At 45.3% G+C, this 71,032-nt stretch overlaps 2 protein-coding genes across 3 annotated transcripts; one reads left to right on the forward strand and one right to left on the reverse strand.

Moving 5' to 3' along the window:
* Nucleotides 1–11,749: 11,749 nt before the first annotated feature.
* Nucleotides 11,750–25,527, reverse strand: ZNF365 (zinc finger protein 365). Of its 2 annotated transcripts, none has more exons than XM_026674202.2 (5): nt 25,395–25,527; nt 22,707–23,438; nt 17,660–17,840; nt 16,591–16,628; nt 11,750–16,117 (listed from the first exon to the last, which is right to left on the reverse strand). In XM_026674202.2, exons 2-5 carry the CDS (start codon nt 23,423–23,425, stop codon nt 15,859–15,861), a joined length of 1,197 nt encoding a protein of 398 aa, XP_026529987.2. In that variant the 5' UTR covers nt 23,426–23,438; nt 25,395–25,527; the 3' UTR covers nt 11,750–15,858. The 2 variants fall into 2 exon arrangements, with proteins under 2 accessions (XP_026529987.2, XP_087819985.1); XM_087963859.1 differs by lacking the exon at nt 25,395–25,527 and adding an exon at nt 24,438–24,608.
* Nucleotides 25,528–28,973: 3,446 nt separating this feature from the next.
* Nucleotides 28,974–48,851, forward strand: RTKN2 (rhotekin 2). Its single transcript, XM_087965867.1, has 12 exons — nt 28,974–29,027; nt 29,427–29,584; nt 31,999–32,057; nt 32,884–32,937; nt 35,406–35,523; nt 36,509–36,712; nt 38,882–38,976; nt 39,752–39,858; nt 41,500–41,634; nt 44,536–44,701; nt 47,280–47,387; nt 48,532–48,851. Exons 1-12 carry the CDS (start codon nt 28,998–29,000, stop codon nt 48,741–48,743), a joined length of 1,446 nt encoding a protein of 481 aa, XP_087821993.1. The 5' UTR covers nt 28,974–28,997; the 3' UTR covers nt 48,744–48,851.
* The last annotated feature ends 22,181 nt before the right edge of the window (nt 48,852–71,032 follow it).

Genomic DNA, 71,032 nt, shown 5'->3' on the forward strand with positions numbered 1-71,032 from the left:
AGATGTTACCTAGTCAGATAATGAAACGTCTGCAAGCAAACCACCAAACTCGGACTCTCCCCCGTTGAAGCTTTCAAAGTAATTTTAAATACATCCAATAACATTTTGAATTCAAATAGTGTATGATTTCCTTCCTTTCAAATCAAGGGGGTAACGTCGGCGTTTATAAAAAAATTTTGGGGTAAAAGGTAAAAAAGTTCCCTAACCCCTGAGTTAGAGAGTTCAGGCAAAAGTGAGGAAAACTTCCCCCAACCCCTCGAGGGTCAATTTAGTAACCAATCGGGATTACAGATGTGGTCACGTGATATGGACTACATTTCCCAGGATACCTTTAACTACATTTACCATGATGCATTCCCTTAAGGGACTCATAATTCCTAAGTAACTATCCAATTCCCATAGACTGGCTGGGACAGCACACGGGCAGAGAACCGGCTGCTAAATTGTTTGAAGCCCACCTCTGCATCCAGCCATTTAGATTTGATTGAATTCCTGCAGAGAGAGTGGCGGTAAAGAAATGTCAATTTAACCATATGTTTTTGAAAAGAGTTCCAGCAACAAGTTTTGCAAAACCACCCTCCGTGCTTTATCTCCTGGGATCCGTTGACCCTTGGATCAGTGGGCTCCATGTGGAGTGAATGCTGAGGGAGCAACTTTGCTTTTGGTGCCAGACCATGAGAATCTCATCCTGGCACCCCGAAGGACTTCCTGGGCTTTTGGGGTACTTTGCTCTCTCTTCTTGTGTGAAAGTGAAGACGATTATGCCTGGATTTGCAATACTGATTGCATTGCTTCCTTGGGCTTTACATTTTTCTAACTGAGCTTAGCTAATAATCTGTGTTTTTTTTTAATCTGTTCTGATTTAGCTGTAGAAATGAGTGAAATAAATCATTTCTAGCAGCAGCGCTTAATACGTGGCAGAATGCTCTTTTCCCAAATTTACGACCAATGATGGATTAACACTATTAGGTAGCATTAACAGCCGCAGGAAGAGAGAGCGGAGTGTCAGAGCCATAGGGGGCACGGCTGCAGGGGGACGATGGCCAATGGTGAATGGGAAGGGTGGCTGGAGGCAAAGGAGTCCCAAGAAACTCCTTCAGAACACCAGAGCTCAGCCAGAGGGTTAACTGGGTGTTGTGGTTAGCCAGCAGCAGGTGCGGATGGCTGTGGAGAGCAAGGACTCAGATGAGGGGCCAGGACCATTAGGGAGAGGACTGCTGCCTTCAGAGATTGTGGGGGCTGGCAGCAGCGACGAGGAGGTTCCCGAGGAGCCTGTGCCAAGTGTGCATGTGTGCAGGGCTGCTCACAGGAAAGAACAGTTACAACAGCATGGGCAATTTGGGAGCAAGGCTGCAAGGTAATGGCCCCTCCTTCAAGAAGATAAAAGCCAGCTGTGAAATGAACGTTCTTTGCAGGAAGCAAAGTCATTTTGAAACTCCAGCCTCATGGACATTCCAGTATCCTGAGTTTGTATTTGAAGATTCTTATTTTGCAAATTATTTCTTGTCTGTCATCTTTTGACAAGTCTTGCACAGTTTGGTAAGGCTTGTGCTTATCACAGCTAATTATTTAGTAAAAGCATTACAAGTTTTTTGTTCCTTTTGGATTGTGTTTGATTTGACCGAAAAGGGCGTGGGTCTGAACACTGGGGGAGGTGCCCAATCATGCAATGGCTGCAGGCTTCTTTTATTATTACCTTTATTGTCAGAGTACAACATGTGTATAATGAGATTGCCTGAGCCTCCCTTCATGCACTCACACATACCCAACACAACTCACAGTGAGGACAGAAGTCCCTAACCCAGATCCAATCTTATTACACTATGTGACCTTGTTGCACAATGCACCTGTCAGCCTTCAAGATTTTCTCCCTTTGCTTTGCATCTTTTGGCTGTGATAAGTAATGGGGGGAGGAGGGGGGAATGGTTATGGGAAGTGAGCTGGAGGTGTTACAAAACAGAACTGTATAAACTGGGGGTGGGGGGTACATTCTTGCTTAGGTTTCTATCCTATGCTATGCGCAGCTGCAACCCTTTATCAAACTATGTCAAGGTCAACAGACAGAAGCCTCATCACCACCTGGAGACGCCCACATGACGATATACACAACTTTTAATTGGATGAGCCAACTGAACTATTGGAAGTCGGAACGTTGCCATTACTTTGTATATGTGATTTACGTGCCCATTTTCTCAGATTCAGAATTCTTTTGTTGCTACCACTTGATTTCCAGTAAAAGATATCTTTTCTCTGATTAAAGGAGCCTAAGTATTTCTTTCTTGGATTTTGAATGGAGCAGCAGCTGACAGCACCGGCTCCACAAGTCTATTCTACTATGTCCACATGTAGTTATTTTCCATTCAGGAGTCTGACAGCCCACAGGTAGAAACCGTTCTTCAGCCTGTTGGTGTAGCTGGCTATGTTTCTCTATCTCCTACCCGATGGTAGGAGAGTGAAGAAGTGGTGACCGGAGTGTGAGTATTCCTGAGAATTTTCCTCACTCTTCTAAGGCAGCGAGCCCTAGCAAGGTCATCTAGTGGTATCAGAGAAGAGCCCATGATGTTTTGTGCTGTGCTCACCACCATCTGTAGTGTCTTTTTGTCCGCGGCTGTCAAGCCAGCATACCACACCATAATGCAATATGTGAGGATGCTTTGTATTGTGGACTGGTAAAAGAAGGACATCAGTCGTTGTTCTTTTGCAAGACCCTGAGGAAATGGAGTCTCTGTTGGGCCTTTCTGGCCACCTAGGTTGTGTTGATTTTCCAGGTAAGATCTTCGCTGAGGTAGACTCCCAGGAATTTAAAGGAGGAAACTATCTCCACACAGCCCCCCCTCAATGTAAAGTGGGGCAGCTTCCTCTCTCTTCCTCTGGAAGCCTTTCTGGTTCTTTCCCCTCAAACAGCCGCTTGGACACTTGACTTCAAAATGGCTCCAGTTTCAAATGGATAAAAATATGTCCCCAACCTGTTGGAAATGTAAACAATCACCTGGCACATATTACCACATGTGGTGGACCTTTATAAAGACAAGGAAATTTTGGACTCAAATACATATGTGGCTAGGAAAAAATAACCAAACAACATATAGATTTTAAAAACAGAATTGTTTTTATTAGGCATCACGTCAGGGGGTTATGACAAAGGGACAATATATTTAATATTACATGTATTTTTTATTAGATGAGGTGGCAATGGAAGTTACATTACGTATTGGTTTAAAATGTTGAATATCCTATATGAAGTGGTGGAACAAATAGTTATTGTTAAATGAAAGAACCATAATAATAATAATAATAATAATAATAATAATAATAATTATATATATATATATATATATATATATATATATATATATATATATATATATATATATATATATATTTGTTGCTTGGTTGGGTATTTTCCACGTCATTGTAGTTCTTTTAAAGTTGTAGCAGCGTTTCAGCAGAATCTCATCTGCCATCATCAGGCTTCTGTATTGTGTCCGTCAGACGGACACAATACAGAAGCCTGATGATGGCAGATGAGATTCTGCTGAAACGTTGCTACAACTTTAAAAGAACTACAATGACGGGGAAATAACTCTAACCAAGCCGAACACCATACATGTAAGTACCCGAAAACTTAAGAAATATATATATATATATATATATATATATATATATATATATATATATATATATATATATATATATATATATATATACACACACACACACACACACACATACATACATAAATAAAATGGAAAATATGAGAATTTATGTGACTTGTGAAGGAGGACTATGGACACGTAGCACAAAAGAATTGCAACCAATCTTTTAATTACACTGTATGTAATTAAAAGATGGTTTTATGTTTTTATGAATTGTTTTGTCTGTGTTTGTTTAGAAAAAAAAATTAATATTACATGTTTTGACTGCAGCAAGAATTGTATACACGCAGCATTGGAAGAATGAAAACACCCCATAGAGGATGAGACAATAAGGAAGATACTAGACTGTGGAAATGGACAGACTAACACTAAAAATAAAAGATAAAGGAGATACAGAATAGTATTTAACATGGAATAGGTTTTATCAACAGTTAGAAACACGAGGTAGAAGTTGGAAGATGAAAGAACTGGGTGAGGGGGATTTGGAAAGAGACTGTTTGTATTATTGATAGAGGAAAGTAAGTATTAGAACGATGGAGGAGTTGACATATTATATGATGTCAGAAATTTTTGTGCAAAAATAATTTGTATGTGTATATCTATCTATCTGTGATGATCTGGGGCATGACACAAAAATAACCAAGTCACAAAAATAGAAGAAAGTCCCTTTAATGCCTCCAACTTGGCCCCAATGTCCAATTATCCTAGGAATGATATCAAATTCTTAAAGGAAACAGTTTACGGAGGGAGTAAATGCAGTCCCCACTCAAAGTAAAGTTAATTAAAAATTAAAAAAAACCCAACACACCACACTGAAGGAATTACTATGGCAGGCAAGGATGATTAATTGCAGACATCTACCAGATAATGCAGGAACCACAGTTGGCAGGAAGCCAAAACACAGATCAGCTTCGACAAGAATGAACGCTTTGCTTCCAGCAACTTTGCCATGTGCAGTTTGTCCTTTTAAACAGTCCTCCCAGCTGCAGCCCATGAAGAGGATCAGGACCCCTTCCTTCCCTGTAGATCATGCCACTCACGTTTCTCCCTTATCCGCTCCTCCCTGCGTGCCCTAGGATGAAGAGGAGATGGGCCTGGGTCTTCCTGTGAATGCCCTGTGCCCTTCCCCAGTTTCCTCCACAACCACTGGAGTCACACTCCCACTCCCTGTCAGCTGCTCCATCTCTCCCCCAGAGTCAGCCTCCAACAGGTGCATGACTCTCTCTCTCTCTCTCTCTCTCTCTCTCTCTCTCTCTCTCTCCATCCATCTCCAGGATCTTTTGGGAAGGGGGCACATCCAGCCCCACCCCAGACAGCCCAGCTTCTCCCTCATCCGCTGGGTGCCCAGGTGGGAGGTGGCTGGAAATAACAGAAGAGGGGGATGTTGGAAGAAATGTCCATCTGGGTTCAGTTCCAAGTGGGGGGAAAAGACCCTGGAAACATGGAAGCTGTTTGGAAAGATGGTTTAATGGTGGACAGGATCACATGGTTTGAGGACCTGGGCAATCGAGCACCTGGGAGGGAGGGAGGGAGGGAGAGGGAGAGAGAAATGTATACCCTCTCTTGAGCTTTGCACTTGCTTCCTTGGGCTTTGCATTTCTTCCTTGGCAAGAAATGTATCCTGATTGGTTGTCAGACTCCCATGGGACCATGCAGGGGTAACTTTGTAGGTTGTCTTGAGTCCTAGGCTTGGTTGAGTCTTGCTGGGTGATGATGTAAGGAAGAGAGTTGTGTTCTGAAAGGGTGTTGGGCAATTCTTATTATGGCTTAAGGGCTTTGTCCTGGTTTGGATCTTGAGTGAGGGCTAATCCTACCATGTCCTGAGGGTGAAGGTCTTTTGTCTTGTAGATAGGTGGGCACCAAAATATCTGCTGGGGTGGGGGGCAGGCAGCGGAGGCTCTGTGTCTTTAGAAACATGTTTCTCCTTCAGGGAAAATATAATATTCTGCCTTTTAAAAATATTTCCTGGAATATTTCATTCTTCTAGGGCATCTTCTAGGATTCCTCATAGCTGGCTGAGGAACTGGAAGTTGAAATCCACAAGTCTTAAAGTTGCCAAGTTTGAGGACTCCTGTTCTAGGAGAAGGATGAGTGCTAACTTTCTACAAGGACCCTGGCGGGCTCCTATGAATACCTTCTCTTAGTGGAGCCAGGTCAGGCTATCTTTGCAGCTTAACTACCTGTCAATGCTACCTGTGCCGTTTTTTAGCATTATATGTGAATTCAGCCACGGTGGCTTGCGGAGAACCACAGGAATATAACCAGTCCAGGGAGGCGTTCTTAGATTAAGAAGACAGGCACACGTCAAATGAAAGTTATTTCAGTGAGCCCCATAGCATGAATTCACCTCCACCGAAACTGATGGTGGGGGAACGTCTTCTCCTATATGAATAAGCCTCACACCCCGGCAGAGCAAATGATTTGGGAGAAGAGGTGAGTGGTCAGTCTCACAAACAAGAAACCCTCGTAGGAGAGGTAAGGTAAAGGTAAAGGTTCCCCTCGCGCATACATGCTGGTCGTTTCTGGCTCTGTGGGGCGGTGCTCATCTCCGTTACAAAGCCGAAGAGCCAGCACCGTCTGAAGACGTCTCCGTGGTCATGTGGCTGGCGTGACTAAATGCCTTCTAAGGCGTACGGAGCGCTGTGACCTTCCCACCAAAGGGGCCCCTATTTTTCTACTTGCATTTTTATATGCTTTCAAACTGCTTGGTTGGCAGAAGCTGGGACAAGGAACGGGAGCTCACTCTGCTACACGGCGCTAGGGATTCGAACCGCTGAACCACCAACCTTTCTGATCGACAAGCTCAACGTCTTAGCCACTGAGACACTGTGTCCAGTGGTGGGATTCAAATTTTTTTTTACTACCGGTTCTGTGGGCATGGCTTGGTGGGCATGGCTTGGTGGGCATGGCTTGGTGGGCATGGCAGGGGAAGATCCCCTTCTCTCTCCACCCCACTAACCTGCTTTCCAGCTCTGTTCTCCTGTGCAGGGCAACCAAAGAAGATTCAGTTGATCAGCTAGGACTTGGGAAGCAGAGAATAGATGGGGGCGGGGCCAGTCAGAGGTTTGTATTTGCCGGTTCTCCGAACTACTCAAAATTTCCGCTACCGGTTCTCCAGAACTGGTCAGAACCCTGATCAGAACCCTGCTGAATCCTACCTCTGACCGCATCCCCTTTTAGGAGAGAAAGACGGGGTAAAATAAAGGTGGAAAAGGTGCATGGCCTGCAGGCAGTCAAATGGGCAGGTATAGGTTGGCATTTAGATGAACTGTCTTTGGAATGAGAGGGGAGGAGGGGGCTTCTATTGAGACATTCAGGGTGCTTTCAGGCAGCATTGCCTTTTTACATTATTCCGGTAACTGAAGAGCAAGTCACACAACCCATTGTGCCTCCTTTATTTATATAACCCAGGTATGCTGGGCCAGAGGTCTCTAAGTATGTGAGCTCACCCAGCTGGCATTTATAAGCATCTCCTAGTGTGGCTATTTAAATCCCTGACTCTCAAATGAACTCTCTTGGCGAGAGCTTTCTTGGGGACATGGTGTGGGCACATGGACCAGACTGCTGTTGGCAGGGGGAACAAAACCTGAAGGAGCCACCTGAGAGAGGCTGAGTTCCTGCCCTTGGCTGAAGCTTTCCCCAGTCACACGAGAAATTCTCTTCACATGCTACCAGATCCTTGAAGCCGGGCCTCATTGGGACTGGGATGTTGGTACGATTCCCTTCAATGGGGCTGGGGACAAAAAAAACAAAGGAATCTAGGAAGGGCCTTCAATGGCCTTTTTAGTTACGGGAGGAAGTGGCTGATTGACTTTTCTTGTGATTCAACCATTCAATGGCATCCTTTCCCGTATCCATCTCGTTCCCGCAGTAATTGACATTAATTCTCTTGTAGCTGAAGCCAACTGGCAGGAGCTTGCTAAAAGGTTCCTCCTCCCATAGCACAGATAGTGCGAGGCTCTTTCCGTGGCCTATTAGCCGCGTAGAAGCTGTTAAGGACTAGCCTCTACAAGCAATCCAAGCTGCACTCTGGCAGCTATTTCACATGCCATGGGGGGGGAAAGGACCAGAAATGGTATATTCAGCAGGTTCTGAACAGTTCTGGAGAACCGGTAGCGGAAATGTTGAGTAGTTCGGAGAACCAGCAAAGACCACTTCTGACTGGAGATTTTGCAGTATCCTTCCCCTGCCACGCCCTCCAAGCCACGCCCACAGAACCGGTAGTAAAAAAAAAATTGAATCCCACCACTGGGAAGCACTCCACAGGTTTTAGGTAAGGCGCAGAACCCAAAATCTTGGGAAGGATGACGACAAAGGTTTGGGAGAAGATTCAGAGCTGCAAAACTTAAGTCTGCAGACAGGTTGCATCATGTCAATCTTATATAAACTTGGATGGCATCTGTATTTTTTTTTTTGCCTCTGGATTGCTATTTATGCTCAGAGGGAACCAACCGATCATTATCAGGCGAGGTTTAGACCTGGAGATACCCCACTTATCTCAACTTAGATACAAAGCTTGCAAATACTTGAAAACATTCCTGCCGAAACAACTGAGCAAAATCTCGATATTTTTTTTTCTCCAGATAGAAAATTGCTGGTTTGTACCCAGCATGCCCGCCCCGCCCTCCCAGTCAATCCCTGTATGCAGATCAGAGGAAGCACGTACACAGGGGTGGGCTCCGAAACATTTAGCAACCGGGTCTCTGTCTGGTTGCTCAGTGGGCATGGCCACGGTGAGCATGGCCTAGTTGGCCTCCTACACCATGGCGGGGCAGTTTTCCCCCTCCCCGGGCTCTGGAGGCTTTCCTCCAGCCTCCGCAAGGGCCGTTTCTCCCCTCCCAGGGCCCCGGAGGCTCTCTGGAGGCCAGAAACTGGCTTCCAGAGCCTCCAGGAGCCCTGTTTTTTGCTCTCCCTGAGCCTCCGTTCAGGCCCTACACTTACCTGGTATCCAAAACAGGCCAGGTGGAGACTCCTGGGAGGGGCAGGGTGAGGTGGGTGGGGCCAGCCAGTCGTTGCAACTACCGGTTTGGCGAACCAGATGTAAAATTTACAACCGGTTCACTCGAACCAGTGTGAACCGGCACCAGCCCACCCCTGCACATACACCATTAAGTCCAGCTAGCCAGAAAATGTAGTTGGGATATTTACTAAACTTCAAAAAGAGCTAACTGGCAAAAGGGTGCAAAAAGTAGGCAAGAGGAAGGAGCGAAAAATAGAAGGCCAGAGGGTTGACCTGGTCTATTTATCTGTCTCTAACAAGAGGCACAGAACTTTTCATAGCCACCGGAAGCTACACCACAGGTCATTAGCCTGGACTGTCCCCTAAAGGGAATGAGTTGGAGATTCTCAGACGTTGTGTGCAAGGCAGCCACAGAACAGAGATGGAAAGGAGGATCCATCCTCTATTGTGCCACAAGAAAGAAACGGGTTGACAGACAGATAATTAGTTGGAAAAGCAACTACCCGATGCCCTCTGAGTATTGGTGACAGGCTATCCAAATCCACCCCCTCCTCCCAGCCTCTGAACAATTTAGTTTACTGATTGGGGACCTAACTGAATGAAAATTTAAATGGAACTTGAGGTAGGGAAATGGAGCCGTTCTCAATCAAATACTTTTAGAGTCAGGAGGAAAATGGAAAGATCAACTCAAAACTGGGACCATTCATTATGCTTTATCTTCCCCTAGTGGGCAAAACGGGGCATTGCAGGAACCTGCTCCTGGTCTACTTTGCGAGTCTTTGCTATAACTTAAGACCCTTTTCTGGGTCTGCAAATGGGCAGATGAGGAGGGGAACCAGGGGTGGGCTGCTGGGGGTTCGCAAGGGTTCGGGAGAGCCCCTAGCTAAGAGTCTGTGCAATTCGGGGAACCCCTAAATCCCACTTCTGGCTTCTATTCTAATTCTATTCTAATTCTATTCTAATTCTATTCTATTCTATTCTATTCTATTCTATTCTATTCTATTCTATTCTATTCTATTCTATTCTATTCTATTCTATTCTATTCTGTTCTGTTCTGTTCTGTTCTGTTCTGTTCTATTCTATTCTATATTCCATTCCATATTTTCTATTCTATTCTATTCTATTCTATTCTATTCTATTCTATTCTATTCTATTCTATTCTATTCTATTCCTATTCTTTATTCTATTCTATTCTATGGTTGGAGGAGAGCAGATAATTGCTGGATTATGTGATGATAATATTAAGGAGAGGCTCCTTAATATTAACAGATTAACAGAGTTGGAAGGGACCCCCAGATAACACGATAAGCCTTCTGGGAAAGGGAAGATGTAGGAAGGGCCACTTTTTAATTCCCCACAGGCTCCTGTGACCCTCAAGAGTTCTTGCAGGACTTGAATGGGCTCTTCTAATATTTCTTAACGTTGACTTCATTTTTAGACCAGATACACATTAACAGAGTCAGAAGGTCATCTAGTCCAACCCCCCACCACCACCATACACCATTTCTGACCAATGGCAATCCAGTCTCTTCTTGAAAGCCTCCAGTGATGAAGCTCCCACAACTTCTGAAGGCAACTTCTGTTCCTTGGATTGATTGTTCTCCCTGTCAGAAAATTTCTCATTTCCAGGGTGAATCTTTCCTTCATCAGCTTCCATCCATTGCTCCTTGTCTGGCCTTCGGGTGCTTTGGGAAATAGCTTGACCCCCTCCTCCTCTCTGTAGCAGCCCCTCAAATATTGGAAGATTGCTCTCCTGTCTCCCCTGGTCCTTCTGTTCACTAGAGTAGCCAGGCCCAGTGCCTGTAACCGTTCATCGTATGTTTTAGTCTCCAGTCCCCTAATCATCCTAGTTGCTTTTCTCTGCACTCTTTCTAGAGTCTCAACATATTTTTAGTGTGGTGACCAAAACTCTAGGTGTGGTCTTACTAAGGCTTTATAGAGTGCTTTCAGTACCTCACTTGAACTTGATTGTATCCCTCTGTTAATGCAACTTAGGATTGCATTGGCTTCTTTGGCTGCTGCTGCACACAGCTGGCTCATATTTAGTTGGTTGTCCACTAAGACTCCAAGATCCCTCTCACAGTTACTGCTATTAAGCCTGGTTTCACCCAGTCTATATGTGTGCTTTTGTTTTTTCTTTCCTAAATGTAAGACTTTCCTTTTCTCTACGTTGAATCTCATTTTGATAGGGCCCAGGACTTGAGCAGTGTCTGTTGGGAGGGTCTTTGAGAAGCCCACAGTTCAGCACAACATATAACAGAGTAGGAGCAGTTTTTGCAGGTCTGGAAACTTAGACAAGGTCCTCCCATACCTCCCCCAGCCTTATGTGCTGGTCCCAGTTCAGGTCAGGAAATGCAGAATCCACCCGCACCCCCAGCTGAGAGGCCTGAGAAGATCAGCCAAGCTCTATCCTTGGGCTGGGGGTGCAGGTCACCTCACCCTGTTCAATGGAGATCGGAGAACTGTGTAAGCCAATGGCGACTCTCTAGGACATGGGTCAGCAGCCTGTGGCTCTGGAGCCGCATGTGGCTCTTTCATCCCTCTGCCACAGCTCCCTGTTGCCAGTCGGCTGCACAATTGATAGGGCTTTTGGTTAGGACAGAGGAAAAAGGACGCTGGACTAGGAGAGACTCTATGGTGGGGAAACTAGACTTCCGGTCAGCAGAGGAAAAAGGACGCCGTGCTAGGAGAAGACTCTATGGTGGGGGAACCACCATAGATTCTGGTTGCCTCCAGAATTGAACGAGGGGCTTCCAGTTAGGAACTTTGTGGCTTGAGTGTTTAAGGTTGCCAACCCCTGCTCTAGGATGGTGAACAGTGGTGGGATTCAAAAATTTTTACTACCAGTTCTGTGGGCGTAGCTTGGTGGGCATCGCAGGGGAAGGATACAGGGAAATCCCTGTTCCCTTCCCACCCCACTCACCTGCTCTTCTGTGCAGGGCAACCAAAGAAGACCCAGCCGATCAGCTGGGACTCAATGGGAGGCAGAGAATAGATGGGGTTGGCGGGGCTAGTCAGAGGTGGGATTTGCCGGTTCTCCAAACTACTCAAAATTTCCGCTACCGGTTCTCCAGAACCGGCTGAATACCCACCTCTGGTGTTGAACACTGGAAGACCATGCAGAATGATGTAATTGAGAAATATAATCTTTATTAGGCATTTTCATAGTCATCTAAAATGTATTTCTTCCTCTATTTATTTATTTATTTGGCATTACAGTGCATTCCAACTGCTTTGGAACTGATTGATTCAGCTTTGGAGGGTAGCAAGGAAAACGACCTGCCCTCGGTCTTTTGTCATGAAAAACAGCAACCACAGGTGAGGTGGAAATGGAGCGAGTCCTCTTTGTGGTGGGGCGGGGACATGAAGGAACAGCAGCCAAGACCCTCCAGGAAAGAGGCAGCCCCTCCGGCTGAGCTCAGAAAGAACCCAGGATGGAAGTCGGCATTGCAAAGCCCCAGGGGCAGCTGCTAGAAAGAGGCCCCCCCCCCTTCTGAGTCCCCCCTGGAGCCTGGACACAACCAGAGGCCCTGCAGCTGTGCTGAGGCCGTGTTCCCCACCTCTGAGCCGAAATCCCCAAGGAAGGGTGCAGGGATAATCTTGGGAGGGGAGTTCCCCTTTCCTACCTCTGGCCAGCTGCTGAGGCCACAGCCAGAAGGCTATCAGCTGGTTCAGGGGTGTCGATTTCATTGAGGGCTGCATCAGGGTTATGTTTGGGGGGGCCGGGGGGGCGTGGCCAGCTCGATGTCACTCATGTCAGGAGGCACCTGTGGTGGCCCGAGCCCTCTGCCAGCGAAAACGGGCTCCCTTTCAGAGTATATTTATGAACTGGAATAGAGCATGGTAACAAGGTCAGCCAATGAATAGGCATAGCAATTAAGTCAGCCAATAAGGACTGTTCTGCTTTGAACCTGTAACAGGTCTGCTTCTGTTTGAGTTTGTTCCACGTTGGAGAAATCTACAACTGGTATTGTAAAATTTACTTTATAAGTTTATAAAGAAGTGAAATGAGGCCTCAGCCACCTGTGTTTAATTTTCTGGCACTGAATTTATGTTGCAATGCTCTGAACACTCCCGAGCTCCATTTTCGGTTGCAATGGCTTCCTGCAACTTTCTGCCAGTGACAACGGAGCTCGGGAGGGCCTCAGGTGGCCCTCCTGAGCTCTGTTTTCACTGACAGAGGCACTGTGGGCCAGTCCTTTGCTGTTTCCAGGGAGGCTCCGTGGGCTAGATCTAACACCCTTCTGGGTCGGATCTGGTCCCTGGCCCTTGAGTTTGACACCCCTGAGCTAGTTGGAGCCATGGGAAGTTACAGGGAGCCTCGTGTAGTGTGGCTGGCTTTACAGCCTACTGGCCAGGCAAAGAATCGCTCCAGATCTCTTTAAGTGTGGGGTGGGAATTTCCCAAGGAAATCGGGATAAAAGCAGGCAGAGAGGTCTCCTACATCAGATGGGGGGGCCCTGGGGGGGGTGAGACTTGCTTTCAGGGCCATCTGGGGGCTGCCCCCTGCTAGCCAGCGAATGGATGAATTCAGGCAACTGGATACAGAAATTCCAACACCATGTCCCCATCTAGTGGTTCTCTAGATCTGTGCAGGTCAGAGGTGTGAGCCCAGCGACGACTGGGATATTTGGGGGGGTCTATTCAAAACAGCCTCCAAGGAGAGAATTACTATCAATTGAAACAGGAAGCTGGACAGGTGGCAAAAAAATCCCGACATTACAAAACGAAACGATGTTTTAACAGACCGATCAACCCCTGCAGTTACCAATGCTCTTGCTTGTTTCTTACTTCTGGTTTAAATATATTGCAAACCCTGTTTTTATTGCCACAATCATACCAATGTGTTTCCCACCCCCTGCCCCAAATAAATTGAAATCTTGTAAGGAAAACAATCCACAAGGCTTAATACGCTTAACCGCAGAACCACCTCACATCAAGACATGTTACATCTTTTATCAGAAGCATTTCAAAAAGGAGCGATATGTAGCCGGGGAATATATATATATATATATATTTGTACGGAAGTTAAACTATCTGTCAATTTGGCATGAAGATCAGCATCTCCCAAGGACAGCCACCCAGAGCAACGGAGAAGACACAACGGCCGAAGGGAAGGGATTTCCAAGAGGCTTCCCCAGTGAAATCCCATCCCAGTTTTTTTTCCCCCTTCTTTCTTTGGCAAACTCAGAAGCTCCTGGGGAGACCAGGGGAAGTGGCTTCTGTCCCTTGGTCTTGCCTCCCAGCCTGAAGCGGAGGGAACTCTGCTGTTGGCTTCCTTGCTCCAGGGGGGGTGAAAGACCAGGGATGGGGAGCTGCTGGCTCAGCTTCTGTGGCCAATTCCCTGTGTCCACCGCTGCCTTCGGCTAAGATCTGTCTGTGATGCATCAGGCACAGCAAGACCCCTTCTGCCTCCACTCCAGGCTAGCAGAGCCAGATGCTTCTGCTTCCCCTTCACGTTGGCAGGAGGCCCTCTGAGCAATGGCATTGTGATGGCAAACCTATGGCCTGCGTGGAACACGGAGCCATTTGTGCGGGCACGCGAGCCCTAGCCAAACTTACCTGCACTGCGCATGCGTGCGCCTCCCAGCTGATTTTCAGCCTGTTTGAGGCCATTTTCATCCTCCCAGGGGCTCAAGGGAAGCTTCTGCGACCTTGGGAGGCCGAAAAACGGGCCTTCTGGAAATGCCGAAATGGGCCCTTTTTTCAACCTCCAAAGGCTGCAGAGGCTTTCCTCAAGCCCCTGGGAGGGCAAAAAAGGCCTTCCCCGGGGCTCCAGAGGCCCTCTGGAGGCTGAAAACAGGCACTTCCTGGTATTTCCAGAAGGCCCGGTTTTCGGCCTCCTGAGGCTGCAGAAGCTTTCCCTGATCCTCCAAGAGGGCGGAAACGGCCTCAAATGGACCGATAATCAGCTGGGAGGCACGCGTAGTGCAGGTAAGGGGGTGGGGGGTGTTGTGCATGTATGGACAGGGGCGCATTGCATTATGGGTGCCGGCACGTGCGCGTTTTCGGCACACCATAACCAAAAGGTTCACCGTCACTTGCATTATGACATCCTTCTCTCACTCCACCCTCAACCAACCAGCAATCGCATGTTGTTAAATGACACCGAGAATTCTTGGGAGAGTTTAGCCATCGTTCCACAAAGCCTCCCCATGCAAGAACAGCTAACTCTCTTGGGTGGGAATGTGGACGCCCCACGAGAGGACAAGCGGGATCTTGCAAAACTTTGATCATCGGGAGTGGAAGATTTCGGAAACCCTCCATGCACAGTGCATTACCCACTTCCCTCGCACACAGCTGCGAGGAGCGACGGAAGCATCTCGACAACAAGCAGGTGTGACGACCTGGGTCTCACACACGCAAACCATGGAGAAGCGATGGAGCTGGGAAGGGGGGGGGCAACATATCTGCACCCACCCCTGCCCAGCCTCCCCTCCCAACGACAACAATAGAAAGTGGATTTTTCAGAGTGCCAGGTGGAATGGATTCCTCCGGATTGATGCAGGAAAAGGGATCTGTGTTGAAATGGCTTGCCCAAGTATTTCCTTGTGATATTCTGGTAACCACAAGCTTGGAAGCCAACTGAAACACTCCCCATTTTGTTTCAGCTTCTGCTGAAGCCTGACGGTTGAAAAATAAACCTAACGGCACCTCTCGTTCAGAGTCGCATGGAAAATGAGGCCATTTACATATGCAATCTTGGTTATCTCTTAAATGTATCAAGTCCTTGTCCAAATGAGTAGAGAAACAGATGATGATGAAGATGATGGTTTGCTACATGCAGCTTCTGGGAAGCCGGTCCCCCTAATTATTCCCTCCCCGCCTCGATGGGCAGAGGGTGGTACCCTGGAATTGCCACGGATCCTCCAGGCCGGGTGCCCCCAAACTTGGCCACTTTAAGACGTGTGGACTTCAACTCTCAGAATTCTCCAGCCAGCCATGGCTGCTTTCTCTCTCTCTTAATCTCCTAAAGTGGGGAGAGATTGCAGAGGAAGGGATTAGAAGAGAGTAAACTACGCTGGCTGGAGAATTCTGGGAGTTGAAGTCCACACGTCTTAAAGTGGCCAAGTTTGGGGACTCCCGCTCCAGGCCGACCTCCGCAGAGCCCCAGAGGGACCTTCTGGTTCTGATCAAAAGCGAATGACGTTAGGACTCCGGATCGATCGATCTCTCTAGCCACACGCATCCACACGGTAACACACAGGTGCGTTGCGTAACCAGAGGGAGGTACGGGCGCCCTCAGTAAAGCGGTTTGCTCTTTTTGCCGATCTTGGATTTTGCGTTCACCTTCCGGGTGATGTTGTTGGCTCCCTCCGCCTTCTTCTGGGGCCTCCCCGTGTCCCAAGTGCAGCCTTCCGCGGGTTCATGCAGCCACTTGATGGGGTGGGGGCCACCTCCAAGTCTCTCATCCTTGGCTTTCTTCAGGAAGAGCCGCCCTTTCTGAAGCGAATGAGGTTTGGGGTCAGGGGGACTACCAGGACTGTTTGGGTACCCCCAGCTGTAAACGGGAAGGAGAAACAGAGGGAGAGAGAGGGAGAGAGAAACCGAGGGAGGGAGGGAAAGAGAAAGAGGGAGGGAGGGAGAAAGAGAGGGGGAGACGGAGAAAAGGGGGAGAGGGAGAGAGAGAACAGGGAGGGAGGGAGAGGAAAAGTGGGAGAGAGAAAAGGGGATAGGGAGAGAGAAACAGAGGAGGGAGGGAGGAAGAGGGGAGGGAGAAAGAAAAAGAGGGGGGAAGAGAGAGAGAGAAAGGGGGGGAGATAGAAAAGGGGAGAGGGAAAGGGAGAGGGAGAGAGAGAATGAATGAATGAATGAATGAATGAATGAATGAATGAATGAATGAATGAATATGAGTGTCAGGTCTGGTAAAGGGAACCCACAAACGGAAAACGTAGTTTTAGCAGCCCAAGCTCAGACACCCACCCACCCACCCATCCCCACCCCCGTAGGAAGGGGAGGGAAGGTCATACATACAGGCACCTGGCTTTCTTGAAAGATGACAGATCTGTAAACTAAAACAAGGAAGAATTTGTTAAGGCTGACCCGAACCGATACTAAATCAATCGTTATTGATCGATTATTGCGATCCTGTGTTCTTGCACGTCGGTGCAAATTCTTCTGAGATCAATCGATGACACCGCATAGTAAACATTAATCAGCTGAAAAGACCCCGATCGAAATTTGCCTAAATGGAGCAAACGTCACTTCCTGGAGGAAGGTCTCCACAATCTCCTTCTGGAATGTTCTCCAGCCTGGCCTGGTTGCAGGCTGGTGAGTTTCAGGGGGTCTTACTGTGGCTGAAGGAGGTTTTTCCAATAAAATCTTGAAGGAAACTAGGATAAGGATGGTCACTTCCTGCAGGCACACACACACGCACACGAACTGCACAGATTTCGCCTGTATCCAAAGTGCCACCAGCGGAAAACCTTTTCCTCCAGAAATAAGGTGGACATTCATTTCCATCTCTTTAAAAGTGGGTCCAGCCACACCATGAAGGATAAACTTCTCTCTGGCCGCCAGTTATGCCACTGATCTGACCCAGCTTCCCAAACACGACAAACCCTCTAAGGTGAACTCAAAAGATTCCTTTATTAGGAATGCCGGCAGCTCTAGCAAAAAGTTTCTCTCATCCGGAAGATGAATAGTTGTCTGCCACACCTATTCATCTCCACCTTCTGCCTTTTATCCCCAGAGCTAAGGTGAGGCCCCATTAGCAGTGGTAGCTCTTCCATCCCAAGGACCGGCCCATAGATTTCCACTGCTCTCCTCTCCTCTGCCTTCTGTGCATTTATGCGTCAGGCACTGGACCCAGCGGTTCCTCCTCTTCCTCATCAGCTACCTCCAGACCTGGGGACTCTAAGGGCTGACGGACGGCCCAGGCTCCATCTTTCTCTTCAAACTTGGCACGTTTAAGACTTGTGGACTTCAACTCCCAGAATTCCTGAGCTAACATGACTGGAGGATGAATTCTGGGAGTTGAAGTACGCCAGGCTTAAAGCTGTCAAGTTTGAAGATGTCCCCCTGCTTTGGAGCGTCTGCTCACCAGATGTTGGTCGAGGTCTCCAGAGCTGCCCAGCAGATGCTGATGCTGGTACTTCTCCAGCTGCTTCTCCGCCTGGTCAACCCGCTGCAGCAGGTTCTCGATGAAACGCTCCAGTCGGGCTTTCCCACGGACCTCCTTCTCAGCCGCTTCCTCCAGGAAGTGATTAAAGGTCACGACCTCCCTGCAAGGGCAACAAGGCAGCTATGCTGGGACTGGTGGGGGGGGTGCAGATTGGTGGCACCCACTGAGCGGCAAAAGCAGCAGTGCCCTCCTGGTCCACCCACAGCCCACCGCGGATGCCAAGCGACCCAGGATTGGCAGCGGGACAGGCTGGGGCACTCATGATGTTGTTGGCAACAAACAAGCTTGGCTCCTCATTGAGGTCTTTCTCCCCAGAGGAGAGCAGCCATGAAAGCTCCTTGTGCTTGGAATCTGCACTCGGCTCTTAAACTTCTCTCCCGTGGCGGGATTCAAAATTTTATATTACTGTTTCTGTGGGCGTTGCTTGGTGGGTGTGGCTTGGTGGGCATTGCAGGGGAAGATTACTGCAAAATCCCCATTCCCTCCCGACCCCACTAACCTGCTTTCCAGCTCTGTTCTCCTGTGCAGGGCAACAAAAGAAGACCCAGCCAATCAGCTGGGACTTGGGAGGCAGAGAATAGATGGGGGTGGGGCCAGTCAGAGGTGGTATTTGCCGGTTCTCTGAACTACTCAAAATTTCTGGTAATGGTTCTCCAGAACCGGTCAGAACCGTCTGAATACCCACATCTGTCCCAGAGATGCTTTTTCAAGAGGCAACTAGACTTCCTTTTTTTTCCTTTGAAGATGTTTCACTTCTCATCCAAGCAGCTTCTTCAGCTTTGACTGGGTGGGATCCTTCCATTCCCCTCCATGCAACCAGAGCTGAAGAAGCTGCTTGGATGAGAAGTTAAACATCTTCAAAGGAAAAAAAAAACAGGAAGTCCAGTTGCCTCTTGAAAAAGCACCTTTGGGGCCCTCCTCCCCTGATGACTCTAGGCATGGGGTCTGATGCAAACTTAGAGCTACAGATGTGTGGCAGGGGAAGGTTATTGCAAAATCCCTGTTCCCTCCTCACCCCACTAACCTGCTTTCCAGTTCTGTTCTCCTGTGCAGGGCAACCAAAGGAAACCCAGCCAATCAGCTGGGACTCGGGAGGCAGAGAATAGATGGGGGTGGGTGCCGGAGTATATTCATGAACTGGAATAGAGCTTAATAACAAAGTCAGCCAATAAGAGCTGAACTGAGGGCTGAAACTTAAAGAGAGAATCTGGGCGTGGTTTATCTCTGTTCTGTCCTCAGCTCTAAAGTGAAGGAGAAACTAACTAACTTGCTTGCTTGCTTGCTAAAACTAGAGCTCTGCTCTGAACCTGTAACATGTCTGCTTCTGTTTGAGTCTGCTCCATGTTGGAGAAATCTACAACTGGTGTTGTAAAGTTTACTTCATATGTTTATAAAGAAGTTAAACGAAGCCTCAGTCATCTGTGTTTACTTTTCTGGCACTGAATTTACGTTGCAATACTCTGAACAGTGAGGCCAGTCGGAGGTGGGATTTGCCGGTTCTCCGAACTACTCAAAATTTTCACTACCGGTTCTCCGGAACCAGTCAGAACCAGCTGAATGCCCAGAACCTCTGGGTCTCTCCCTGGGAGGCTGCAGCAGACTTTCGAGAGGAGCCATCAAGCGAAGGGGTGCTCCAGGGCCTTTTGGGGTTTCCTCCCATGCTGTTTTTTGGGGGGGCTAGGCCAGCCGAGCAGAGGAAGGGAATGCAGAGGTGGGGGGCCCAGCGAAGCCCTCCGGCATAGGCAGAAGCCGCTCTTCCAAGGCCCACCCAAATAGCTAGGTCAGTGGTGGCTAACCTTTTTGGGCTCCTGTGCCAAAAATTGCATGCACTCCACTCGCGTGCCAGAATGCAATGCAGTGCGCCCCTCCCCACATCCCTGTGCATGTGTGTGCAATTCCCCTCCCCCCGCCGCCCCTTACCTGCATTGTGCCTCATAGCTGATTTTTCGGCTGATTTGAAGCCTTTTTCGGCCTCCCAGAAGCTTTTCAGGACAAATTATAGGCCCGTTTCGTCACTTCTGGTATGACAGGAAGTGACAAAACAGGCCTATAATTTGGCCTGAAAAGCCTTGCAGAGGCTTTTTCCAAGCCTCTGAGAGGCCAAAAAAGGCTTCAAACCAACCGGGGAAGAAAAAAAAGAGCTGTGAGGCGCGCGCATGCGCAGTGAGGTAAATTTGCCTGCGGCTCGCGTTCCAGCACAAATGGCTGTGCATGCCACTTGTGGCACGTGTGCCATATGTTCGCCATCACGGAGCTAGGCTCTTGTGGCCAGCTTGGGACCACCAGCAGATCCCTGGGGGTGGGTGGGAAGAGTAGGGCGGCCCCAGGGCAGGGCATTTTTTAAAACTTCATGTACATCTGGGCTGAAGAATTGTGTGGGAAACAGAAGCCAGCTGTTCTGCAGAAAAAAAAACCCGAAGCCTCTAATGATATTCCCCAGCTTGGAATATTCTCCCACTGGAGGGGAGATCTCTGCCCCTCCCAGCTTCTGCAAGATCCTAAAACTTGGCCAGGCTTTGTCTTTGCTTTCTCCTCCTCTTCTGATTGGGGAGTGGGGGGGATGGCATGCAAAGCAGGCAGAGTGTTTGATTGGCTGCAGGCGCCACATCTCAGGGTGTCAAGATACTGTGTATTTGCCATTCTTCAATGCAAGAAGAAAGGGGGTGAGTTAGTACAAGTAATCCTTTTGGATGTAACCTCAATATTTTAAGTCTTGTGCTGAATCTGTATAACTTGCACATGATATACAACTGGAGGACTGGAGCCCAGACGCCTGGAAACATGCCACCTCTTGGAGAGATAGCAGAGAAAGGAGAAGGGGACATACAAATTCCAGCTCCAGAAGAAACTTCCTGGGAAACTTTTCTAAGCTAGGTTCCCAGAAAAAAAAAGGGGGGGGAATTAACTTGTTGCTTCTTTGTATTGACTAAATCCACATCAGAGTAAGGGGAGGGGTTCTAACTCCCTTTATCTATACTGTATGCCTGGGGGCATATTAGACCCTGCTTTGACTAGTACCTGGGTAACTTCCTTTTCACAATAAAGAATTCCTCTTGAAGTAACCAGTCTTTCAGAAGTTCATTCTTATCCTTTGAAGGGAGAGAGTCTGGGCCTTACACAGAGACTGAGCCTTAGTGGACAACCTATTAAATACGAGCCAACGGTGTGCGGCGGCAGCCAAAACAGCCAACGCAATCCTGAGTTGCATTAACAGAGGGATACAATCAAGATCAAGGGAGGAACTAACACCAGTTTAGTAAGGCCACACCTAGAGTACCGCATCCAACTGCCTTCACTGGAAGAAGAGATTGGACTGACCTTTGTCAGAAATGGTGTAGGGTCTTCTATTTGGGGGTTGGACTAGATGACCTACAAGGTCCCTCCCCACTCTATTAATCTGAAGGTCCCAGCTGATGGGTCAGGTTTGGCCCGTAGCTTGTCCTCAGAATCCTCAGCCAAGGATCGGGGGAAAAACTTCTCTTGAGAGGGCAATTGCACACATCCCTGTTTTCATTTGCTTAGTTACCTGCTTTGCGTCAAGTTGCAACCTTTGGGACCTCTCCTTGGCAACAGATCCCTTGGGGTGGGGGGATCCACCTCTTCTCACAAAGGCTCCCATGCAGCTAGGTGGCCTTGCAGGCAGGGCCCTGAGTGAAATGCAGCCATGTTTGATCTGGTTTAAAATTCACAAAAAGTAGAAATTGGGATGGGAAGGAAGCCAGGATGAAGGGCTTTTGAAGGACTTTCTCTGGCTCAGCCATGAGGAGGAGGGGTCTCCCACTTCTCCCATTGCAGTCCTTGCCTGGACTGCTGGGTCTTTGGAGAGGAGCTCATACATACAGATTAACAGGGTTGGAAGGGACCTTGTAGGTCATCTAGTCCAACCTTCCCTACCCAAGTAGGAGACCCTACACCATTTCTGAAAGAGGGTAGTCCAGTCTCTTCTTGGAAGCCTCCAGGGATGAAGCTCCCGCAACTTCCAAAGGCAACTTCTGTTCCATGGGTTGATTGTTCTCACTGTCAGAAAGTTTCTCCTTATTTCCAGGTTGAATCTCTCCCTGTTCAGTTTCCATCCATTATTCCTTGTCTGGCCTTCGGGTGCTTTGCAGAATAGCTTGACCCCTTCCTCCTCTCTGTGGCAGCCCCTCAAATATTGGAAGACTGCTCTCCTGTCTCCCCTGGTCCTTCTCTTCCCTAGACTAGCCAGGCCCAGTTCCTGCAACCGTTCTTCATATGTTTTAGTCTTCAGTCCCCCTAATCATCCTGGTTGCTCTTCTCTGCACTTTTTCTAGAGTCTCAACATTTTTATAATGTGGTGACCAAAACTGGATGCAGTACTCTAGATGTGGCCTTACTCAGGCTTTATAGAGTGGGATGGGTGCACGGAGAAATGACTGCATAGTACCCTGTTTCTCCAACAATACGGCCTCCCCAATAGGAAGTCCCAGCATGTTTTACAGGCATGAAATGAAATTAAGCCCCTCCCCCCAAATTAAGGCCTATATTAAAACATGCGAAATGGTGGGGAATGGTGGGGGGCTTGCAGTTAGGAAGTACTTTTGTTGCACACCCGGATATGGTGCTGCCTGCGTTGACCCCAATATGACGTGCCCCACCAACGCCGAGGTCAACATCCAAGCTGTCGCCGCCTGCCCACCCAAAGATGCAGGGGGGGGGGATTAAGTCACCCCCGAAAAGACGGCCTAGCCATTTTTTCGGGGCTCAAAAAAAAAAAAGACCCGGCCTTATTATATGAGAAACACGGTATTAATATTGGTAATTTACTTTCGGGTAAAAACTGGGCTGCCTTTTTCGACCAGCTAGCACATGGGTGGGGAGACCTTCCCCCACCTGCTCCCCTCCCCCAGTAGCCCTCTCCAGCAGCAGGGTCAAGGCATGAGGTTGGGAAGGAAAGCTACTGCCCTCTCGGACATGAGCTCCCCTTCCTGCTCCTCTTCTGACTTACTCCTCCTTGCGGTGCAGCTCCTCCTCTGACTCGGTGAGCCGCTGCTGCAGCACCGCGATCATCTCCACCGCCACGTCCACCTGCCGGTTGAGCGCCCGCTCGCGGCGCTGCACCTGTTGCTTCCTCTGTGAGAGCTGCACAAAGGCTGCCCGGACCTCCAGGAGCTCGGCTGTCTTCCGGGAGAGCTCCCGGGAGAGGTTCTCAATCCGCCTCTCGATGGTCTTGTCCACGGCTTCCACCATGTGGTTGAATTTCTCCCGGACGTGGGCCTCGAAGGACGCGCCGGAGTCCACGGCCTTCCAGGTGGGGTCCCAGGCCGTCTCGGCCGAGGCCGGGCCCGTTCCCAGGCCGGCCGGCCATTCCGCCTCTCCCACCAGGGTCCTCCTGGGCGGAGGCTCTTCCGGCTCGCAGAAGTCCAGGTAGGAGAGCCGTGGCTTCAGGACGCCGTGGCTGCCCACATCCCGGAAGGTTCCCTGAGTCTCGGGGTGGTGGGAGGAGGTGGCCCGGACACCCTTGAGGGGAGAGAAGAAGCCACCTTGGGGCCGGAGGCTTCGGTCTTCGAAGGCGTGGCTGTACTCCAGGTGGGCCCTCAGGGAGGACAAGCTCCTAAACCGGGCGTGGTCCCCGCACCGTGGGCAGCGGAAGGGCATGTGGGCCCCGGCATGGTCCAGTGATTCCTGCCACGTGGATTTGCTGTCCTCAAAGGCCTTCTGTTGCATTCCTTTCCCAGTCCTAGCGGTCAGGGAGGAAGCAGGGAGAGGTTAGCGAGGCTCTTCTCGGCCAGGAAACATTCTGGACTACAGATCCCATCCCCGGGGCAAGGGCAGAGTCCTGCTGGCTGCAGAGAGAGCCCATGCAAGAGTGGCCAGCACTTTCAGAGAGCCCCAGATTGGAGGAAGGAGCTGCCTCTCAGCCACCCCAACATCCCTGAATTTTGCCCCCACTTAGCAAACTCTTGAGCAGGCGGGTCCCCAAACTTGGCAACTGATAAGACTTGTGGACTTGTCATGCCCCTGTTGGGGTCTGAATCCGAGGAGGAAGCCAGACAGCTGACAGGGAGTGTGAGTGTGGCTCTGTTGGCTATGGCGGAGGCTGGGGAAAGGCAAAGTCCAGCTGGGCAGAGCAGGGAAGAGGTAGAACAAGAGAGAGGAAGTTCAGAGCCCACCCCCTCTTCATCCTAGGGCATGCAGGGAGGAATGTAGAAGGGGGCAACATGGGTTGCATGGCTTACAGGGGAGGAAAGGGCCCTGATTCCCTTCATTAGCCACACCTGGGAAGAGAGTTGATAAGAAAGGCAGGCTGTTTGCGGCAGGCTGCTGGGAACAAAAGTGACTTTAATCCTGTGTTAATGAGGCTTATCCGTGTTCCTGGTGTCTTCCCAACTGTGTGAGTTTTGCTGTGCCTTTATATCTGGAATTCTTGCTCCTGCCCTGTCGAACTAATTACTTCAGTTTGGTTTGTTTGGACTTTAAGTTACAGTTTGTGTGTCCCTTGTTTTGGACTTGATTCTCTGCAGTCAAAGGCTGTTCCTAGGAGAGTTTTTCTCCAGCCGAAGGTAACCTGGACATTGGGGGGCAAAGTTGGGAGATAATAAAGGGACTCTTATTGCTTATCTGACGGTGTTGCCTTTGTGTCATCACAGGAATGCTGGGAGTTGAAGTCCACACGTCTTAAAAGTTGCCAAGTTTGGAGACCCTTGCTTTTGAGGGAAGCCAATTCACAGGAACTCACCTGGATCCAGGTAGGTCAGCCTCTCCATCCGGTGCCTTCCTTCCTTCCCTCCAACAGGGGAGCTTTTCTGAGACCTGGGTGCAAGGACCCAGTTGGGAAGGGGGGAGGGACAGAGGGAGGGGCTGCTCTGCATTCAGCCTCAGGGGCCGCTCCTGTTGGGCGTTGTGATGGGGCCTTGTGAGGGTCCCAGCACTGGGCTGGGGTGTGTATGTGATGTGGTCAGGGGAGGGGGAAGGGGGAAACACACCTTCTTTGAGAGGGAAGGGGGTTTCCAAAGGGCGCCAATGCTTCACGGGGGAGGGGGCTCAGCCAAAGCCCCTCTGGGACAGGGGCAGCAGCCCCCTCGGCCAGGGGATCCCCTCCCGAGGCGCCCGGAGACCCTGCTCGCCTGTTTGAGGAGGGGGCGGTTTATATTTAGCCTTAAGGCGAAGAAGCCTCTTTAGGCCTCGGGTCCTCGAAAGGGATCGGAACCGGGGAGGGGCGGCGGGGCGGGGTTGCTGAAAATATCTGGCCAAAGCAGCCACGGGGCGGGGGGATGGCGGCATCCCCCACACTCCCCAGAGCCCAAGAGGGCTGTCGATGCGGAACAAGGCAGGCCTTTTGCGGGTGGGGTGGGGTGGGTGTCTCTCTCTCCCCGCCCCGGCAATCCGCAGTCTTGCGAGGCCGCTTCCCCGCAGGGCCACGTAGAGCCCGCGAATCGAGGGGTGCGCCGCTGCCCTCGAGGTATCCCAGCCTCCTCCCCGGGAGGGCTTCCCGGGCGCTGGCTTTCCGCCCAGCTCCTCGAATGACGTCAGGCTCGAGCCGGCGGGACCCCGCGGTGGAAAGGCGGCGTGCCCACCCCGGCCCGCCTCTTCCAAAGGTCGCCCGTTCAGTGCCGGGCACCGCCTTCGCCTTCTCCCCCGCACCCCCACCTCCAGCCAGGCCGATCGCTGCGTCCCCCCCCTGCAACTCACTCACCTCCGGAGCGGCGACGGCGGCGGCTGCTGCAGTCCCGCCGCGGCTGCTGCCCCTGCCCGCCTCCCTCCGGGCGCCCCCGCGGTCCTCCAGCCGCGCCTCCTGCGCGCCGTTCATCCGAGGCTGCGGGAAAAAAAAAACACCCCAGTTTTCGGCAGAGTCGTAAATCACGGCGGAGCGACGCGCTCCCAAGTCGTCGCCTGCCCCCCCCCCTCCGCCCTGCTGCGGAGCGAGGACCGAGCCGTTTCCAAGGCTCCGGAGCCGCAATTAGCCTTTTGCTCCCTACGATTAGATGAGATTAGATGAACAGAGTTGGAAGGGACCTTGTAGGTCATCTAGTCCAACCCCCTGCTCAAGCAGGAGACCCTACACCATTTCTGACAGGTGGCAGTCCAGTCTCGTCTTGAAAGCCTCCAGGGATGAAGCTCCCACAACTTCCGAAGGCAACTTCTGTTCCATGGGTTGATTGTTCTCACTATCAGAAAATTCCTCCTTTATTTCTAGGTTGAATCTCTCCTGGTTCAGTTTCCACCCATTTTTCCTTGTCTGGCGCAAATGCTCAGTGTACGTAGAAGAAAAGATACATTCGTCAAGAATCATCAGGTACAACACAATGATAGTCATAGGGTGCAATAAGCAATCAAATCATACTAGGAAACACTCCATATAAATCATAAGGGTACAAGTGACAAAGTTACAGCCATACAGTCACAAGTGGGAGAGGGGATGGGTGATAAGGAGTGATGAGAAGATTAATAGTAATAGTAGTGCAGACTTTGTCAATAGTTGAACAGTGTTGAGGGAATTATTTGTTTAGCAGAGTGATGGCATTCAGGAAAAAACCGTCCTTGTGTCTAGTTGTTCCGGTGTGCAGTGCTCTATAGCGTTGTTTTGAGGGAAGGAGTTGAAACAGTTTATGTCCGGGATGTGAGGGGTCTGTAAATGGACCTATTCAGCTCAAAGGGTACAAAAATAGTCTTAAGTACTCTTGATTCAAACGACTCCTTAAGTCTACTCAAGGCATGATATTGGACTGAAAAGACTATTATAAAAGACTTCATTATACTACTTGCAAGCCATCTAAACTGCCATATTAATAATGTGTCTGGGCACAGTAATTCTATGGCCTTACTGAAGAGTAAGAGAAGGTCCCAGATAGGGCAGTGGGCCACAGTAGAGGTATCTTTAGGGCAGCTCAAAAAACCACAATATGGAAATACAGGACAGAAAAGACTGTGATCGGGCTGGGGGCAAAACCAATTAAAGCTGAAGAACGATTGCAGGAACTGGGCCTGGCTAGTCTAGGGAAGAGAAGAACCAGGGGAGACAGGATAGCGGTCTTCCAATATTTGAGGGGCTGCCACAGAGAGGAGGAAGGGGTCAAGCTATTTTCCAAGGCACCCGAAGGCCAGACAAGGAATAATGGATGGAAACTGAACAAGGAGAGATTCAACCTGGAAATAAAGAGAAACTTTCTGACAGTGAGAACAATCAACCCATGGAACAGAAGTTGCCTTTGGAAGTTGTGGGAGCTTCATCACTAGAAGCTTCCAAGAAGAGACTGGACTGCCATCTGTCAGAAATGGTGTACTTGGGCTTGGAGGGGGTTGGACTAGATGACCCACAAGGTCCCTTGTCTCTGGAGATTTTCCCAAGAGGCAACTGGACAGAAGACATTTCGCTTCTCAGCCCAGAAGCTTCTTCAGCGATAAGGTCCCTTCCAACTCTGTTAATCTGAATGAATGGGCTTATTTGGCAGGCTTCGAGGCTCCCCTTCCTCACCTGGTTCTGAGCAGGAGCCTCTTCTTAAGACACCCCAAGAAGCAGGGTGTTCATGTGTGGGGCGGAGTTTACGTCCTTCTCCCCCCCCCGCCTGGGGGGGGAGGAGGAGGAGGAGGAGGGAGTTCCTATGACCCGCCCAAATCAGCCACCAGGCCTGAGAAATCCCAGCACTTGCTTCAGCCTCTGGGCACCAGTTGATTTCTTTTTTTTCAATTTATGTTTTATTTTTATTCATAAACATTTTGAATACAGTGTATCATCAGGGAAGTTCATTTACAAAGTAGCCAAAAGAAAACAAATAGAGAAATAAACATATATACTAATAACAATAATGATAATGTAACAGAGTGATTTTAACTGAATTTCTCTTTGTGTCAACTTATTTGTAATCCTGATAGTTATCTCAACATGTTTATAATTATAAACCCTCTTTATATTTGATTCATTCATAACAGTAATCTTCCTTCGCCTAATTTTTACCTTTTCTCTCTAACCAGTCATAAAATCTATTCCATGTTTAAGTAATATTCTCGGTCCTTTATTTTTAATGTCAATCTATCCATGTCTGCACAGCCTAGTATTTTCCGAATTATGTCCTCATCAAATGTTCTCATTTTTCCAATATTGCACAAGAGCATTTTGTATAAGATGTTTTACAGGTGGCATCTTCCTCTGGCAAGATTAGCTAAAATGTTTAGTAATACATCCCCGAAATGTTGGAAATGCAAGCAATAACCAGGCACATATTACCACATGTGGTGGACACGCAAAAAAAAGCAAGGGAATTTTGGCAACAGATCCAGATGTGGTTAGAAAAAATGGTGGGACAACAGTTAGAATTCAAGCCAGAACTATTTGTACTAGGAATTACAACAGGGGCTTTAGTAAAGGGTCAATATATTTAATACTACACATTCTGACAGCAGCAAGAATGGGATATGCCCAGCAATGGAAAAGTGAAAATACACCTTCAGAAAGGGATATAATAAAGAAAATACTGGTTTGAGCAGAACTGGATAGATTAGAACTAAAAAAATAAAGGGGAGACAGAATACTATGATACATGGAATAGATTTTACCAAATGGTTGAAGAGGTGGAACATAAAATAATTAGGCTAAGTAGACCCAGAATGTGACATTATATATGTACCAAAATGAGTATATTGGTCAAAAATAACTGTACAAAACTAGCAATGTATAAATATATTATCTGTCTTTTATTTCAGTGTGTATGGTGGAGGAAATGCCAGGAAGGTTACATTGTGTTCAATGTTGTATCTTTTCTTTTATGTATACTGAGAGTACTTACACCAAGACGAATTCCTTGTGTGTCCAATAAAACTTGGCCAATAAAAATCCTATTCTATTCTATTCTGTTCTGTCCTGTCCTGTCCTGTCCTATTCTATTCTATTCTAGTTTATATATGTAAATAAAAATTACATATTGAAAAATTACACTTCCAGGCCCATCAAATGCCAACTTGGGCAGAAGGTTTGATTACATGACCTACAAGTTCCCTTCCAACTCTGTTAATTTGTATTAAAAATAAAAATAAAAAACCTTAATAACAAAAAAAAATTCCGGTTTGGCTCCAACCCGCTTTTTTCTCTCCCCGCCCCCCCACCCAAGAAGCGCCAGAGATTCGGACGTGTCCCCAAAAAGAGGGAGGGGGGCGTCGGGAGAAGCCGAGCCAGGCGAGGGAAAGGAGGCCACCGGGCGATCGCAGCAGAGCCCGGGGGTAGAAGCGCGGTCCCTCAGCCTCTCTGGGCTTGCGGGAGAGCGGGGCGGGGCGAGCGGCCGAGGCGGGAAAAACGAAGGCGGCCATGGCGGAGCCGGGGCGAGGCGGGGCGGCGGTGAGAGAAAGAGGGGAGGCAAGGGAGGAGGCCGGGCCGGCGCTGCGGAGGCCCGGCTGCCGGGAACCCGCGGGGCTCGGACGGAGCTGGAGGGCGGCCCCGGCCTGCTCCTCCGCGGGGGACATTTAGGGCCGGGTCTCCAACCTGGGCCGCTTTAAGCCTGGCGGACTTCAACCCAGGCAGCTTTGCTGGCTGGGAATTCTGGGAGTTGAAGTCCGCCAGGCTTAAAGCGGCCCAGGTTGGAGACCCTGCTTTTGGGGGAGGGTTTCCTGGAGATGCGTTCCCGAAGCCCCTTCCCGACGTAGCCCGACCTCTGGCGGGGAGGGGGGAAGGGAGACACGTGTCTGCCGGTCGTCGGAATCCCCCTGCTCACGACTTTTTCGCTTTCGGGACCGGCAGGAGCAGATGGAGATGGAGACGCGGATGCGGGACGGGCTCCGCAAATTGCTGGCCGCCAGCACCAGCCGGGACCAAGCCCTGCGCGCCGCCAAGGCGTTGGCTCTCTGCAACGGCCGCCTGCGGGCCCTCCGCGCGGAGCTCCGCCGGCCGGCGGGACGGTAAGAGAGGCGCGGCGGCATCCCACCCGACGCTGCCTGAAACCCCAAATCTGGGAAGGGCCCGATGAACCCGGGCCGGAGCTCTTCGGCAGATCCCCCGAGCCAAGCGCCGTGGCAGCTGCAACTGCTTCTGCTGCCCGGTGGAGCAGAAAATGGGAAGCTTTCTTCTTTCTTTCTTTCTTTCTTTCTTTCTTTCTTTCTTTCTTTCTTTCTTTCTTTCTTTCTTTCTTTTCTTTCTTTCTTTCTTTCTTCCTTTTTTTCTTTCTTTCTTTCCTCTTTCTTTCTTTCTTTCTTTCCTTTATTCTTTCTTTCTTTTTTCTATTCTTTCTTTCTCTCTCTCTCTCTCTCATTCTCTCTTTCTTTCTCTCTCCCTCCTTCACTCCCACTCTGTCTCATTCTCTTTCTGTTTCTCTCTCTCTCTCTTATTCTTTCTCATTCTCTCCCTCCCTCTCCCATTCTCTCTCTCATTGTCTCCCTCTCTTTCTCATCCTCTCTTTCTTTCTCTCTTTCTCATTGTCTCTGTCTCTCTTTTTCTCTCATTCTCTTCCCCCTCCCTCTCTCATTCTCTCTTGCTCATTGTTTCTCTCTCTTTCTCTCTCTCTCTCCCTCCTTCCCTCCTCTCTCTCTCATTCTCTCTGTTTTTCTCTTTCTCATTCTCTCCCATTCTCTCTCTATTCTCTCCCTCTCTTTCTCATTCCCTCTCTTTCTCTCTCTCCTAGTCTCTGTCTCTCTTTTTCTCTCTTTCTCTCATTCTCTCTCCTCCCTCCCTCCCTCTCTCTCTCTCTCTCTCTCTCTCACACACACACACAAGTGCATGTGCGCACACACAGTCAGAGTCTTGATGCTCCAGGAGTCGAGCAGTCAAAGTTTCTGATCTCCCAGTCAACTCCAGTCCTCCCAGTCCGGATTGCGCCAAATGGTCTGCAATGCCCTGCCTTTCCTCCCTCCTTGGCCTTTTCTTTGCTTCCCCGTCTTTGGCTCCCTCCTCTTAAAACCACAGGACCCCTTGGGCTTTTCCTCCTGCTTCGCTTCCACTCTGGGTCGTTGGAAACTTTCTAGCCGGGATAAAGCAATAGAACAAAGTAGCGAAACTCCAGGTTGCAACCATTAAAAGAAGTTTTTAAAACAACGAAATTGCAAGAGGAGCAGAATTGGAGGGGCTAGAGATTATTCATTGACTTAACTGCATGGCTGTCTGCATGACAGAGTAACTTTGTAGATTTCTCAACTGACCCCATGAAGACACAATGGGGATCAGCCACAATCAAGTAAGAGAGGGTGAGATAAAAGTACAATTAGCCAGAAGTGATTTGGTTACTCAATGTTTGCAATCTGTCTCTTCCATGTTTCCTGTTGCAAATGATAGGTTGGTGCCATCTGCTGGCCATACTATCACAGTCCCTAAGTCGGCCGATAGTGTCATTCCCACACTTCTCAGGGTCTTCAAACTTGGCAAGTTTAAGACTTGTGGACTTCAACTCCCAGAATTCCCAAGTTAACAAGACTGGAGGAGGAATTCTGGGACTTGAAGTCCACAAGTCTTAAAGCTGTCAAGTTGGAAGACCCTTCATTCATAAGCCTTGGAGTGAATGGTAACAAGCAGCTCTTGCAGGAGACTTTAACAATGCTGAGAGGTCTCTCAGGGCTTGTACGTCCAAATACTGCTTGTCTTTCAATACCTATTCTATTATGGGCCTGGCTAGTCTAGGGAAGAGAACGATCAGGGGAGACATGATAGCAGTCTTCCAATATTTGAGGGGCTGTCATGGGGGTTGGGGGGTCAAGCTATTTTCTAAAGCTCCTGTAGGCCAGACAAGGAATAATGGATGGAAACTGAACAAGGAGAGATTCAACCTGGAAATAAGGAGAAACTTTCTGACAGTGAGAACAATCAACCGATGGAACAGAAGTTTCCCTCAGAAGTTGTGGGAGCGCCATCACTTGAGACTTTCAAGAAGAGATTGGACTGCCATTTGTCAGAAACGCTTGGGCGGGGGGTTGGACTAGATGACCTACAAGATCTCTTCCAATTCTTTTAATCTGTTACTGGTGGCTGAATGACTTCAATCACAGAAGAGTCAGAAATCAGTAAAATATATACACTTACCCAGCTGAACTGTGATTTGTTTTCAGTTGCAACTGATGTTTTTAAAGGCTTTGGGAAGTGGCACCTACAATCCGCTTTTTCCTTGTATAAGAATTCCATGTGCATTTCATGTCTGAAGGTGCACAAGAGACAAGTGTGTTGTAATGAATGCAGAAATGTATGAGGCTTCAAATCCCTGAAAGGTTTAGCTTTAAATTATTAGTGGTATCCATTTATCTGAGTGCTGATGAGGTTTCCTTGGAAGAGAAGGGAAAACAATGAACTTTTTTTTTTCTTTCTAATTAATATTTTTTCTTTCTTTTGTTAGATGTTCAGATTTTGACGCTAAAGATCGTGCAGCCTGTAGAGGGAAGGTTGGCATTTCAGGTACATTTGTTTTCTGTTGTCTGCAACTGGGGAACACAATAAATTTGTGCTAATCTGGCTCTCATCTGGCGCTGATGCCTTTCCCACTTAAATGCCGGCTCCAGTTTCATCTCCTTGGCTCTGATGAGACTTGGCTTGGAGGGTCCATTCCTCCATTACCTTAACACAAAAAGGGTTTTGCACCTATGCAAATTCTGTGATTCTCCTGTAAATAAGTATAGTTTTACATTTTCAGTGCCAATTTGAGTAGAAAAGGAAGCAAAAAATCTGCTTCCAGTCTCAAGGTAGAGAGGGAATCACTTTGGTGGAATATAAGTAAGTGAAACAAAAACGGAAGACTTGCTTTCCAAGTGCTACTTTTACACCAAAGCTGACAGCAATAGCATTTAGACTTATATACTGCTTCAGTGCTTTTCAGCCCTCTCTAAGCGGTTTTACAGAGTCGACACATTGCCCCCAATAATAATCCGGGTTCTCGTTTTACTGGCCTTGGAAGGATGGGAGGCTGAATCAACCTTGAGCCAGTTAGAATCGAACTGCCAGCAATCGCCAGTCAGCAGAAGTAACCTGCAGTACTGCATTCTGACCACTGCGCCACCACAGCTCATGGTAGTAACTGCTTACAGCAGGAGGTCTTCAAACTTGGCAACTTGTGGAAGATTTGTGGACTTCCAACTCCCAGAATTCCCCAGCCGGCATTATTAACGCTGAACGAACACTTGAATGTCGAGAGAGAACATTTCTAGAAAATAGAATCTATTCTGGATTTTTGGATTGGGTTAGATGAGTTGCAATGAACTTATTTTTGCCCCCTTCTTTCTTTTAGATCTGCGAATTCCGTTGATGTGGAAAAACTCCGATCATTTCAACAGCAAAGACAGTATGTATGTTTTGTTTTTAGTAGTTATGCAACCTCTTTAGCCAAGTGGAAGCTTTTCATCAGTGCTGATTCAGTACAAAGCATCATCCAGCATTTATTCTCAGAGGCAAGGTCTGTAAGTGTCAGTTTATAGCTGAGCATGTGAATTGCAGCTGTCTGAAATGGGCTGATGAAAACTTTTTCCTTTTGAACACGTGCTCTTCAGAAAAGTGTGCAGGGATGGTAATAATAATAATAATAATAATAATAATAATAATAATAATAATAATAATAATAACAACAACAACAACAACAACAACCAGTAATATAATAATTATATTGAAAACCAATATAAATAAGTGGAAAGTTTAAACTGGGAAAAAAGCACATATATAATAGAATTTACTATAACCATAAATATATTATGATTAGTAGGTGGAAGAATAGGACTAGGTATATTTAAATGTATTTATTACCATTAACAGGTTGCAAAAAATATGTTGGAAAATATAGGGTTTTTTTTCCAAGTTTTTTATTTTTATTTTTTTAAATACATCTTTATGCAAACAGTGTCGATCCAGTATTTTTAACATTTCAAGGCAAACATGACCATATTTACACATTCCTACTATCAGCTTTCTTCAATATTCTCATACATTACTGGAAAATATGATTTGCAAGGACTATAAATTCAGGGGATTTAGAGATATAATCTTGGGACTGATTAAATCTTACTGACAACTGGTTTTATTGATGTTTATAGAAAATTGAGATATTGAAAATGTGGTAGAACACAGAGTGATATTTATAATATTAAATTATTAGTGACCTAACGGGTTAATAAGTATATTGTATAAAGAAATGTTATTAATGTTTACATATACTTTTGGAGAAAGTGATAAAAAAATGAGAGAATAGTATTGAAAGAGAGAATAGTATTGTTTAAAGGTAAAGAGGTCAATATAGAAGAACCCCAACAAACGGGAAAATAAAGAAATAAGTATCAATTGGGAAAATAGTATAGCATAGATTGATACATAAAAGAATATAATATAATTATAACCACATTAAGATTAGAAGTTGGAAGATAACAATTCTGTATATGTAATTGTATTATTGCTGTGAGCACTGTGTGAAAAATATGTTAACCCAGTCATTACACTGTCCACAAAAAATGTTGGTTGTCAGAGGAAAACTGCAAATAAAACATATACAAAAAAGAAAAGAAAAGTTACATTGTCCACAAAAAATGTTGGTTGTTAGAGGAAAACTGCAAATAAAACATATACAAAAAAGAAAAGAAAAGTGTGCAATAACAGCAGGGATTCCTTCCATGTGTGTGGCCATGAACGTGCTGAACTGCCAGAGACAGAAAATATACCTGGCAGGTAAAATGAATGAAAGTTTGTCTGCGGTTAGCGCAGCAGCTGAAAGAGATGCCAGCTAGGCCTCCAAGGTTAACCATGTTTTTGCCACCTTCCCACAGATGGATTTAACTTTTAGCTTCTGTAAGTTCAGAGGTGCTCACCCAGCAAAACACTCGTAATTCCTCATTCTGCGTTCATAATTCTGAAGAGGCTGTTTGTACAGTTTCTCTCTATGTGCTTTAATGAATCGTTTTGGGATGGAATTGATTTCAAGAGTTTTTAACTTCCAGACGTAATGTATGATCCGAAACCCCAATGAATTTCTGAGCTAGCTATTGAAAGTTCATTTGTCAAGTGAGAGATTTGCTAAGCTGTATAGACGTTAAAGGACATCAAACCAAGTTACTTGCTTCACTGTTTCTTGTTTGCAAACTTTTATTACTATGTTTCATTCAGTGTATGAATGAATGAATTCTTTATTGGCCAAGTGTGGTTGGACACACAAGGAATTTGTCTTGGTGCAAATACTCTCAGTGTACGTAAAAGAAAAGATACATCCACCAAGAATCATAAGGTACAACGCTTAATGATTGTCATAGGGTACAATAAGCAATCAAACCATACTAGGAAACAGTCAATATAAATCGTAAGGATACAAGCGACAAAGTTACAGTCATACAGTCACAAGTGGGAGGGGATGGGTGATAAGGAGTGTTGAAAAGATTAACAATAATAGTAGTGCAGACTTTGTAATAGTTGAACAGTATTGAGGGAATTATTTGTTTAGCAGAGTGGGAAAAAATGTTCTTGTGTCTAGTTGTTCTAGTTGTGTACAGTGTGTGGCTTCCCTAAGATTGAAGCAGTCAGTAAATCCCATAAATTTACTGGGGGGTGGGAGTTGGAGAGTGATTTTGTTATATTGCACTATATTAATTTATTTGATTCTTTTTGTTAGTTTTTATTGTTTTAAATGTGGCTTTATATTCTGTACGCCGCCTTGAGTCACCATGGGCGAATAGGCGGCAATATAAATTCAGTAAGTAAATAAGTACATACTGTACAGTGTGTGACACAATACATTATTTTGAAGTTGTTCTGCCTTTTTTCTTTTTTCCCCTGCAGGAAGCAAACGTTACTCAGTTTTTTGCTTGTTCAAAATAGGAGCTCAGGTGTATGATTCAGACTTGCTTATTGTGGATAAGGCAGCAACAGACATATGTTTAGAAAATGCAATAATATTGTGAGTATTCCTGAACCGATAAGGGCACCCAAAATCTTGAACAAATCCCACAGTTTAAAAATTTTTTTAGAACATGTAAGCTTGGTGGGAGGCCATCTCCGCTTGCACCTGAAAATTAGAGCAGCTGTGAATGTCACTTGGGAATACAGTTGACTGGCCTGTTCCTGAGGAATCCACCAATGGGCCCTTAGCTCGGGTCAAAAACTGAGACTGGGCTCAGCCACTTTCCAGCAAATTTAGGGACTGTCACTTTGCTTGAATCTGCTGATTTCTGCACATGCTGTTCTGTACTTTTAATATCTCTATATAAAACCAAAATACCACTCACACATCATCACAAAATCTCCAGAACCGTAAAGCCTACAAACTTGAAATTTGGTACATATGTTCCTCTTGGCTTGTAGGGGCTCACTAAGAAAGGATTTTCCGAAATGACCATCAGAGCATTTAGAGTATTTCCTATATTATTATTAACATGCTCTGATGCTAAGGAGTTCAACTCCCCCTCCCCACCTGTAAAGAAATCTGTTCCAAATGCAAAACAAGCAGAGGAGTTTCGGTCTCAGTTTTACTTTCACAGCACCAAGCAGCTTTAGTACAGTTGAGCTAAGCCACGCCTAGGCTCCTTGCTGTCTCCTCCTTGCTCACACAGCAAATATTGCTTCAGTTTCCAAGCAGCCCTCAACTCTCTCACACACTGACAGGACGCTAGCCAGATGAATACCGATGGATGCTGGTAGGCAGAGGCAGAATTTTTTTTCCCCTCCAAAAACTAAGCCCGGCCACATAGTTTCGTAGCAAAGCACGGGTATCAAGCTAGTATTTTATGTGTGCATCTTATGGGGGCTACTTTAAATTGGGCTGGGAGCATTTTCACTGAAGAGCAGCCAAGGTAGACAAAAACAAAAACAGAAGTTGTCCCTTTAAATATATATATATATATATATATGGTCGTCCTTCTGAAACCTGCCCCCGTTCTGTCTAGCGAGGGAGCTGGGCCAGACTTCCAGCTGAAGGTGGAGGTGTATAGTTGCTGCAGTGGGGAAGACCCCTTGACCCTCACCAACACCCCCAGGAAGCTGGTCAAGAAATTGAAGACCTCCCTGGGGAAAAGCGCTGGGAAGAAATTCAGCTCTGCTTTGGATCAAAGTGACCTTGAGAATCTCCTGCTCACCGAAACAGCCACACAGTGAGTGGGCTCGGATGGGGGGAGGGGCTGTTTCGGATGCGGGCGGGGAGGGTCTCTCAGGGTGGTTTCCATCTATGGAGGAGTTCAGTTCCAGAAATCTACTTTCTGTCTCTCCTGAAGTGGAGGAAGCGGTTCAGATCCTCTTGCCTCTTGGGCCGGCAACACATCCATGGGTGGGATGCTCCCAGTGGTGGGATTCAAATAATTTAACAACCGGTTCTCTGCCCTAATGGCCTGCTGGGTGGGCGGGGCTATGGTGGGCGGGGCCAGGGAGTGTGACAGGCAGCACTCGGCCTCCTGCACCTCCCTGGAAGGAAAAACGGGCCGTGGGGACATGCCACACCCGCTGGGCCCCTTTTGGGGCCTAGTGGGCCTCCCTGCAGCCTGCTGGGAACAAGAATGGGTGGCGGAGGGGCCACGTCTGGGAGCAAAAATGAGGCGCGTGGGGATTTCTGGGAGGGGTGGGGCCAGCCAGCCATTTAACAACCGGTTTGGCCGAAGTGGTGCAAACCGGTTGAATACCACCGCTGGATGCTCCCCAACCCACCCCCAGCAGGAGGTACAGTGGCGCGGCTAGTCCAGCGGGGGAGTCGGGGGGCTCGGAGGTGGTGAGTGTGCCTGGACCGGTTAATGCAGAAAACCAACTGCTTCATTATCGGATCTGCTTCATTCATTTGGGGGGGGGGGTCTAACTCCTCCCAGGAAAGTTTTTTATTTACGGCTTGGTCCATTCCACGGGCACAAGCCATTCTTCTTGGCGAGGTGGGCAGGGGTGTCCTCCAGGGTGGTGAGGGGCCACAACCAGGGGTGGGCTTCAAAAAATTTAGCAACCGGATCTCTGCCTGGTTGCTGGGTGGGTGTGGCCATGGTGGGCGTGGCTTAGTCTGTCTCCTGCACCATGGTGGGCGGGGGCATTTCACCCTCCCCGGGCCCGGGCTTTCCTCCCTCCGGAGGCTTTCTGAAGGCTGGGAACTGGCCCATTTCTAGCCTTTCCCAAGTTCCAGGAGGCCTGTTTTTCACCCTCCTCGAACCTCTGTGTGGACCCTCCACTTACCTGGGACCCAAATGAGGCTGCGTGGAGACTCAGGGGAAGGGAGGGGCAGGGTAGGCAGGGACAGCCAGTCACAGCCAGTCATTGCAGCTACCAGTTCGGCAAACCAGATGTAAAATTGACATCCAGTTCGCTGGAACCGGTACGAACCGGTAGCAGACCCCCCTCCCCGGCCACAACACGGCTGCGTTCCCTGACACGCCTGATCTTGTGCTCTCATGAGATGCTCACAGGAGCACGCAGAGAAAAGCCCACGTTTGGGCACAACGGAGAAGTTACGACGGAACCCCAGCCTCGTTTCCCCTGCCTTTCCGATGGACGTGCCTTGGAAGGGTTAGCTGCGTTTAGCCCTTCAGTCACTGCCCTGCTTTTCCCCTGCCGTCTTCGGCGTACGGAGGGTGGTTCTCTTGGTAGGATGGAGCAAGACCTCAGAAAGGCCCTGCCAGAGGACAGCTTTACCTGGGCTTTCCTTGTGGGGCTGGCTCTGTGTCTTGTGGGGCACAGAGAGCTCTTTCGTTGGGGTAGGCCCCGAAGTCCAGCAGCCCCTGGAGAGAAAGTAAATCCTACCTTGATTTTTACACGTGTGCCCAATATAAGCCCTACCCCCAAAATAAGCCCTAATTAAGATCCTGCCCACTCCAGAGTAGATGGGTAAAAATTAAGCTAGGGTAAGATTCGGGTTGTATGTGGAGCTGCCCTACTACTTACCTTTGGACAGTTGTAACTAGGCCTTGCTCATCCCGACACCTTCCTTGCCAGCCCATTTCTTCTGCAGCCGGCAAGGCCTGAAGGCCTCTGGAGCTGATAACAAAGCTTTGGATCGATCCAGAGTTCTGTTATCAGCTACAGAGGCCTTAACTCAGAAAAAGCCTCCTGGCCGGCTGCAGGAGAAGAAGTTTCTGAAGGCCCTGACAGCGAAAAGGAGGCCAGGGCGACACTTGCGCAAGTAAGGTTAGTCAGTGGATGACGTCCCCCTAAAATAAGACCTGGTGCCTTTTTTGGGGTGGAAAACAAAATACAAGACAGGGTCTTATTTTCGGGGAAACACAATAGCAAAGGCCCAATATACCAAGACCACCATTGGATCTGCCTGTGAGTGTTTCCTCTCTCTTAACCAGGGGAGTGGAATACAGCTTGCTGGCCTCAGCCTCCCTGAGCTTGGAGAACGCCAAGGATGGCTTCAACGCCCACAGCCTTACACTCCTGGGAAACGGTAAGTTACGTTCAACGTGGTGTGTGTGCTGCGCCTTCCGTCGCCCCAACCCATTCAGGTGGAATTGTCTTCCTGTCTTGAGTTCAGGAAACGTTTCTCCCTGAATCTCCGTTTGGAGGGAGGGAAGGACAACCTTCCTTCAGAGGTTTCTTTTGGGGCCGCCTGGAAGAGCCCTTGTCCCAGGTCACCTCATTCTCTGTTTCCCTGAAGTATCAGACTGATGCTTCAGTCTGTTCTCCGCTGGTCTCCGGGAGATATGTCAGCATGGCCGTTGAATTTAGAATAGAATGACAAGAGTTGGAAGGGGCCTTGGAGGTCTTCTATTCCAACCCCCTGCCTAGGCAGGAAACCCTACACCACTTCAGACAAATGGTTATCCAACATCTTCTTAAAAACTTTCAGTGTTGGAGCATTTACGACTTCTGGAGGCAAATTGTTCCACTGATTAATTATTCTAACTGTCAGGAAATTTCTTCTTAGTTCTAAGTTGCTTCTCCCCTTGATTAGTTTCCACCCATTGCTTCTTGCCCTGCCTTCAGGTGCTTTGGAGAATAGCTTGACTCCCTCTTCTTTGTGGCAGCCCCTCAAATATCGGAACACTGCTATCATCTCTCCCCTAGTCCTTCTTTTTATTAAACTAGACGTACCCAGTTCCTGCAACCGTTCTTCATATGTTTTAGCCTCTGGTCCCCTAATCCTCTTTGTTGCTCTTCTCTTCTGCACTTCTCTTCTCATGGGAGCTAAGAGGCCGGTTTCTCCTGCGTTGTCTTTGCAGAGGACTCTCCTTCTTGGCTTCCGCTGTATGGCACCATGTGTTGCCGCCTGGTTGCCCAGCCGGACTGCATGACCCAGGATGCCATGTCTGGATTTCTTCACGAACAGGTAAAAATGCCCGATGGGCCTTTATGCTTGGACAGCGCCTCTTCAAACTTGAGGGTGCCTTGGCAGTTCTTTTGCCCTCTTCAACTGGATCCCACAGGGCGGTCCGTCTTGTCCCAGGGCACTGATAACCCTGGCTGTCCCTTGCATGCCAAGAGCAGGGTGGAAGCTCCCTCCCTCCATGCTGGACACTTGGGAGGCAGCAGATCTGGTCCCCTCTCAAGGAAGGGATAACCCCCCTGCTCTCTCTGCTCCCTGCCCTGGCCGGAAGGAGGGTGGTGGGTCCAGCCAGAAGACCTCCCCCAGAAGGAGAGCCCACATCCATCTGGGAGGGGGGCCCTTCTTCCCACTGGGAACACCCAAAAAAAACCAAGCTCCAGCTAATACACATTTTAAGGGCTCCTCAAGGGGAGGATTTCTTCAGTTTGTGTCTCCTTTTATAATATCTGAACTTTATGCTGGTTTTGCTCCAAGGGGGCCATTCCAGGAAAGGCCCGGGAGGCCACCACTCTCGTCCATGATTTGTGGCCAGGTCACCCAGTCCTTTTAGTGAAAGGTGTTAAAAGTATTGAGATTTAATAGCTGACCAGCTGTTATAAGGCTGCTGTAAACGCTGATGCAATGAGAATGAGTCAGCAAGGTATTGCCGCTTTAAGACTGAGGCTGGGTCAGCAGAGTTATTGCCACTTTAAGAAGCTGTCTATATAAAGGAGGCCATGAGAGGGTGTATATCTCTCTCTTTCTCCTTGTGTTATATCTGCATTGTAGTTCTCTGTGCAGAGCAATGAAGACTGATTGCTTGCCTGGTATGTGGCCCAACACCTATGTATATAGCAGTCTTGCATATAAACCACTGTTAAAAGACAAAGCCTCTATGTGCTATGCTGTGCTCCTAGGTTGTCTCGCAATAGTAGTCACTCTGCAAACACTCTGACAAAAGGTTTTGTCTGGATTATATTGGGTCATTTGTGGGTGCTTGGGGGGGGCTGTCCAGGCGCCCTGTAAATTTAGGTCAAGGGTCGGCACTCAAAGAGCCACTTAGACTCATTTCCCACAGAAAAGAAAACACCGGGAGCCTCAAAACATAAGTGGGTGTGGCTAATTCAATGTCACTCCCACCCAGTCACATGACACACACCCCCACCACGCCTACCCAGGTTTTGTGACTTCCAGTATTTTTTGTGGGAAATGGGTCTCTCTCTCTCTCTCTCCCCCTCCTTCCCTCCCTCCCTCTCATTTCTGTTTTTTGCATTTTACCTCCTGAGGTAAAACTCGAGGACTGACTGGGAAGGGAGGGTGAGGGGCAGAACCAGCCAGTGGTGGGATCTCCTGACAGGGAGCCACAACAGAGGGCCCAAAGAGCCGCATGCGGCTCCAGAGCCGCGGGTTGCTGACACCCGATTTAGGCAAAGAGACTGGATGAAGTCAGAGGGTCAAGCAGCATTTTCAGTGGGACTCTGGGTGGGTGGGTGGGTGGGAGTGCCAGAGGCCACTCACCCTTTCACCCTTAATACAATATTGTCATCAGTCATTGCCAAGGACATCCGTGGAGAATGTTCTTTTCCCAATAAGGAACTTGCACTTCACCTGAGAGCGAAATCATCTTTGGGGTGATCTGTGACCGACAACCTTTCTTACTTACAGCCATCGGGGGGTGTCCAGGGGGAGACCTGGAGGCAGCGATACTGTGTGCTGAGAGGGGGGCAGCTGCTCGGCTTCTCTGCCCCTGAAGAGAGGGAGGCCGACGCACCGCCAGCCTTGTCCATTCCCATCAACCGGGTAAAGCCAAGCATTGCTTAATAAAGGAATAGAATAGAATAGAATAGAATAGAATAGAATAGAATAGAATAGAATAGAATAGAATAGAATAGAATAGAATAGAATAGAATAGAATTCTTTATTGGCCAAGAATAGAACAGAATAGAATAGATTAGATATTGGAATGAATAGAATAGAATAGAATAGAATAGAATAGAATAGAATAGAATAGAATAGAATAGGGAATGGAATGGAATAGAATAGAATATAGAATATGGAATATGGAATATGGAATATGGAATGGAATAGAATAGAATAGAATAGAATAGAATAGAATAGGGAATGGAATGGAATAGAATAGAATAGAATATGGAATGGAATGGAATAGAATAGAATAGAATAGAATAGAATAGAATAGAGAATTCTTTATTGGCCAAGTGTGTTTGGACACACGAGGAATTTGTCTTCAGTGCAAACGTTCTCAGTGCACATAAAAGAAAAAATACATTTCGTCAAGAGTCAAGAATCATAAGGCGCAACACTTAATAACAGTCATAGGGTACAATAGAATAGAAGGATATAGGAATAGAATTTAAATAGAATGGGATGGCATGGGAAGGAACGAGATAGAATAGAAAAGAAGAGAATAGAGAATAAAATAGAATAGAATAGAATAGAATAGAATAGAATAGAATAGAATAGAATAGAATAGAATAGGGAATGGAATGGAATGGAATAGGGAATGGAATGGAATGGAATGGAATGGTATGGAATAGAATAGAATAGAATAGAATAGAATAGAATAGAATAGAATAGAATAGAATAGAATAGAGAATTCTTTATTGGCCAAGTGTGTTTGGACACACAAGGAATTTGTCTTCAGTGCAAATGTTCTCAGTGCACATAAAAGAAAAAATACATTTCGTCAAGAGTCAAGAATCATAAGGCACAACACTTAATAACAGTCATAGGGTACAATAGAATAGAAGGATATAGGAATAGAATTTAAATAGAATGGCATGGCATGGGATGGAACGAGATATAGAATAGAAAAGAAGAGAATAGAGAATAGAATAGAATAGAATAGAATAGAATAGAATAGAATAGAATAGAATAGAGAATTCTTTATTGGCCAAGTGTGTTTGGACACACAAGGAATTTGTCTTCAGTGTAAATGCTCTCAGTGCACATAAAAGAAAAAATACATTCGTCAAGAGTCAAGAATCATAAGGTACGACACTTAATGGTAGTCATAGGGTACAATAAAAGCAATCAAATCATACTAGGAAGCAGTCCATATAAATCGTAACCATTAACCATTTCAAGATTGAATGGTTGGACTCTCTTTGCTCTTAATTCACCTTACATCGGTTAAACGCCTGTTTGTATGAAGGGTGGCCTTGCCCCTTCTGGGTGAGAAATGTGGACTTAAAAGGAGGGGGTGGTGAAAGTGCCCCTCCCTTTTCACAATGCACTGCAGCTGGATGCGCCTGCAGGCTAAAGAGCTTCCCAGATTTGGGCATTTGGTTGAAACTAATTTTGCCAGCTTAGGGAATTTAGCAGAAGAGCCCCACCTTACAGATCTTACCGATTAACGGAGTTGGAAGGGACCTCTAGGTCATTTAGTCCAACCCCCCCCACCCCAACCAGGGAGGAGACCCTACACCATTTTTGACAGATGGCAGTCCAGTCTCTTCTTGAAAGCCTCCAGTGATGAAGCTCCCACAACATCTGAAGGCGACTTCTGTTCCAAGGGTTGATTGTTCTCACTATCAGAAAGTTTCTCCTTATTTCCAGATTGAATCTCTCCATCAGTTTCCACCCATTATTCCTTGTCTGACCTTCGGGTGCTTTAGAAAATAGTTTGACTCCCTCCTCTCTGGGGCAGCTCCTCAGATATTGGAAGCCTGCTCTCCTGTCTCCCCTGGTCCTTCTCTTCCCTAGACTAGCCAGGTCCAGTTCCTGCAACCGTTCTTCATATATTTTAGCCTCCAGTCCCCTCATCATCCTGGTGGCTCTTCTCTGTACTTTTTCTAGAGTCTCAACATATTTTTTTATAGTGTGTTGACCTCCCTTCCCCCTCCCTGGTTCCCTTCCTTCCCCCAATATCTGGCTCTGGAACCCATTTAAGACTTTATGACAAACCAACTTGGAGGATTGGGGAGCATTTCGCTGCTTGCTTACATCTATTCTGCTACAGAAGCTGCAGATGCTTTTAAATAAGATCCTTAATATGCAAGTTCCTTGGCCATTTCCCCTCTTGCTAAATGATGCACTGCAGCTTCAAGAGGATGGGCCTATTATTGCTGAAGTTAGCATCTTCCATCCCTTGAATAATCAAGGAAAGAATAAAGTGGTTTTCATCGGAGAACAGCTTTTGTTGCATAAAAGCATTTGTGGCACGAGACACGATGCAGATGAATGCAGATTTATGAATATAGATCAATGAAGTCTTGTCAACTGGGAGGAGGCCAACCGTTCTAACCTGTTGAGTACAAAACTCCTTGGCTTCATTTTCTACTGGTATCTATGGTTACCTGAATTAATAGGAGGCCAGGTTTATGGACGCATTAACTTAAATCTTCTATTTTTAGAATGAAAAGATTTAAATGAGCAAATTAATCAGGCAAGCTTACGAAACAGCTCCATGGATTTCAAACAGCTCCTCCAGTAGAGCCTCTTTAAAAACCCGTGAAAACATTCTGCAGGTTTTGATGGATGGTCAGTTCTAGGGGCATGTATTTATTTATTTTCCCCCCACCAATAAGATATAAAAACAAAGCTGCACCTTGAATGGTTGCTGGGGTGGATGGACACACCAGAGAAAGTGTGTGTGTGTGTGTGTGTGTATTTCAGCTGAAACCAGGTTAAGGGAGACCACACAATACACACAGGAACATGACGGTTTTGTGTAACGTTTAGGAAACTCGCATTCGTCCTGTGGAGAAAGAGGCTGGGGGAAAGGCCAACCTTTTCTCCGTGATCAACCCTGAGCCCGGCGAGGCCGCAGCTCGGATTTTCCAAGCAGAAAGCCAGCAGGATCTTGGCAAGTGGATGGAAGCTTTCTCGCAGCACTTTTTGGATTTCAGTAAGTTGGCTCTTCCTTTTTCTCCTGGTTGGAGGAAAGTGCAAACACCTACGGTTGCCTTTGCACAACAGCCCCAACATTTGCAAAAGCCCCCCCCCCATCTTTCCCACAGCAATAATGGAATCTGACAAAACTGACAGAATCTGGCTTTATGGAGGCCCCCTCAGAGGGAGGGCCCGAAAGCCCAAATAGCAATAGCACTTATACTGCTTCACAGTGTTCCTTTTTTAAAAAAAAAATGTTTTATTGGGTTTTTAAAACAAACAAACAAACAAAACATAAAAACATCAAATCATCTTCCATATATGTACATACAGCGTGCCGGTTGGTTTACAAATTGTTTTGTGCTTCCATTTCATAGTCTTCAATTATAATTATATTGTATATAATCTTGTATTTTCAATCAAATACTAAATACATTAATATCATTATTAATCATTTGACTATACTTTTATTCATTCATGTTTTACAAAATGATCATATTTTACTTAATTTGTTTTATGACAATTCATATTATCATCCCAGATCTATCCTAGAATCATTTTGTAGATATAATAAGAAAAGAATACATCTTTATATATTTATTATTTTCTAAAAGTCTACATATTTCATTACTATATTTTATTGTCTAACCATTGATAGAATAGATCCCAAATTTTATAAAATTATTTATCCTCTTGTTCTCTAATTTCAAATGTCAATCTACTCATTTCAGCACATTCCAATATTTTCTTAATGATTTCCTCCTGTGATGGTATTTTCTCATTTTTCCAGTTTTTAGCAAATACAATCCTAGCCGCTGTTAATACATTTACAATCAGGTATTTCAAGTCTTTACTATATATTTTAGGTAAAATTCCCAATAAAAATACCTCTGGTTTCAAATCTATATGTTTTTTTGTCATTTTTTTCCAACCACGTGTGGATTTTAGTCCAGTATTTTTTAGCATCCGCACAAGTCCACCACATATGGTAATATGAGCCAGGTGTCTGATGACATTTCCAACATTTTTCGGATTTATTCTTGAACATTCTTGCTATTCTTTTCGGGGGGAAATGCCACCTGTAAAACATCTTATATAAATTTTCTTTATATGCTGTGACATTGTCATTTTATAATTTTGAGACCACAATTTTTGCCATTTCTCTAGATCAATCCCATATCCAAAATTCTTCCCCCAAGCAATCATAGTTTCTTTAACTTGTTCTTCTTCTAGTTTAATTTCTAATAAATATCCATACAATTTTTTAATCACCTTTTCATCAGTACCTGTCAAAATCTTATCTAAGTCAGTCAGTTTATCATAGAAACCTTCTGTTTTAGAATCTTTATCATACCTTGAATGTATTTGCGCATATGGAAACCAATTCATCTTTATACCTTGTTCCTCTACTTTGAAGATACAAATAAACCAGGTAGATGGTTAGCATATAAATTGAGAAAGGAGAAAGAATCAAGAAAAATATTGCAATTAATAGATGACCATTAAAAGAGAATAATTATATCAAACTTAAACAGCAGATAGCGCTAGATCTGGCAAAATGGGAAAATTTACAACTGTCACTAATAGGGAGAATTTCAACAATCAAGATGAATATATTACCCAGAATCTTATATTAGTTTCAAACAATTCCAATTAGGCTTGGAAAAGACTACTTTGAAGATTTAAATAAAATTGTGTTGAAATATATATGGCAAGGTAAGAAAGCGAGAATAAAGTTAAAACTTTTGCAAGATGCTAGAATAAGAGGAGGATTTGGTTTGCCTAATTGGGAGTTGTATTACCAAGCTACAAATTTAATGTGGGTTAAGGAATGGATAACATTAAGAAATACTAGATTGTTGACATTAGAAGGACCTGATTTGTTGCTGGGATGGCATGCTTTTTTATGGTATAAAGGAACTAAAACACAGGGGTACTTTAGAAGTAGTTAAACTGGGAGAAGATTAAAAGACAATGTTATTTGAAAATTCCAGTCTGGCTATTGTCTATTGAAGCATTTTCTTATCCTATAATATACAAAAAGGAACAAACAGTTAGATATGGTGAAATATTGAATGAAAAGGGTGAACTTAAATCCAGAAAGATCAGCAGTTTGGCGGTTCGAATCCCTAGCGCCGCATAACTGAGTGAGCTCCTGTTACTTGTCCCAGCTTCTGCCAACCTAGCAGTTCGAAAGCATGTAAAAATGCAAATAGAAAAATAGGGACCCCTTTGGTGGGAAGGGAACAGCGTTCCATGCGCCTTCGGGCATTTAGTCATGCCGGCCACATGACCACGGAGACGTCTTCGGACAGTGCTGGCTCTTTGGCTTTGTAACGGAGATGAGCACCACCCCCTAGAGCCAGGAACGACTAGCACGTAGGTGCGAGGGGAACATTTACTTTTAAGAGATGACCACCGTAGGGTGGTTCCTTTTACCCGCCAAGCATAAAAACAGTGCAATTATAAAAACAGTGATACACGTTTTTATGGGGGAAATGCCTCTTCTGAAACGCAACTGTGTTGGCTGCATTTGATGCTAGTATTTAAAAATGGAGACTCTGAACTCGGCCCCTTTCCCGATTTCCTTCCAGGTCAGTGGAAGCACTGCTGCGAAGAGTTCATGAGGATGGAGTCGGGGTCCCCTCAAAAGCCACCCCTCTTCTTGGCCAAAGAAGCCACTTCGGTTTACCAAGAGCTGAGTAAGTCGGAGCCAGCGAGCAACTGAAGGGCCCCCAGGAGCAAGGCCAGCTCAGCCTTCGGAGCCAGTGGTGGGGTGCAAATTTTTTAACAACCGGTTCTCTGGCTGGTTGGGCATGGCCGGTGGGTCATGTGACTGGGTAGGGGATGTCACTCATCACACCCAACCCTGCCTCCCGGCCAATCATCTCAAAAGAAGAGATAGGATTCAGCCAGTCGGGGCTAATCCCACCACTGGCTGTCTCTGTCCCCACCCATTTTTCGGCCTGTTTTTTGAGCCATTTTTCAAACTGTTTTGGGGGCATTCTCAGGGTGTTTTTCAGACTGTTTTCAGGCCATTTTCTGGGCTGAAAATGGGCAGGGGAAGGGCCAGCCAGTGGTGGGATTTGCCAGTTCGCCAAACTGCACCTAATCTTAACTACTGGTCCACCAGAACCAGTGCAAACCGGCAGCAGCCCACCTCTGTTCAGCCCTATCCAGCTGGGCTCTGCAAGGGCTGAAGGACAAGCAGGTGGACTCTTTCCTTTTGGGGGTGGTGGTCTGGGGAGATGAGCAACTTAGAGCTCATTAGGTAAAGGGGTCTTTGGGGCTGGCTGATTCCCCCCATTTTTGACAAGCCGGGGGGGCTTTTGATTTTTCTGGAGGTCTGGATTTTTCTTTAATTGCTGCCTGCGGTCAACAGAGGATCCAGAAACAAACAGACCATAATATTTTAGGATTGAAAGGGGCTTGGAGGTCATCCAGTCCACCCCCAAAGTGCGTCATTTTCAGGAGAAGCCAAGAACTAAAATGCCTATGTGGCAATATTATACGGTCAAGTTCTGCAAATGCCCCCCTTTTAAACTCGGCTAGTCTAGAACTATTATTTGCAGATATTTCTTGTAGATTCATACAGATTTTCAGAAGAGCAATGGTCCTGGCATAGAAATATTGCCTAGCATTTCCATTCAGGCATTATTAGGAAATGGTAATATTTTTTTTTCCCTCAGGTAATTTCTGCTGTTTGTGGGCCATTTTTTAAAAAGCTTTTCTTGGTAAACAAAGGAAGGGCCATTCCTGGGGGGGATGAAGGTCTCATCGGTGGGGTCGGTGCTGAGGCCCAGCTCTCACTTTTGTGACCCTTTTGTGTTATCTTTAATGTGCCAGGCATTGATTCACCGGTGAAGCCCGACCCTTTGGTTGCCATGGCTCAGCATGAGGAGGAGGAGGAGGAGGAAAGCAGGGCGGCCTTGTTTGTTGGCCCGGATGAGGGAGACGTGCCCGGTGGTTCTTCCCTGAAGCGGAGCAAGAGAAGCCCCCAAGAAAGCCGGGACGCCAAGGGAACAAGCAAAGGAAGGGAGCCCCCTCCCAGGTCCTGATCTGGCTCTCCGCAGCACTGTGGCCAGAGGGAAGCCTCCAAATCGCAACCTCCCGCACGCTGGCGCACTTCCTGCAGCCCCCACTGTCCCTCCCTCCTCTCTCCTCCCTCCCTCCCCCTCTTTCTCCCTTCCTCTCTCTCTCCCTCCTCTCTTCCTCCCTCTCTCCTCCCTCTCCCTCTCCCTCTCCCTCTCCCTCCTCTCTTCTCCCTCCCTTTCTTCTTCCCTCTCTATATCCCTCCCTCTCCCTCTCCCTTCCTCTCTCTCTCCCTCCCCTCTCTTCCTCCCTCTCTATCCCTTCCCTCTCTCTCTCTCTCTCCTCTCTCCCTCCCTCTCTATATCCCTCCCTCTACCTCTCCTTTCCTCTCTACCTCCCTCCCACTTTTCCTCCCTCCCTCTACCTCTCCCTTCCTCTCTCCCTCCCTCTCCTCCCTCCTTCTCCCTCTCTCTTCCTCTCTCTCTCTCCCTCCCATCCACTCTAGCTCCCTCCCTCTCCCTTCCTCCTCCTCTCTCTCGCCAACCCTCTCACCACCCTCCCTCCCCTTTCTCCTTCCCCCTTTCCCTCTCTCGCCATCCCCCTCTCTCCCTCCCCCCTCTTTATTTCAGTGAAGGTACAAATTGGCCACATCCTTCAGCCCAGGAAATACCCCAAGGGTTCAAGTGATGCTCCTTTCAAGAACCTTTTTAAACAAAGCCATCTTTAACTCTTACCTTTCTCCCAGCCAGCCTCCCCTTGGCTTCATGGAGGAACAGTCTTCAATTCTTTCCCTAAAGCCTCTCTCAGCATTAACTGGAGCAGGAACTCTTCCCGGGGTCAGGGAGATGGGCTCTGAACCCAGACTGATGGCTTTGCCCGCTTAGGCATGGCCCTACTTCCTTGGCCCTGACCCTTCCTTTGGCCTGGGCAATGGGGGCCAGGAGAGCCACGGAGGCCCTTCCCTTTTCTCTACTGCTGCTGCCATTCCTTCCCGCTGCGGTGGTGGATTGGTCCCTTGTGCAATGCCTTGGAGTGGGCAGCTCATATGCCAGGGGTTCCTGACCCACCACCATCTGTGGGGACAGGCAGCCCATGAGAGGAAAGCAGGCTCCTTTTGCAAAGGCCTCCTGCAGAGCTGGTCAGGAGCGCCAAACGTTGGGGTTGAGCTCACCTGTCAAATGAACATCTGCATGGCTTCGTCTTCTGATCCATTATCTCAAAGATCCTCCAGTTCAATGAGCGTGTGGATCTCTCGGAGCTGCTAGTTTGCCAGGCTGGATCTACCCTGTTTCCCCGAAAAGACGAAAGTAAGACCTAGCTTGATTTTTTTGCACATGTGCCCAATATAAGCCCATACCCCCCAAAATAAGCCCTAATTAAGATCCCACCCACTCCAGGGCGCACAGGTAAAAATTAAGCTGGGGGGTGGTGGAGCTGCCCTTCTACTTACCTCTGGGCAGTTGTAGCCAGGCCTCGCACATCCCAACACCTGCCTTGCCCACCCATTTGTTCTTCAGCCAGCAAGGCTGGCAAGGCTCTCCTGAAGGCCTGTGGAGCTGATAACAAAACTCCGGATCGATCCAGAGCTCTCTTATCGGCTGCAGAGGCCTTCAGGAAAGCCTTGCCGGCTGCAGAAGAAGAAGTTCCTGAAGGCTTCTGACAGTGAAAAGGAGGCCAAGGGTGACGCACGCAAGTGAAGTTAGTTAGTGGATGACATCCCCTGAAAATAAGACTTGGTGCCTTTTTGGTGGCAAACAAAATACAGGACAGGGTCTTATTTTCGAGGAAACATGGTACTTAAACAGGACAAGCTGTTCACACCATGAATATGGAGGGATGGAAGAGCTAATTGGCAAAGCTCATTTCAGAAGCCCCCTCCCTGGTTTTTAAAGTTTTCCCTACATTTGTCAAAGCCCCCCCCCCACCCATCTGAATTAAATTCTTGCAAGCTAAAGTGTGTAGCATTTTTAGCTAAAATACTAAGGTCCCTCTGAATAATTTCCACAGCCAGTAGTAGAAAATGAGATGGATTTTGTATTAGGGAGAAGTGGATGCTGTGTTCTAAACAGAATCGAAACAGATAATTTACGTTTAAATAATATCAGAGCTTTTATTCTCCTGACTGGAACCGGTACAAACGTAAAGGTACTTCTCTCAAATGTCTTCTTTTTAAGGTCTCTAATTTCCACAAGTTTGACTTTATCAGAGCTCTTGGTTGGTTACGGACCACATATATGTGGAACAAAGAAAAACAAGGACTTTAGCTGTTAGCACAATAGTTCATGGCTGTTCGTCAAGTTGTATTTTCTGTATGTATGTTTTATTTTTATTTTGTAGTGTGTGAGATGAATTACGTTATGTGGAGGTTCTTGTTTATCTGTTTTTTAAATAGTGTGTTTTTTTAAAAATAAATAAAGGATTTGTAGCAAAATGATAAAGGAAATGTCATCTGAGATTAATGCTCCCAAAATGAGTAGCAGAATCCATTTTAAACTTCAAAGCCCTCTGTTAACAATCTATTATTGTATTTAGCATGTAGAAAGTCCATAATGGTGTCTAATCTCCCATAAACCACCACCATAATTATCTCTGCTCCTTCCAAAATTTCCCCAACAATTGTATCTCGTTCCCCAAATCCTAAATTGTGCTGCCATGACTTTTGACTATAATTCTGGGCCCAGTCAAAATCTCCCGTCTTTCTTATTTTTATAAATAACCCAAGGCAGTGGACATGATCTAGTCCTTCTCCAATTTTCCTCATAACGGCAACCCATGAGGTGGATTGGACAAGGAGAGAGAGAGAGAGAGAGAGAGTGACTGACCCAAAGTTTCATGTCTCAGGTTGGACTTTCATCGTCTCTAGCATTGATGCCTTCACTACTAGACCAAACTGCCTCTGTTAGTTGTTAATCTATATATATAAAAACCAAGTACCGCTCACTCATCATGAAATCTCCAGAACCGTAAAGCCTACAAACTTGAAATTTGGCACGTATGTTTCTCTTGGCTTCTAGGTGGTCGCTAAGAAACGATTCTTTGAAATGATCATCAGATCATTACTATTTCTTAATACAGCAATTAACATGCTCTGATGCTAAGGAGTTCTACTCCCCCTCCCCACCTGAAAACTGTTCCAACTGCCAGTTGCCTCACCTTCCGTTACCTCAGTTCAAACCGGCAGACATTCCACTCCTTTGCTCAGCACTCCTTTGCTCAGGAGCGGCCTGAGGCTCCTTACAGTACTAAACGTCGGTACCTCACCAAAATGTCTACACCTTCCACCTAAGGAACTGCTTTTGGACTCAAGGTGGCGGGAGCAATATTCCCTTATGTGTTTCAATTATCGACCACCGCTGATTCAACGGATTGTGAACTGGATTTCTCCTGCATAGCCCGATCACATAGTGTCGTCGCGAAGCACGGGTATCCAGCTAGTTTTTCATAAGTCAGCCCAGGCTCCACCCAAGGTAGTTTAGGAATGCCTATGACAGGTAGAACATGTAGTAAGACTGCTAAAAGAGATAATGCATGAAGATTCAAGCCAGAGCATGTTCTCTTTGTAGGAAATCCCGGCATTTGAGTGGCAGATTTAAAGTTATCAGTTTGTGCCTCAACTTCTAAGTCGGGGTAACAGATAACATATTATCAGAGTTGGAAAGGACCTTGTAGGTCATCTAATCCAATCCCCTGCCCAAGCAGGAGACCCTACACCATTTCTGAGTGGGTGGGCAACTATGGGCCCATTATGACCTGTGGACTTCAATTCCCAGACATAGTTACTCACCCCTGCTCTAGGTGTTAAAATGTATACTTTGGCCCAGGGACCTATTAATTATGAAACTTTATACAATTCCTCAGTTCTTTACAAAGCAGTGTGAAGCCAACCTGTTGTTGTGGTTCTCCGGCAGTAGGTGTGGATGGCTGGGGTCTTGGAGAGCGAGGACTCAGATGAGGGGCCTGCTTGTGAGGCAGGGATGGGGCCAGGACCATCAGGGAGTGGAATGCTGCCTTCGGAGATTGTGGAGGATGGCAGCAGTGATGAAGAGCTTCCCGAGGAGCCCGTGCACAGTGTGCTCGAAGGAAAGGGCAGCTGCAGCAGCATGAGCAACTCTGGAGTAAGTCTGCAAGTTAATGGCCCCTTCCTTAAGAGATAAAAGCCAGCTGAGAAACCGGAGTTCTTTGCAGGAAGCAAAGAAGTTTTTGCACTCAAGCCTTGTGAACATTCGGGATATCTTGGTTGGTGTTTGGAGACTCTTTGTGTTTGAAATATTTCTTGGCAACTTTATCTAGTGTTCTTGGCAGCCTTGCACAACCTTGTCTTATCAGAGACAATTAGTTTGAAACAGCCTTTTAACCGTGAAGGAACAGAATTCATAAAGAATCATTAAAAGGTTTTGCTGTTACCTCCATTTTGTGTTTGTTTCCTTGGAACAAGGTTTGGGTCAGAACACCTGTTTTAGATTACAAATTACAGATTATCAGAGTTGGAAGGGACCTTGTAGGTCATCTAGTCCAACCCAATTCTTCCAGTCCTGAAATATTGAGAATAGACAGCAGATACCAACAATCAGGGCAACAATCTGAGCATTACAAGAGCCCAAAAGAATAAAATATTGTCCAGGAGCAATAAAAAAATCTCATACTCATCTTCCTGCCACCTCGGTTATCCATTTTTCCCCCCCAGTTCGTGTCATTTAGGTCGTTTCCCAAAAATATTCTAATGGTTGTTATGGGGGATGTGGGCTGCAAAGACACCGTTATTCCATTGCCCTTCAGTCTGCACTGAATGCTTTCATAGGTTTGTACAACTAATGCTTTTGCGAACAAAAGTTGCATACATCCAGTGCCACTGAGAATGCTGCAGATCTTCAGCCTTGGTTTTTGTTATTGCAAAAGAGCAGCCTTAAAGATCTGTTCTTCCACTAAACCAGACTAGACCTCTGGACCTTATTTTGTGCAATTCTTCAATGATCACCCATATTCCTGATTGAAGACTGATAGCTGTTGTGGTTTGCGATGTCTTGAAGGCATTTCACAATAGGATGATATAGTTACAGCCAAGAGCCACTAGGTGTCCTGTGCAACTCAGCCAGGAATCCCACTAGTTCTGAATTTGCAAAACAGGAGAAATCTACTTCAATTCAGCTCCTTGTAGGATGCCTTTGCCCAAGGAAATTGTGTAAGGTCTGAAAAGAGATAGAAATCAGAATTTTATGAGAAAATGAGATGAAGAGAACAGAGTATATTAACTGTACTTAATCAACCCCTTGGTTCCCTCTAGTATGCTTGGCACCTAGAACTGAAATTATAATTACTTTGTATTTCTAGTTAGCATATTTAACTAAAGGGATCTAAAAGGATCTAATTATAGCAGAAAGGTGATCCCCATTCTTGTGGTTTCTAAATATGCCGGGCCTGCATATATATATATATATGCAGTATATACTATATATACTGCCTACCAGCATCCATCGGTATTCATCTGGCTAGCATCCTATCAGTGTGTGAGGGAGTTGAGGGCTGCTTGGAAACAGAAGCAGTATTTGCTGTGTGAGCAAGAAGGAGACACCAAGGAGCCTGGGCGTGGCTTAACTCAACTGTTCTGTACTAAAGCTGTTTGGTGCTGTGAAACTAAAACTGAAACCGAAACTCCTCTCCTCTGCTTGTGTTTTGCTTTTGGAAAAGATTTCTTTTCAGGTTGGGAGGGGGAGTAGAACTCCTTAGCATCAGAGCATGTTAATAATAATAATAATAATAATAATAATAATAATAATAATAATAAAAGGAAATACTAATGCTCTGATAGTCATTTGCAAAAATCCTTTCTTAGTGAGCACCTAGAAGCCAAGAGGAACATACCTGCCAAATTTCAAGTTTGTAGGCTTTAAGGTTCTGGAGATTTTGTGATGATGCATGTATATATACCACCCAGTTCTAACAGTGTTTCTGTGGGGTACCTGTAATATTCCTCATTCCCTTGAGCCTCTTGGAGGAATGGCAGGGCTTTTAAATGAAATTAGTGTTGAGATTAATCAGAAAGTAATTGTCCTCAGTCTGGAATCTTGCACTGGATGGAACCCTGTGGCAAATTTATCAAGTGATTAAACTTGGCGTAACTGAGCGTAGCTACAGGCCATTTAAATTGATGCCTGGGAAACATCTTTGCAAGCAGCAGTGCCATCTTCCAAATAAACACGCGAACCATTAAAAAAAAGGAAGACAGCATTTGGTGCTTCTAGCTCCTCCCTCCCCAGTGCAACTATTTTGGATATTACCTCGGCTCTTAATTCAGTTGCTTTTGCAGATCAATTCATATTCTCTGCACCAGCTTCTCTCTGCTTCTCCTTACAAGTCTCCCCTCCTTTTTTTTTTTTTTTTTTTTAGCCCCGGAGAAATTAAACCTTCACCTCTAGAGACTCCAGGCAAGCAAGAAATGCCAGGTTTAAGCCTGACAAAAAGAGGACAAAACAAGAGAAAGGAAAACCAGAGGCAGATTCCTCATTAACTGTGAATGAGTCAGACTGAAAATGGCTCATTTGATCACTGTCACATGTTCTGCTTGCAGCTGGGTTCTTCCCATGTCAGTTTCACATCTGTCTCACCACTGCAACTAAATTCCAAGAAAACATCATTTCTGTATTACAGAGTACCAAATTTATTTTAAAAAACAAAACAAAAAAAACCCCACCTGGGATGAAGCTCCGACTTTCGGTAACTTTCTGACCCTCCTGCTTCCTAGAAAGGCCTTTTAACGGACGTCACATCTTCTATGCATGCGTCAGTGAGTCAAATAAATTCTTGCCGTAAAATTTAATCATCGTAGATGAAGTGCTGACCCGTCCTAGACTTAATCTAAGCTCTCTGTGTTTTCCTGTAAACACTTTGAGCAAGGCCTGAGAGGAAAAGGAAAGCTTGGCTCCACATCAGCTCTTCTTCAACTAGGGCCCTCCGAAGATGTTAAATCACAACACCCATCATCTGCAGCCTGCATGGTTGGCCCCTGTGGGAGATGCCTGGGTCGGAAGCCTCCCCTCCCCTTCTAGAGAATGTAATATTTTGGGGGATATTAAAAGAGGTAGAATATTATATTTCCCTCAAAGGAGAAATGGAGAAACGTGTTCTTAAAGGCAGAAAGCATTCTGAGCAAGGCTTCCTGAGACAGTAACAATCACACGCTGAGTCCCCCAAACCTTTTTTTTTTATTTCAACGGCTGTGAATTATATGCATTCACAGCCCGTAATGAGTCCCAAACAGTTTGCGAATAGTCCCAACAGATGTTCTGCCACAGTCTTTTTGGGATAAGGCTGATAAGCACCCACCTTAACTTCCCTTGCAGTGCTGCCAATGACTAAATTGCCCATTAGCTGTACAAGGCCAAACGGAGCACAAAGTCATCACAGAGCTTCAGAGTTTAAACTGATCAGAACGAACAAAGTTGCTTCCTGCAAAGGCTCATGTCCCTTTGCTCCTCCTTTATGTCTTATGGGAGGGGCCAATCACCTCCAAGCCTTACTCCTGAGTTGCCCTTTTATTTATTTATTTATTTATTTGATTTGCCAATTGTTTACAAGATAATAAGTATAAGTGTATACATAGTTGTGAATACATGAAATGGGTACATATAAGAAAAATAAAAGAATAAGAGAAACAATAGGACAGGGACGGTAGGCACGATGGTGCGCTTTATGCACGCCCCTACAGACCTCTTAGGAAAGGGGTGAGGTCAATAGTAGACAGTCTAAGGTTAAAGTTTTTGGGGTTTGGGGAAGAGACTACAGAGTCGGGTAGAGTATTCCAGACATTGACCACTCTATTACTGAAGTCGTATTTCCTGCAATCAAGTTTGGTGCGGTTTACTTTGAGTTTGTATCTATTGTGTGCTCTTGTGTTGTTATGGTTGAAGCTGAAGTATTCATTGACAGGTAGGACATTGCAATGTATGATTTTATATACCATGCTTAAGTCAGACCAAGACGGCTAATTCAAGGTTTTCTAGTTTTAGAATTTCAAGTCTGGTGGCATAAGGTATTCTACAACGAGTAGAAGAGTGGAGAACTCTTCTTGTGAAATATTTCTGGACTTTCTCAATTGACCATTTGTTGTCTGTTTGACAGGAATGCTTCTATCCAGTTATTCAGTTGTCCAGAGATACCATAGGATTTTATTTTAGGAGTAGTTTGTCGTGGTACCACTGAATCAAAGGCTTTACAGAAGTCTATGTAGATTCGTCTATTGCTTTGCCCTGGTCGGGGTTGTGTCGTCCATATGTTTTTGCAGTGTAAGAGTTGCAGATTACAGGATAGTTTTTTCTGAAACCAAATTGTTTATTGGAGAGTAGGTCCTTGCCTTCTGACAGCTCTGCGCAAGCATGCCCTGGGAACAGGCTCCCACTGTTCCTCTTCCTTGCTGATGTATGATTCTGGAGGCTCCGGAGTCGGCACATAACTATCAGATGGCCCTGGCCCCATCTCTGTGTCAGATGCAGATCCCTTGTCCAAGTCCTCCCCAGACTCCAGGACTGGCCCATGCCCTCCCCACTGTCTGACTCTGCTGCCAGCTCCACAGGCCGCCGGCAGACCACAACATAAAGTAGCTCCCAGTCTTTCTTAATAGCTTCCAGCAGATGCCTGAAGTCTTTAGAGGTGGATATTAAAGGATGCCCATTAAGAAAGCCTGGGCCAGCCTATTCACAAACAAAACACCTTCACCTGCAGTGATGGGATTAAAATTTACATCCATCTCCCCTACACAATCTCTAATAACCCACCACCATTAGAATAGCAAAAGACACACTACATTGCACAACCCCCAGCAGCATTTCAGAAACTCTATAGAAATCCTTGCGCTCGTCAATCCAATTTGTCAGCTGTCCCAGAACCGTATGCTGTTGCTGGTTCTTCTCATCAATAAACGGACCTTCTTTCCTAAGCAGCTAGCCTACATTTTATTTCCAGTGCCTTTCTCCCAGCTGTTCTGACCAAGGCTTCCTGAGACACCAACAACACATATAAAATCCAAAACTCTTTTATTTTAGTTCAATGGCTGTGAATTATCGTCATTCACAGCCCAGAATGAGTCTTAACCAGTCATAATTAGTCCCAGAGATGTCTGCCAAAGTTCTTCGTAAGTCGTCTGATAAGAACGCACGTTATCTGATTTGAAAGCCAACCACTAAAGCCCCAATTAGTCTTTCCAAAACCAAACAGAGCACAAATTCACCACGGAGCTTTCAGAGTCCAAACTGATCAGAGCGAACGGCATTGCTTCCTGCAAAGGTTTTCCTACCTTTGCACTTCCTTTATAACTCAGGGGAGGGGCAATCACCTCCAAGCCTAACTCCCGAGTCTCCCCTTTTGTCTTAGCTACTCTTGCCTTCTGGCAACTCTGTGCACACGCACACTGGGAACAGGCTCCCCTAGTGTTGTGGTTCACTGGCAGCAGGTGTGGACAGCTGAAGTCTCGGAGAGTGAGGACTCAGATGAGGGGCCTGCATGTGATGCAGGGATGAAGCCAGGACCATCAGGGAGTGGAATGCTGCTTTTGGAGATTGTGGAGGCTGGCTGGCAGCAGTGATGAAGAGGATCCTGATCAGCCTGTGCCCAGTGCGTGTGCGTGCAGGGCTGCTCGAAGGAAAGAGCAGCTGTAGCAGTACGGGTGACTCGGGAGTAAGACTGGAAGGTAATGACCCCTCCCTTAAGAGATAAAAGCCAGGTGAGAAACTGCAGTTCTTTGCAGAAGCCAAAGAAGTTTGATACTCGAGCCTGGTGGACATTACAATATCCGAGTTGGTGTTTGGAAACTCTTTGATTTATTGTTTAGGAACTTTATCTGTTGTTCTTGGCAGACTTGTAAAAACTTGGCAAGGCTCTTTCTTATTGGAGCTAATTGGTTTGAAGCAGCCTTTTAACCGTGAAGGAATGGGATTCGTAAATGAAACGTAAGTGAAAGGTTGTGCTGGTACCTTTGTCTTGTGTTTACTCTCTTGGAACCAGGTTTGGGTCAGAACGCCTTGTTCCTCTGCCTTGCTGCTGCCAGACTCTGGAGGCTCCGAAGTCAGCACACAACTCCCAGATGGCCCTGGCCCCATCTCTGCATTGGATGCAGGACCCTCGTCCGAGTCCTCCCTAGATTCCCGGAGGGGTCCCTGTTCCTCCCCACTGTCCGATTCTTCTCAGGCTGCCAGCGAACCGCAATACCAGTTTGGAACCCGATGGATTTTTCTTCCCACACCTGCTTGGGAAAGGCTGTGGCACGTGAGCCTGTATGGATTTCTCCGAGATGCTGCCCTGCTTTTAAAAGGCTGTGCAATGTGCCAAGGCAGAAGAAAAGAGGCCTGAAAAATTCTGGCACAGCAGAGTAACCAGGGAGAAGAAATAGAAACAGAAATAAAAGCTATTTGAGCAAGAGGAAGGAAGGGAGATCTTACCCCGGCAAAAAAGATCAGGAATGTCACAAGAATCAAATGTGGACCAAGAGGGTCACATTTGAAAGTGTTTTGTTCCTTTGGAAAGAGATTTCTCTTCTCTAAGTCATGTCCCCACTTGCCTCTACCCACAGTGCAGTCATGCCTGGGCAATCCTTCCCTTTCTCCAATGACATTATCTTTATCTGATGAATGAGACAGTCCTAAAGGGCCCATAGCTACCTCGGGATCAAAGAAGTGTTTTAATCCAGCTCTGTCTGAAGTGTGTAAAATTTGTTAGTCCCCATATAAGGTTTTACCAATAACAGATTAGCAGAGTTGGAAAGGACCTTGTAGGTCATCTAGTTCAACCCTCCCCCCGCCCTAGCAGGAGACCCTACACCATTTCTGATCAATGGCAATCCAATCTCTTCTCGAAAGCCTCCAGGGATGAAGCTCCCACAACTTCCATGGGTTAATTGTTCTCACTATCAGAAAATCTCTCCTTATTTCCAGGTTCAATCTCTCCTTGTTCAGCTTCCATCCATTATTCCTTGTCTGGCCTTCAGGTTCCTTGGAAAATAGCTTGACCCCCTCCTCCTCTCTGGGGCAGCCCCTCAAATATTGGAAGATGCTCTCCTGTCTCCCCTGGTCCTTCTCTTCCCTAGACTAGCCAGGCCCAGTTCCCGCAACTGTTCATCATAGGTTTTATGAAGAAAAACTGCCAGAAGCATCCCAGAAGTCCAGGCCAAAGCTTCTAAAACATAGGCCTATGGAATCACCTCGGTGTTGCCTACCTCAACCAAGCAAAACTTCACAAAATAATAATAATAATAATAATAATAATAATAATAATAATAATAATAATAATAATAATAATAATAATAATAATAATAGTTATTGTTATTATTCTTCCACAGATTTATATTTTTCTAAAAATATGGGGTTGCTTCTTCATCTCATATTAATAATTAAGGTACAAGGAAATTAAAGCTTTACATTAAATGGCTCTGTTTATAAAATGTTTGCAAAAATGCTGATAAAATCAGCATGGTTTAATGGCTAAGGTGATGGACTTAGCCAGTCTCTGGTGCTTCCTTAACTATATAGGAGCCCAGCAGGGTGACATTGGACAACCTCTCTCCCTAGATTGGAAGTTGAAGAACGCTTATCTACAAACCAGCACTAACCCAAATGGATTAATGGCCCATAACTTTAAGTGAAGAGGCCTTCACCTGCAGTGGGTTGATTCAAAACCAGTAATGTTAAATGCAACAGATCAATAAAAGAACTTTTTCTCTGCCTAAAGAAAACATTAAGTAAACAAGTAGGGGATGATTGAAGACATGGCTGCAAAACTTCCACTGAAGTTCTTGGTATAATTACTGTATTATCTGGCTATTAAGAGGGCAGTTTCAAAGATAAACATCTTTCCTGACTCATGACACCATATGAGACAAGAGTGTGGAATGGGTTGAGAAAACATTCCTGTTGCAAGTTTATACCTGTCCGTCTAAAGAGTTGCTTGGGCTTGGAGCTCAAAACTGATGTTGTTGGTCTTCACCTATGAAGCCCTTCATGGCTTGGCTCCAAGTTAAGTTCATGACTATGTTCTCCTCACTATAATCAGCCCAACCAATTTAGTTTGCAACCGTTTACAGATTAACAGAGTTGGAAGGGATCTTGTAGGTTATATAATCCAATCCACCACCCAAGCAGGAGACCCTACACCATTTCTGACAAATGGCAATCCAATTTCTTCTTGAAAGTCTCAAGTGATGAAGCTCCCACAACTTCCGATGGCAACTTCGGTTCCATCAGTTGATTGTTCTCACTGTCAGAAAATTGCTCCTTATTTCCAGGTTGAATCTCTCCTTGTTCAGTTTCCATCCATTATTCCTTGTCTGGTCTTCAGGTGCCTTGGAAAATAGCTTGACTCCCTCCTCCTCTCTGTGGCAGCCCCTCAAATACAGGAACACTGCTATCATGTCTCCCCTGGTCCTTCTCTTCACTAGACATGCCCAGTTCCAGCAACCGTTCTTCATATGTTTTATCTTCAGTCCCCTAATCGTCCTGGTTGCTCTTCTCTTTACTTTTTCTAGAGTCTCAACATCAGTTTTATAGTGTGGTAACCAAAACTGGATGCAGTACTCTAGGTGTGGTCTTACTAAGGCTTTATAGTGTGGTATTAGTTCTTCACTTGATCTTGATTGTATCCCTCTGTTAATGCAACTTAGGATTGCATTAGCTTTTTTGGGCTCCTGCCGCACGCTATTGGCTCCTATTTAACTGATTGTCCACTAAGACTCCAAGATCCCTCTCACAGTTACTGCTATTGAGCCTGTTTTCACCCAGTCTATATGTGTACTTTTGGTTTTTCTTGCCTAAGTGGAGGACTTTACTTTTCTCTACGTTGAATTTCCTTTTGTTAGATAGGGCCCAAGGTTCAAGTCTGTCAAGATCCATCTGGTAATTCAAACTTACCTAGGGAAACGTCCTGGTGCTTCCCTGCTTTTGGGGTTGGAGGCAGAGGTGGGTATTCAGCAGGTTCTGACCAGTTCTGGAGAACTGGTAGCAGAAATTTTGAGTGGTTCAGAGAACTGGCAAATCCCACCTCTGACTGACCCTGCCAACCCCGTCTATTCTCTGCCTCCAATTGAGTCCCAGCTGATCAGTTGGGTCTTCTTTGGTTGCCCTGCACAGGAGAACGGAGCTGGAAAGCAGGTTAGTGGGGTGGGGAGGGAATGGAGATTTTACAGTATCCTTCCCCTGCCACGCCCACCAAGCCACTCCCACAAAACCAGTTATAATTTTTTTTGAATCCCACCACTGGTTGGAGAGTGGGGTGAGGCCCAGGGGTGCTGCTTTTTGATAGCAATTCTGGACCTTTGGAATACCCTCCAGTAGAAATTAGGGTGCATAGGGGCCTGTAGAGGCATTAGGGGATGGTGTGGAAGAGAATGTAGAAGTGTGGGTTGGAAAGGTGTGCAGGGGAGGTTGCACATTGACTAAGCTAAAAATTCTTTATTGGCAAACAAACCAATAAAGGTAGTAGCAAACAAAAATAGGTAGAATTATAATCCAGGAATGGTTTCCAACTGAAGCTGAATTAGTTAAGGTTAGGGTTAGTTAGTTTCTCAAATATGATTTCTGACATTGATCTGTACTCCTACTATTTGATTCTCCATTGTTTCAGAGAAAGAATTAAACCCAATTTTCAGTGAGAAATGGAGTATTTTTAGCTGCTGCAACTAGTATGGTTGTATTGCATGACATGTGATGTTTTAATATGTAGATCCAAACTAATAAAAGTGTGAATATTGAGTTTAATTTTATAATGCTTGCAAATCTGTCCCTTACATCTATTTTGCCTTTTTTTTTTTAACTTCTTGGGTTTCTCCCCCCCAATTATATTTTAAAATCTTGATTAAAATACAATTTAGAAAGAAGAGCTGGATGGGTGCCTTTAGTTTAGAATTGAAAACTTCAGTCTTTTGGCATAAAGTTTGATACTCCATGTAATTAAATTGCTAGATGGATTATTCTTTCTAGGACTTCTGACAAATTTTAAGTTTTCTTAATGACTTCATGTGGGATCATAAGACGGATGACCAAACTCTACTACAATCTCTTGCCTGAGGGATTGTGGTTCAAATCATGCTATAACAAGTAAAGAATATGTGAGGATGGATAGCTGCCATGCCCCTGTTGGAATCTGATTTAGAGGGGGTGGCGAGCAGCTGACAGGGAGTGGGTGTGTGGCTCCATTGGCTGTGGAGGAAACTGGGGAAGGGCAAAGTCCAGCTGGGCAGAGCAGGGGAGAGGTAGAGCAAGGCAAAGGGAATTCAGAGGAAGACCCAGGCCCACCCCCTCCATCCTAGGGCACGCAGGGAGGAATGGAGAAAGGAGCAACTTGAGTTGCGTGGCTTACGGAGGAGGAAAGGGCCCTGATTCCCTTCATTAGCTGCAGCTGGGAATACAGTGTTTAAAAAGTGAAGCTGCACACAGCAAAGTTGTTGGGAGCAAATTGTGAATTATCTGGTATCATCAAGGCTTATCTGGGTACCTGGCATCTTCCCAACTGTGTGTGTTTTGTTGGCCTTTCAAGTCTGCAATTCCTTATCCTGCCCTGTCCAGTTAATTACTGCAGCATGGTTTGTGTGGATTTTTATTTAAAGTTTGTGTGTACTTTGTTTTCGGACTGAATTTCCTCCACTTAAAGACTATTCTTGGATAAGTTTTTTCTCCATCCGAAGGTAACCTGGACATTGGGGGCAAAGTTGGAGGTATTAAAAGGACTCTTCTTGCTTATTTGACTGTGTTGCCTTTGTGCCACACCCCGGGTCATCACAATAACCAAACTCACAGTTAAGGGGACTCTAGCATCATATTTTTATTTCAAATATAGTAATTTATCACCTTGATCTTGTTTCAATGCCTGAAATCAATGGCAGTGCTTTGTTTTATTTTATTTTATTTTACTTTTTTAAACACTGTAGTCCACCAGCATGGAGCCTGGGACTCTGGAGTTTTTGTTCTGAAAATAGGAGAGCGAACATCTTTTGAACAAGGTGGGCAACTTGGCAATATTACAAGCTGTGGACTTCAACTCCCAGAATTCCTGAGCCAGCTCTACGGTGCTGAGGACAAAACTGGTCGATTACTTAGAAAGGCAAGGAGGGATTCAAGGGAATCAAAAGGAATCCATTGTTTCATCTTAGTTTCTTAACTTTCATCTTTGTTTTTTTTTAATAATTTTTTTATTGGATTTTTCACAATTAAAAACAACATAAATGCAACACAACACAACAACGAAACAACACAAATGCAATCTTTGTAGATCTCTTTCATCTTCATCTTAATAGCATTTCCAATATTTTGAGGGGTTCTCACCAGTCGTGGAATTCAAAACTTTTTACTTCTGGTTTTGTGGGCATGGCTTGGTGGGCATGGCAGGAGAAGGATACTGCAAAATCTCCATTCCCTCCCCACCCCACTAACCTGCTCTCCAGCTCCGTTCTCCTGTGCAGGGCAACCAAAGAAGACCCAGCTGATCAGCTGGGACTCAATGGGAGGCAAAGAATAGATGGGGGTGGGGCCAGTCATAGGTGGGATTTGCCGGTTCTTCGAGCTACTCAAAATGTCCGCTACCAGTTCTCCAGAACTGGTCAGAACCTGCTGAATACCACCTCTGGTTCTCTCAGAAAAGAAGGGATCGGCCTAGTCTCCATAGCACCTGAGGGCAGGACAAGAATTAATGAGTAGAAGCTCCTTAAAGAGAGAGCCAAAACTAAGCAGAAATTTAATGGTCGTGAGAACAGTTAACTAGTGGAACAGCTTGCCTCCTGAAGTTGTGGCCGCTCCATCACCGGAGGCTTTTAAGAAGAGTTTGGACAGGCATTGATCAAGAATGGTATAGGATCTCCTGCCTGGGCAGGGGTGGGTGGGCTAGAACACCTCCAATGTCCCTTCTAACTCTGTTATTCTGTGTTCTGTATCTATTAACTCCCTAACAGGATCATGACAAGAATTGATGTCATGCCCCTGTTGGAGTCTGACTCTGAGGGAGAGATGGAACAGTTGATAGGGAGTGGAAGTGTGGCTCCGGTGGTTCTGGAGGAAACTGGGGAAGGGCACAAGCTGGTTGGGCAGTCAGAGGAAGACCCAGGCCCATCCCCTCTTCATCCTAGGGCACGCAGGGAGGAGTGGATAAGGGAGAAACGTGAGTAGTGTGGTCTACGGGGGAGGAAGGGGCCCTGATCCCCTTCATGGGCTGCAACTGGGAGGACTGTTTAAAAAGACAAACTGTGCATGGCAAAGTCCTCTGCCATAGCAGAATCCCTAAGCATTATATATGATATATCATTCAGAACCAGCTCCTTACCGAACCTATGGTCCTTAGCTATGGTCATCCCTACCTTCAAAAAAGGTGACTCCAGTCTGGTTGAAAACTACAGACCAATCTCACTGTGTTGTGTCATGTGCAAAGCCATAGAATCAATCATTAACCAATACATCACCCTCCACTTAGAGTCAAACAACCTACTCTCCAAAAAACAATTTGGTTTCAGGAAAAAATTGTCCTGCAACCTACAACTCCTCCACTGCAAAAACATATGGACTACTCTACCCGACCAGGGTAAAGCAATAGACACAATTTACATAGACTTCTGCAAAGCCTTTGATTCAGTGGTACATGACAAACTACTGTTAAAACTAAACTCTTACAGAATTTCTGGATCCCTTCATAAGTGGATTACTGCATTCCTGTCAAACAGGCAACAAATAGTAAAAATAGGGAGTGCTATATCAAACCCTGCTCTAGTAAGCAGTGGTGTCCCCCAAGGCAGCGTTTTAGGACCCACACTCTTTATACTCTATATAAATGACCCTTGTGATCACCTTATAAGCAACTGCGTCCTCTTCGCGGATGATGTAAAACTATTCAACACCACCGACAATGCTACTGCTCTTCAAAGTGACCTTGAATATGTTTCTGAATGGTCAAACAATTGGCAACTCCAAATCTCAACCAACAAATGCTCTGTCCTACATATTGGTAAAAAAAAAAATAAATCAGTACACCAAATACAAATCTGGTGGATATGACCTCATTGATGACTCACACTCTGTCAAGGACCTAGGAGTACTCATATCTAATGACCTAAGCGCCAGAGCTCACTGTAACAGCATTGCCAAAAAGGCATTTAGAGTTATAAATCTAATCTTGCGAAGCTTCTCCTCTGGAAATATTGAATTGCTAACTAGGGAATACAAAACCTTTGCTAGACCAATACTCAAATACAGCTCATCTCTCTGGAATCCACACTGTATATCAGACATTAATACAATGGAGCGAATCCAGGAGTATTTAATGAGAAGAGTACTACACTCCTCTGCTCGCAACAGAATACCCTATATCACCAGATTTGAAATTTTGGGCTTGGACAATCTTGAACTACGCCGACTATGGTTGGACTTAAGCGTAGTACACAAAATTATCTGCTACCAGTCAATGATTACTTCAGCTTCAACTGCAACAATATAAGAGCACACAACAGATACAAACTCAATGTAAACCGCTCCAAACTTGATTGCAGAAAGTACGACTTCAGCAACCGAGTGGTCAATGCCTGGAATGCACTACCTGACTCTGTAGTTACATCCTCAAACCCCCACTCCTTTAACCTCAAACTATCCACTATTGACCTCACCTCATTCCTTTTTTTAAAAAATTTTTTAATTAGTTTTTAAAAACAAACATAAACAAACAAAACATAAAAACATCAAGCCATCTTCCATATGTGTGCGTACAGTGTGCCGGTTGGTTTACAAATTGTTTTGTGCTTCCATTTCATAGTCTTCAATTACAATTACATTGCATATAATCTCATATTTTCAATGAAAAATTAAATACCTTAGTATCATTATTAATCAATCATTTGACTATACTTTTATTCATTCATGTTTTACAAGATAATCATAATTTACTTAGTTTGTTTTATAACAGTTCATATTATCATCCCAAATCAATCCTAAAATCATTTTGTACATATAATAAGAAAGAAGTATATCTTTATATATTTATTATTTTCTAAAAGTCTACATATTTCATTACTGTATTTTATTGTCTAACCATTGATAGAATAGATCCCAAATTTTATAAAATTGTTTATCCTCTTGTTCTCTAATTTCAAATGTCAATCTACTCATTTCAGCACATTCCAATATTTTCTTAACGATTTCCTCCTGTGATGGTATTTTCTCATTTTTCCAGTTTTTAGCAAATACAATCCTAGCCGCTGTTAATACATTTACAATCAGGTATTTCAAGTCTTTACTATATATTTCAGGTAAAATTCCCAATAAAAATATCTCTGGTTTCAAGTCTATATGTTTTTTTGTCATTTTTTCCAACCACATGTGGATTTTAGTCCAGTATTTTTTAGCATCCACACAAGTCCACCCCATATGGTAATATGAGCCGGGTGTCTGATGACATTTCCAACATTTTTCGGATTTATTCTTGAACATTCTTGCTATTCTTGTCGGGGGAAAGTGCCACCTGTAAAGCATCTTATACAAATTTTCTTTATATGCTGTTGACATTGTCATTTTATAATTTTGAGACCACAATTTTTGCCATTTCTCTAGATCAGTGGTTCCCAACCTTTTTTTTTGCCCCGCAACCCTAAAGAAATTTCACTCGAACCTTGCACCCCCTGAAATTCGCACCTTGCACCCCTGAAATTCGCACCCCCTGAAATGCCAATTTCCTATTATTTACCTGGACTTTTCTCACACCCTCTAGAATATCATCTCGTACCCCCAGGGGGTGCGAGCACCCCAGGTTGGGAACCCCTCCTCTAGATCGATCCCATATCCAAAATTCTTCCCCCAAGCAATCAGTTTCTTTAACTTGTTCTTCTTCTAGTTTAATTTCTAATAAATATCCATATAATTTTTTAAACACCTTTTCATTAGTACCTGTCAAAATCTTATCTAAATCAGTCAATTTATCATAGAAACCTTCCATTTTAGAATCTTTATCATACCTTGAATGTATTTGCGCATATGAAAACCAATTTATACCTTGCTCCTCTAATTTTTGTATAGATTTGAGTTCACCCTTTTCATTCAATATTTCACCATATCTAACTGTTTGTCGATAGCCAGACTGGAATTTTCAAATAACATTGTCTTTTAATCTTCTCCCAGTTTAACCACAGAGACTCCCATATATAATGTCTTCTAAAATACCCCTGTGTTTTAGTTCCTTTATACCATAAAAAAGCATGCCACCCAACAACAGATCATGTCCTTCTAATGTCAACAATCTAGTATTTCTAAGTGTTATCCATTCCTTAACCCACATCAGATTTGTAGCTTGATAGTACAACTCCCAATTAGGCAAACCAAATCCTCCTGTAATTCTAGCATCTTGCAAAAGTTTTAACTTTATTCTCGCTTTCTTACCTTGCCATATATATTTCAACACAATTTTATTTAAATCTTCAAAGTAGTCTTTTCCAATCCTAATTGGAATTGTTTGAAACAAATATAAAATTCTGGGTAATATATTCATCTTGATTGTTGAAATTCTCCCTATTAGTGACAGTTGTAAATTTTCCCATTTCGCCAAATCTAGCGCTATCTGCTGTTTAAGTTTGATATAATTATTCTCTTTTAATGTACTACATCTTGCTGTCAAGTATATCCCCAAGTACTTGATCTTATTCGTGACCTGAATTTTCAATAGGTCTGCCAGTTCTTCCTTTTGTCTTGATAGCATATTCTTTGTCAAGATCTTTGTCTTATCTTTATTTATTTTCAATCCAGCCACCTTTCCATATGTCTGTATCATTTCTATCAATTTTGATGCTGTTTCTAAAGGGTCTTCTAAGATGAAAACCAGATCATCTGCAAATGCTTGCAGCTTAAATTCTTCCTTTTTGATTTTCATTCCTTTTATATTTTTTCATCTCTAATATTTCTGTTTAGCACTTCCAAAGTTAACACAAACAACAAAGGTGATAGTGGGGACCCTTGTCTTGTTCCTTTTCTTATATTGATAGAGTCTGTCAGTTGTCCCTCTATCATTACCTTTGCCGTTTGCTTATAGTATATAGCTTCTATTGCTTGAATAAATTTTCTAGAAAAACCCATCTGTTCCAACAGTAATAACATGAATCACCAATTCACATTATCAAATGCCTTCTGTGCATCTAGAAATATCAAAGCCATTTGTTTTTCAGGATGTGCCTCGTAGTATTCTAAGGTGTCCATTACTCTCATATTGTCTTTAATTTGTCTCTTTGGCAGAAATCCATTTTGATCAGAATGAATAAAATTATTTAAATATTTTTTAAGTCTTTCTGCCAATATTGAAGCAAAGATTTTATAATCAGCATTTAGTAGGGAAATAGGTCTATAGTTCTTAATTTGTAATGGATCGGCCTCCTCTTTTGGAATAAGTGTAATATAGGCTTCTTCACCATGATTTAGGTCTCTTCTTCTTTAACATAACTTCATAACTTCTAGCAATGGATGATTCAACGATTCTTGTAATGTTTTGCAAAATTCTGCTGGAAATCCACCTGGGCCTGGTGCCTTTCCATTATTTTGCTTCTTGAGTACTTCAGTTAACTCCATCATTGTTATATTGCTTTCTAACGTTGTTTCAATCTCTTTAGGTATCTGAGGTAAATTAGCATTCTGTAAGTACTGTTTAACTCTTTCCTCATCAATATTCTCTTGCATATATAATTTCCCATAGAAGTCTCGAATGATTTCCTTCTTCTCTTTACTACCATAGCAAACTTGGCCTTGGTCATCTGTTAATTGCAATATTTTCCTTGATTCTTTCTCCTTTCTCAATTTGTATGCTAACCATCTACCTGGTTTGTTTGCGTCTTCAAAGTAGTTCTGTTTAGCACCTCTAATTTTCTGTGCTAATTCTTCTTTTTCTATTTGACCCATTTTATGTTTAACTATATCCATTTTTAGCTTGATGTCCTTTTTCTGTGGCATTTTCTGTAGTTCTTTTTCAAGTCTTTTATACTCATCCTCTAAGGCCTTAGAGGCTAATCTTTTCATAGTATTCCTTTTCCTTGTATAGTCTATTATCAAGCCTCTAACATATGCCTTCATTGTATCCCATACATTCTGAATTGATGTATCTTCTTTTTTGTTTTCTCTGAAGAAAAAAGCCAATTCTTTCTCCATCCACTGTGTGAAGTCTTTTTCCTTTAAAATAGTATTGTTTAACGTCCATCTAGATCTTGTTTTTTGTCCTTTCCATTTAATTGTCAATAGATTGTGATCTGCCCAAATATTGTTTCAATATTTATTTCTTGAATATTAGTTATTAATTCTGTTGACATCCATATCAAATCTATTCTGGACCATGATAAGTGTCTCTTTGAATAGAAGGTGCATTGTTTAGTTTTAGCATTTCTTTCTCTCCATGTATCTTTTAAGTTTATTTCATTTACCATTTTAAAAAAAGATTTAGGGAGAGTCTTTCTGTTTTGCTTTATTGTTTTCTGTGCTGTATAGTCCAATTTATTGTCTACAATTCCATTAAAATCTCCCATCATAACTATATTAGCATAATCCAGTTCAATTATTTTCATATGTAATTTTTTGTAGAATTCTTCTTGTTTGTCATTCGGAGCATAGATTGCAATCAGGACTGTTTTCGTATTATTGTCCATTATTTCCACCATTAGTATTCTTCCATCATCATCGGTATAAATCAATTTTGCTGGGGTGGTCTCTTTAATATATAAAACCACTCCTCTTTTCTTACATTGTGTCAAGGAAGTAAATATTTTCCTTAGTTTTGGCTGTATCAACAATTGTTCATATTGTTTTTTAATATATACTTCTTGTAGACAAATTATATCAAATTTTAATTTCTCTAATTTATGAAAGGTTTTCCTTCTTTTAACGGCTGAGTTAAGTCCATTTATATTAATTGTAATCAGTTTTTTCTCTTCCATGGTTATATTTTGTAGTTAGGTTTAGCAGCTCTCGTAGATCTTAGTTCACGTTGTTCTTTGGCTTCCACCTTTCCACCTACTGCACCTTCTTCTTTTTCAATCGCCATTTGGCAGTCCTCTTGGAATTCAATTAGTGAGATCTCTTTTTCTGCCTCTTCCTCTTTCCCTCCAAAAAATTCTGTATAAAATAATTCCACTTTCTCAATTGAGTCAATTCTATGTCTCTGTTATTGCCATGTGAACATTAAACCTTCTGGAATCAGCCATCTATAATTCACCTCTTTTTTAAATAGCATTTTAGTCAGGAATCGGTATGCTCTTCTCATCTCTCTCACTCTTCTGGGTATTTATTTCAAGACCACAATCTCCTTGTCTTTATATTTCAATTTTTTCTCTTTTGCCACTTGC

Source organism: Notechis scutatus, chromosome 4 (genome assembly GCF_049901735.1).
Source record: "Notechis scutatus isolate UNSWTSFEM ecotype Mainland chromosome 4, rNotScu1.2, whole genome shotgun sequence".
Classification (NCBI taxonomy): Eukaryota; Metazoa; Chordata; class Lepidosauria; order Squamata; family Elapidae; genus Notechis; species Notechis scutatus.

Bases quoted from the DNA above. Each gene is read 5' to 3' on its own strand.
- ZNF365 (XM_026674202.2), bottom strand. From the start codon at position 23,425: ATGCAACAGAAGGCCTTTGAGGACAGCAAATCCACGTGGCAGGAATCA. The intron at 16,629-17,659 runs GTGAGCAGACGC...TCCTTGTTTTAG, and splicing joins GAGACCTCGACCAACATCTG to TTTACAGATCTGTCATCTTT. The intron at 16,118-16,590 runs GTATGTATGACC...TCCCGTTTACAG, and splicing joins TTCAAGAAAGCCAGGTGCCT to CTGGGGGTACCCAAACAGTC.
- RTKN2 (XM_087965867.1), top strand. From the start codon at position 28,998: ATGGCGGAGCCGGGGCGAGGCGGGGCGGCG. The intron at 29,028-29,426 runs GTGAGAGAAAGA...CGGGACCGGCAG, and splicing joins CGGGGCGAGGCGGGGCGGCG to GAGCAGATGGAGATGGAGAC. The intron at 47,388-48,531 runs GTAAGTCGGAGC...TTAATGTGCCAG, and splicing joins TTCGGTTTACCAAGAGCTGA to GCATTGATTCACCGGTGAAG.